Source organism: Ambystoma mexicanum, chromosome 11 (assembly GCF_040938575.1).
Source record: "Ambystoma mexicanum isolate Mex_15411 chromosome 11, UKY_AmexF1_1, whole genome shotgun sequence".
NCBI lineage: Eukaryota > Metazoa > Chordata > Amphibia > Caudata > Ambystomatidae > Ambystoma > Ambystoma mexicanum.
The window spans coordinates 363,217,034-363,289,122 of record NC_090934.1 but is presented as its reverse complement, the minus strand read 5'-3'; positions in this window follow the sequence as shown (position 1 = coordinate 363,289,122).

The window sequence follows — 72,089 nt, the reverse complement described above, 5'->3', positions numbered from 1 at the left end:
CTTCTTGTACTACAAGGGGAATTATAGTTTGACACAATTCCAAAGCACTGTGCATTTTCCAAGAAATAACAGGTTGAGAGTCGACGAAATCATACATAAATACTGTACCAGAGATATGCAGCCCAAAAGGGCAAGGCAATGTTATTGTGTTTGTTCAATGAACCTCACCCTTCCGTCTAAGTTATCAGGGCTTGACAACTATTAATTCCTTCCTTGAGAGCCAGAGAGAACTTCATCCTTTATGAGAATTAGGGGTGAGATCAACCAATCAGGGTGTTGCCCTAACATCCCTTCTCCTCTTGTTTTACTCCAGAGCAAAATGTTGCTCTTCTGTGTGTAAGAAGTATCTCAAGCAGTTGTGGGTCACAGGGGAGCTGCCATTATTCTATCACATTAGAAAATAGAGTGAGGAGGTACAGATGCAGTCGGCATTGAGGTGGGTTTCTACACTCTCTTTAAAGGCAACACATAAAAGTGGTGAGGCATCATTATTAGGAATGTGTGGGCAAGGAGAGTTTGGAACTAGCCTTCTTTAACCCAAGACTCCAGTCTCACATTGGTCTAAATGCCACACAGTCTTTGAACATTATATGCGCGGAGATAAGATCTCTGTCTATAAAGTTCCCTCCCTCTTAAGACATACATGGGGAAATGGATTGGCCCCGGGGACAAGGACTGTTTGTGTCCTTATGGGTATGTGAGTCAGGCGTCCATAGAACATCTCTATATTTGTTTGCCCTGCCTACCAGGCCCTAATAGTTAAATGTCTCAAGCCCCTAGTTATGGTGGTTGGGGTAAGGAACCTACATAAGGCCCTCATCCGGGCCTCCAGTACTATCTGTCCAGAGTTAACTTCTGCAGTTGACAATGATATCTATTAGAGCGCTATACGCAAGCCACCAAGGGCTAACCAGCTGAATGGTGGCAATGCTGAGTACTGTAATCTGTAGATGGACTCAAAAACGGTGTGTCTATTGCTGTTTAGGTCATAATGTGTTCCCTTTTTCTTTTAGTGTTTTATTATCGTGTTTTATTATTAGTGTTTCATCTGGTTCAAGGGTGTACACAGTGTTTCCAATTAACTCTTTCTTTGATGGAATATCTTTTTTTTTAACTGTTTTACTGTGCATTGGAAATATCACATGTGCGGAAATACTGCAAATATGAAATTAAGGGAACTTGGGTGATTATTGCAATGAATGACAAAAAGACCAGTTAAAATGTGAACAACATAAAAACAATGTACCAGGTATGCTGAATGTGATATTTTACACAGCAGATTTTAAAGGGCAACTCGTGTGCACAAAGATATTGGGGGGTCATTACGAGTTTGGAGGTAGCCATGGTGCTATTAGCGCCATGGCTGCCTCCAAACCCGGGTCTGGGTCTGGTCTGGTTGAATGGGGACTTACCGGGTCATTCCGACCTGTGCGGACCCGGTAAATCCCCATTCAACCAACCATTCCGCATTCCCATTTGAGCCCCCATAGGGCTCAATAGGAATGGGGAAGGTGCTAATTACGGGTCCGCAAGTAGGTGGCTCGTTACTAGCGCGATGGTCCCTTAGCGGGAACCGCAAAGGATGTGTGGTCAGACCACACGTCCTTAGCGGGTTCTGCTAAGGGAACTCCGAATTGGGTGGTAAGGGTTTATCGGCACCGGGTTCCTTACCGGTGACAGTTAACCCTTTCCGCCCAACTCGGAATGAGGCCCATTGACATAGACAACTGTTGACATTTTGGACAAGTGTTGTGTGCTGTGATAATTGATCTAAACATTTCAAACTGTAAAGCAATTTAGCAATCTTTGCTGATCATGAAAACATCATCCTACTACAGATTCCATCCCAGCAGAGCCACACAACTATACCAACAAGCTCGGGACGATAGGTCAGGGGCAACATGCTCGCCTTGGAAGCAAGACGACACAGAGAAACACATGTTAGAACCCCGGGTCCATGCTTAAAAACCTCTGGGCATTAAGAGCATTGTACATTTTTATTTGTATTTGTATTGTATTTATCGTTGTAAATTTGTATTGTATTGATTATGTTTATATAGCGCTTTATGCCAAAGCGCTTCACATTACAACAACAGAATACATAGAAGATGATAACAGTAGAATCACATTGCAACACATGAATCAAACCAATAAAACAGTATTTAGAACAATTTGCCTATGACGATAAACGTGAAAAGGAGGGGGTGAAGAAGGGGGAGGAGGAAGGAGACAGGATGAGGAATAGAATTGAGATGCAAGAGGAGGGGAGGAAGCGTAAGAGGAAAAGGAGCAGATAGGGAGAGGTAAGTAGAGGTAGACATGAGGGGGGAGAGAGAGAGAGAGAGAAAGAGAGGTGATAAGGGTGTCAGGGTGGGGAATGGAGAAGAAGCTATTCCAAGTAAGCACGGAAGGGGGAATAGGTGGGTATGGAGAGGATAGAAAGAGGTAGGGAGTTCCAGTGCAGGGGGGCAAGGAGCTGAAAGGAGCGGAAACGAGAAGAGGTACATGGGGATGGGGGAACAGTGAGTTGGAAGTGATCGGCAGATCGGAGGGAGCGGGAAGAGGTGTAGAATGAAAGGAGAGAGGAGAGACATGGGGGAGCAAGATCGTGAAGAGATTTAAAGACAAGACAGAGGAAGTGAAATGTAAGTTGGGAGTCAAAGGGAAGCCAGCCAAGGTAAGAAAACAAAGAGGAAATGGAGTTGTGAGGAGCAAGAAGACAGAGGGTACGATGGCAGAGTGGTAGAGGGATTTGAGGGGGGCGAGATGAGAGGCAGAGGTCTAAACAGGAGAGAAGAACAATAGAAAAGATGTGAGAAGATGAGGAGGAGATTAAAAGTTTAGTGGAATGGAAGGTGAGAGAAGAGCAGACTTTATGAATATTGAACAGGTGGTAGCAACAGGCACGAGAGGTAAGAGAAATATGGTGGGTAAAGGAGAGGAAGGAGTTAAAGTGAATGCCTAGAATGCGAGCATGGACAGAGATGGGAAGATTAGAGGGGGGAAAGTGAATAAAAGGAGGGGCAGAAGGAGGGGGAAGTGTGTTGGAGGGAAATAATAAGACTTCAGTCTTATCAGTTTTGAGAGAGAGAGAAAGTGGGATGACATCCAGTTTTTAATGGCAGTAAGACAGGAACATTGATTAATGTGGTGGTTAGGAGTGAAGGAAGAGAAGGAAAGGAAGAGCTGGGTGTCATCGGCATAGAAATGGTGAGAAATTCCAAAGGAAGAGATGATGGGGCAAAAGGGAGGTGTAAATAGAAAATAGAAAAGGGGCGAGAACAGAGCCTCGGGGTACACCGTAGTCCAAGGGGAGAGTAGAGGAGGTGCAACAGCCCCAAGAGACATCAAAAGAGCGGGAGGAGAGGTAAGAGGAGGGCCTGTTGAGAACAGAGCCTTTGAAACCAAAGGAGGAAAGATTATTGAGAAGTAAGGGGTGATCGAAGGTATCAAAGGCAGCAGAGAGGTCAAGGAGGATGAGGACTGAGGATTGCTTAGAGTAGCGAGCGGTGAGGAGGGAGTTGAGAACATAAGTGAGAGCAATTTCATAGGAGTGTTTAGGGCGCAAATGAGATTCAGAGGGGGGGGGGGAGAAAGGTTTGTGACAAAAGCTGAGAGCTGAGAATAGACTAAGCGTTCAAGTATTTTAGAGAGGAATAGAAGAAGCAAGATTAGATGGAAGTTGGATGCAAGAAGGGGATTAGCAGAAGGTTTCTTCAGAATAGGGATGATAGTAGCGTGCTTGAAGGCAGAGGGGAAGGTAGCGGAAGACAGACAGATATTGAAGAAAGAGGTTAAGTAGGGAATGAGAAGAGCGTAAATCTTCAGAATAAGAAGGGTGGGGAGAGGATCGGAAGGGGCAGCAGTAGGATGAGATTTGGACAGGAGGAGGGAAACGTTCGCAGGAGTGACAGGGGAGAAGTCAGACATGCAAGCTGAAGGGGAGTGAAGGGAAGGGGAAGGAGGGGAATAGGAAGGGGAGCAATTAATGTTTTCACGAAGAGAGATAATTCTGGAAGAGAAGAAAACAGCGAACTCAGAAGGAGAGAGGGAAGACGTAGCTGAGGGGTCAGGAGTGGGCGAGGAGAGAAGATGAGAAAGGGTTTGAAAGATACGGCGAGGATGAGAGGCTTGAGAGTGGAGATGGTTAGAATGGTAGGAACGTTTAGCCGGACTGAGGCAGGAGTCATATAGCGAGTGGTAAAGAAATAGGAGGTTTGATCATATAGATAGGGGAATTTGAGCCAGATAACCTACCTGTGTGTGACTCCTCCAGCAAGTTCCAATGGCTTTTGTCACACATGCAAGTGCCGAGGTGTTGCTTCTTAAAAGCCACATCATTTCTGCACTGGACTGACTGCACGTTTGCCAAGTGCATACTAATTGCCAGGTAGCTGCGTGCCATGGCCATTCAAGTGGCCCTTAAGCAGAAGCAGGTGCATGAGGAGAAGGAGTCATGTGAACTGCACACCATTCTTTATATGGTAGGATGCCCTGCTGGTGTCCGATGGATAAAGCGAGCTGAGGAAGTTGTTGTCCATCGGGCAAGGATGTGGGGGCTCTGTGACAACAGATTTCCAGCTCATCTCGGCAGACTGTTGGGAGTAGAAATGTATATGGAGAGCTCTGGTGTGTGGAAGTACAGGTGGATAACTGCACATCCTTTACCCAGATCCAAATCAGATAGACCGCACACCTGAAATCCCACACTCCCATTGGCCAAAATACAGTGAGGCGACCTCACTGGTTGTCACTGGCAAGGAAAACAAGAAATAACAGTAAGTGGTATCCCCATACAAGGCATGAATGTTGCTAGTTGCCATGGCAGCAATATATTCTCTATACCTATCTAGCTCCCTACCTCCTTCTCTCTACCTGCCTCTCTGGTCCTGTAGCAATGGTTTGGGCATATAGTGTTGTGCAAAGCATCATCAAAATTGGGCAAAGCCAAAAATGATACCTTGGTCAAAAGCACCCACTATAGACAAATACACATGAACTGGTCATAGTGATGTATTTGTGAACTGCAGAGCCTAGTGGTGAGACGAGTGTGGGAGGCAGCCTTAAAAGTGGGCAATTGAATGCTGGAAAGATTACATTCTTGAGCATAGGGCCTGGAGAGATCCACTATCCAGAGAAAACACACTCTTGCCTCATATTTATGAACATGTCAGCTGCCAGTTTAGTTTAGATTATCTTTGTTACGATCATAATAACTAGGACGCCAGCATTAAGACACAATATATGAACCCTCTCTAAAACAACAAATAGGTAAAATAACAGTTGGTAAAATTATCATAAATCAGTATAGAACATCAGAAACAGTCAAGCAGTTTTCTGTACTCAGGCAATCCGGTTTTTATCTGCCTTCTTTGGTAAAGGATAGTTGAGTGGAAATGGTGCTTAACTCCACGGTATCAAGTGAAAATGTTGCTGGGAAAATTTCAAAACACAACAGATCCTCACAAAAATGGTGCTATAAATATAGAAATTGTAATAATGCACCCAGAGAAAGGTACATCCAAGATACATTTTGTAAAAAAAAGAACGCCATCTGGCCCTAACCCCGAAATGTGCTACAAATAATAAATGGAGGTGCATTTAAGGCCCTAAGCAGAAATCCCCTTTGCCTGAAACATCTCTATTAAACACTACATTCAAAAACGGCCTGCTTTGCAATTATTCTACATGAATGGCAAGTGTTGGAACACTGCAATCCAAAAAAACGACTGTGCGTTGTTTTATTTCACCTGAATGACAAGAAGTATGAACTGCATCCAGAAATGACCCTGTGCTGTTTTATTTCACCTAAATGACATGAAGTTATGCACTGCATCCCAAAAACTGCCCTGCATTGCTTGTGTTTTACCTAAATGACATGAAGTTATGCACTGCATCCCAAAAACAGCCCTGCGTTGTTTGTGTTTCATCTGAATGACAAAAAGTATGCACTACATCCAAAATGGTCATTGTTTTACTTTTAATTCACATGAGGGGCAAGGATTTCAACATTACAACCCAACACTGCTTTTATTTTCCATTTCATTTGAACAGCATCCCTTGAAACACTGCAAACAGAAAAAAAACAGCTTGTGCATGTGTGAAAAAGAAAAAAGAAAGGATAGCTTTGCTCGCTCAGAAATAGCAGGGAAAATGCTGTGGGGAGGGGGTTGACTAAGCAATGTACATTATGTTTCCACCCACCAGACTTCAATAACCTTGGAAGAGGCTCAAAATACTGGGAAAAACAGTTTTTCAGCTCAGGCAAGAAACATCTCAATTGAAAGCCCCACTCTCCACTGAAAGTCGCACCTACTAGTGAATCAGCCTGCATTGACATGTGAGGTACTAAGGGTGTTATAATCCCCTGCTCTGCCAGATTTTAAGGTAGCGGCTCCGGGAGTTCAAGGAAAGCAAGTGTGGCTAAAACGTGACTGGAGGTGTGTGTTCCTCTTGCATTCACTACCAAAGACAAACTGACAACTTCAAAGGGTGTAGTCAAAATTCCTGGTCACCGGCTGTGGGGGATAAAGCACCCCTCACACAGAGGGGGACAGATCCTCATAATTGACATTAAAGGACTGAGTCCATGTTTAGACATCTTTGTGGCAATTAGAATAAGAAATAATTGTGTTTTATTGCTATGTAATTTCCAGGCAGTTTTTTAAAGAGCTTTAGTGGATTTTCCTAGGACTTTAAGGGGTGAAATGGCCAGTTAAGACTAGTTTCTGGCTGCTTGGAAGATGTGACAATTATGAGATTTTATGGAAAGATGAAAGGTGAAATTAGGAACATGCTTGATTATATGCAGAGTCATAACCGTTATACATTTTATGAAAATAGCAAAAATGTGCCAAAGGGCCATGCTACCTCGTACAGAGTAGGCGATCAGCTTACCTCATTTTCTATGACCCACTTAAACCGCATATCTAATGCATATGTCAGTGGCTAGTAGAAATATGAAGTTATGAGACATAACTCAGTTTTGTCAAAAAAGTGGCCAAGAGATCAAAGAATAGTAATAATGTAAACAGACAGATGGTGCTCTCTTCCCTTGAACCAATCATGCCAGGGGGCCGAGAGAGGACTGGTAAATTCTTCTATCCGAGGGGTAGGGGTAATCATAGAGTACTCCCCCTAGATTGTAAAGTGAGTGATGTCATTTGGGCTATATAAGGGTTATTGTACTAAGTCAGACACACAAAACATCCTGGCAAACAGGAGATGGAGGACGGATTGGAGGATGCTGATCCATGCCATCTATAAGTGTGCAGACACGAGACCCCTTGCCTAGCTTTCCAGAGTGTCCTGAGGTCCAGCTGGCTTTCAAGAATCCCAAACCAAGGCTTATTTGTAAGTAGCAAATAACCCCAGCCCTAAATTGCATAAGCCCTTCCTCTTTGTAGCATTGCACCCATTGAAAGCCTAATTGACAAACCCATTGAAAACCTCATTGAAAACCCATTTTAAAACCTCACATTGCTAGTGTAATTGAGTCACCTGCCCATAGAAGAATTTGTGTTTAGTCTGTGTATTTTAGCATATTCTATTTGGTAAACCTCTCGGTGTTTGTTTACATCCTTAGCACATTTATAAATCAATTAATTCCCCCATTGAAATTCATGGTACAAGGTGGTCTAAATTCAAAATTAACCCCCTTGTCCCTGATGTCTTTCTTTAATAATTATAGTCATTAAAGTATTGTCTAAAAACTAGTAGTGTCCTTGTAACTGAAAACCGAATTTGCCCGTGTATTGTGTGCATTACCCGACAAATTCCGATTTGCACCTGTCCTATTAAAACCCTAAACCATAGTCCTATTAAGAGCAATCCCTTTTGCCTACAAATTCATCTGTTACGTGTCTCTGTCCGTGTCAATGAAAACCAATTTTCCTATTCTGAGCTATACCCCTAACTTGAGCTGCCTGTCATTGTAAATCCAGTGTAAAACGAATTTCCATTTGCTGTTTGTATGTTTCCTTTTGCATTTGCTTTCTCCCCAAAACTGATTTTCTGCTTTATTTCTACATTGCCCTGGTGTGCTGAATAGTAGTCTCTAAGCTTCCCTATCACCACACATGTAAGCAAAACAAATTTCCTTTCATTCTGTCCCATGTGAGTAATAATAAAAATCAAATGATGCCGTTTTGGCTCCAAAAACGGGTTTTCATTTTCTTTGATGACTTCCCATCCTAGGGTGGTCGGCGTTACTCAAAGTCCGATGTTCTCTCTCTGACCCTACTCCTTGCCAGTGCCTTCCATTCAAAGGAATCAAGTTAGCTAATGTTTTGGGGTGAGTGTAGCGGGGGAGTGCTAAACCATTGATGTTGTCTATTTCTAAAATTGCTCTTTTTCTGTGTTGCCATTAAAGATTGTGAGAATTGTAACAGTATATCTTCACTATTTTGTAGAGATAAGTACAATTGTGTACCACAAAAGTAGTGGCTATAAATGTGTTTGACTTTCCTTTTTTATTAAATAATAAATTAATAAATATTGTATTGATACACACCGGCCTGATTTCTGGTCCATTGTGACACGGGGTGTTTGTGGAGGTTGGGTGCCAGTCGGTTTGGTGGCCTACTCAAACAGAAAACAACCTGTGGTTTATTAAAAATAAAAAGCGCTTTATTGTACGCCGCATTTATTGTCAGGGAAGGAGTCCCTGGCTGGAGTGTGCCGTGTAACAAAACCTTGACAAAGTGGGGACTTGTGCCGGGATTGAGATAAGAGTTTTCACCTGTGACAGGGCAGCACAGCAGACTAGCCCATTGAAGTATTGTTACATTTAGTGGATGGTAAACTGTGTTACACAGTGTAGGCACCAGCAAAACCTGTACCCTAGGTATCAGTGCCGCGTGGCCAGATAAAATAATTCAATCATAAACTAGGCAAGAGCAGGGAGGAAATTTTGTTGTTGCATAGAGAACCCACCAGCAGTAGAACATTCTTCATAATGAGCACCATGGAAATGAAAATGGCTAGGCAGCACCTTCTGTCCAAATTATTCATTAGTTGGGAATGGGCAGAACAAACACATGAAACCTGGCTATCTAGTATGATGCAACAGGTGACCTCTATAAGTATGGATGTGTGGTCTGTTAAATCAATCCCTAACTTCTATATAATGCAGAACATTAAAGATTAACAAACTAAAATGGTCCAACTCACTGTATACATGTACTTCCTCATGATAGTCATGGAAAAAAGTACCAAGACAGTGTAAACTCTGTGGAAAATCAATCTGAGCTTTTAAATAAAATACAGAGTGAGTTAAGGTAGGTAGAGGAGAAAATGCAAGAGAGCCAAAATTCGGAGTTAGGATTAGGTAACCTCATCAAGCAGCTAAAGGAGGAGTTGGAAGTACAGCAACACAATCATTCTGAGCAGGAGGCCCAATTATCTATACTAATATAGGAGTGCCAAGAAAGGGTTGATTCCCTGAGAGAGAGTAAACCAACAAGTGATATACTATAGAACCTACTTAGAGGATATGATTGCATATCAAAAGCAAATTAAGAAATTGGAAGAGGAGACTAGTAAGTTAATCATTAAGGAGGTCCATTCCCAAGCAGATTTTGACCAAGAGCTCCAGAAGTCAAGCGCTATGAAACAACAGAGAGATAACTTTAGTGAACTGAATTGCACACTGTATCAGGAAAAAGAGGCCCTATGCCAGGAAGTGTGCAAATTAAAAACAGACCTGGAGAAAAGTGAGTCATGTCTTCGGGAAGTGACTGACCGAAAAGCAGAGTATGAAAAATTGATGGGACATATGAGGCAAATAGAATTTGATGTAGAGCAGGCAAAACAGACCAAAACTGCACAGAGCGAGGAGATTAATCTCCTGCAACAAAAATTATCTGAGTATTCCCAGGCAAAACAAGAAGCACAGAAAGAATATGAGGCTCTTTGTGATGAGAACAGGGGACTCCAGAGCCAAGTAGTAACACAAAGGAAGGTCATAGAAGTCAGTCAAACCCTGATAGCAGAGCACAAGGCTCAGGCCTTTGCATTCTATCAAGAAATAGGGGCTGAGAAAGAGAAATTTGAGAGGTTAGCAAAAGAGTGTGCTAGATTTAATAAGGACTTGAGGAACCCTGAACAGTTACAGAGTGGCGGGGCAACCCCGGATCAAAGTGTGAGGCCCTCTGTACCTAGGGCCTCAAGCCAACTTACCACACTATATGTGCAAGGCACTGCAACCTCATGTCAACAGGTTCACAAGAACCGGGAACCATGAGGCTGCTGGACTCAATTAGGCCCAGCATGATTGAGTCTGCAGCTAAGCGTCCATCAGAGATTGATGGGTGTGCATCCCTGTTTAGGTTCAGAAATATTTTGGCCAATGTATCTGACCAGGAAGACTCCTATGAAGAGAAAATCAGGGAGTTAGACTGGCAGAAAAATCAGCTACAAAGGAACCACCTGGTCCACTTTGCAGATAAAAAGGAGTCTGAGTTTAGACCCAAAAAAGAATCTTGAAAACATCAACCCAATCAGGGAGGTGGGAGGAGTTCTCCACCAACCTAGGAAGAAGGGTTCAGTCAGATGAGTACTCCCCTGTGCGAAAGAGGGAGTCCAAGGAAAGTGACCCAGTGAGCCCACAATACAATAGGGAAGAAGAGACAAGGCCCCGTGATTCTGGGAGAGGCTTTCAGTCTCCAAGAATCAGGGAGCACCTAGAAGATTGGAATAAGACTTCAAATAGCAGCAGCTCTGAGCCTGAGGGTGAATGGACTCAGGTGCAGCGGAAAAATAAGGCTGCCAATCAAAAAAGAACTTTGGTAAAATACTGTTACGCTCACCTGGTCTCTGCGGAGGTGCTGGGGTACAGTTGCAGCCCTCCCAGGGGTGAGATTGCTCGGGTCTGACTTCGCCCTATGCGCTTATGTGGTGACTAGTGGTAATTGGTGATGCTGCTCGGGACTGCTCCTGCGTGGAGAATAGGGGGCATGAGTATGTCAGCTTGTGCACCTGATCCCCTTCCAGACCCGTTCTCCCAATCCGTGGTACCCGAGGAATGCGCTGTCCCTGTTAAGCTCACCTGTTGATTAGTTTTGGCAAGCACTCCGTCCTGCTGCTTCTGGCAGGGGAGCTTGTATGATCTGGACTGAGTTCCTTCACTGGTCCCTTGCACGTGGTAGTCCAATCCTGCTGTGACTAAGCCACTATACTTCAGCTAAGTGTTCCTGTTTGCCTTTGTCTTTCCGCATCTGTTTTTGGTGTATTGTAAAGTTTATTGTCTTGTATTGCTGTTCGTTCCACTTTTGATGTTTGCTCTTTTGCTTTCTTCCCTTGCAGGTGATGTTTCTGGCCCGGCAGAAGCTGTGGCGCTCAAGGCAGGTGCCAGAGGGAATGAGAAACAAAGCTGCAGCGGTACAGTAGCTGGTAAATTGTTAACCAGGGGGTTGCAGGGTTCAAATGCAGTGCAGCCCTAGGACAGATGTTCTAACCTTGGTTTTATTCTTCTTCACAGGGTCCCAGTTCGTGATGCGGAGTGCGGTGCTGCGGCGTCGGGATCAAGATCACTGGATGTCAGGAGATGAGTCTGCAGATGAAGCGATGAAGCACCAGTTTCCTCTAGGTGAGTATGCAGGAGAAGGCCTGGTTTCAAAGGTAAGTAAACTGGTCCAAGCGGCGTTGAGCGTCACGTTGCACGCGAGTGCACAGTAACTCGAAGCACCGGCCTTAAGGATGGAGCAGCTTATATAGCTGAGCTTCTGAAGCCACGCCCCCTAGGTTCAGCCTGCCTGCCACACTGTGCCACACCCGATGAGTCAGCACATGAAGACCAGGCCTAGGGAGCCAACCTGATGAGTCAGCACATGAGGATGTCCTCTGGAATAAAGGCTTTCAGCCCCCGGAAAGTTCTTGTAAAATAAAAGCACTCCTGCACTGAAATAAAGTGTTCCTGTTCATATCTCTATATGAGGTCCCCTGCGTTTATGTGTCCCAAAGGGACATAAGTGAGTCAAGTGACCCATTACCCCCATCACTAGATGGTGTGCCTTTTGTGTTCTGGGGCCTGTGGCATGACAGCACTCCCCCTCAAGGCCCCTCTCATGGGTGGTTTCCCCCCTGGCCCTGGTTTAGTGGGGTTATTGCGGTGGAACTGCCTGATTAATCGTGGAGCTTGGACATGCTCACTGGGTTCCCAGGTTCGATCATGGGGTCAATAACCTTTCCAGTCTGTAAGGTAGTATAAAGAGGATCAGACCATCTTAGAGTCTAGGATCCTTTTAACTTTGTATTCTGATTCTCCTTCAACTATTTCAGGATCCGGTGGAGTATTGATCCCCATAGCTGGTCTCAATGGATTTTGGAGGGAGACATGAAACACCGGGTGGACCCTCATGTGTGCCGGTAATTCTAATTTCATGGCCGCAGGGTTGATCACAGCCTTGATAGTGTAGGGTCCCAGATATCTGGGACTGAACGCCCGTGGTCCTTTCAGGGGGATGTTTTTGGATGCTAACAAACCTTGTCTCTGACTTGGTAGTTGGAAGCTTCCCTTCAATATCAATCCGCAAACTGCTTCTGTTTCTCTTTGGCTCTGGCAAGATGCTCTGCTGCTTCCTTAAGAACCTTGGTAATTGTTTTGTGTAAGGTTGTTACAGCGGGCATTTCTAATGATTCGAGTGGGTCAAAAACGGATGTCCGTGAATGTCGACCGTACACTATGTAGATTGGGCTTTGTCCCATACTGGTGTGAATGGAGTTGTCATATGCGTATTCTGCTAACCAAAGTATGTCCTTCCAGGTATCCTCGGTTTGTTGCAGCATACACCTTATGTATTGTACCAACCACCCCTCGGCCTTGCCTGATCCATCTTCCGATCCTGCAATCTGTGACTGAGCTGCACTGTCAGGTCGATGTATTCAGCACATCTTTCTGGGGGATTTACTACTTGGGCTAATACGTCCTTAAGTTCCTCTCACAAGCCTCGGTAAAAGAGTGTAGTTATTTTCTCCTCTGGCCAGTTAGTTTGTGTTATCAGATGATTGAAGGATGTGATATATGTTAGTAAGTCTTGATTACCCTGCCATAGTGATAATAGTTCATTGTCCAGAGCCCACCCTTGAGTATGCCGTGCAAATAGTTTCTCCATTTCACGCTGGAAACCTCTGAAGTCTCGAAGCAAAGGATCATCCTGGTTTACCAAGAGTATTGACCAGTCCACTGCACTACCTCCCACATATGAGAGTACAAATGCCACTCTCGCTTGATCATTGGGGAATGCCCCAGGTCTGCACAAGAAATGCAAGTGACATTTATTGATAAAGATGGTGTACTTATTTGGATCGCCTGTGAAGCGTTTTGGTGGGGCCAGGGGAACCGACCCTGGAAGAACCACCTGCACTGGCATGGGCTGTGGAGGCACGGCAAGAGGGGTATAACCCGGCAGTGAGACCTGGCCTGCCTGTGCCTGGAGCATATGCCCTGCTAGTTCATCTGTCCGCTCCCAGTTCACAATAATATCCCTGCTTAGGGCATTGGTTTCCTGTCTCGATGCATGAACTTCAGCCCGTAACTCTCCCAGTAATCTGGCCAACAGGTCCGTTTCAAAAGTTTCCATATCGCCCAGGCAGAGATTCAAAGAGGCTTCACGTTCTGTTACGCTCACCTGGTCTCTGCACAGGCATTGGGGCATGGTTGCAGCCCTCCTGGGGATGAGGTTGCTTGGGCCCCACTTCACCCTTTAAGCTTATGTAGTGACTGGTGGTAGGTAATAGGTGATGCTGCTCAGGACTGCTCCTGCGTGGAGAATAGGGGGCATGAGTATCCCAGCTTGTGCACCTGATCCCTTTCCAGACCCCTTCTCCCAAACCGTGGTACCCGTGGGATGCGCTGTCCCTGGAAAGCTCACCTGTTGATTAATGTTGGCGAGCACTCCATCCTGCTATTTCTGGCAGGGGCGCTTGTATGATCTGGACCGAGTTCCTTCACTGGTCCCCTGCACGTGGTAGTCCAGTCCTGCTGCGACTAAGCCATTATACTTCAGCTAAGTGTTCCTGTTTGCCTTTGTCTTTCCTTGTCTGTTTGTGTTGTATTCTAAAGTTCATTGTCTTGTATTGCTGTACATTCCATTTTTGATGTTTGCTCTTTTGCTTTCTTCCCTTGCAGGTGATGTTGCTAGCCCGGCAGAAGCTGCAGAGCTAGAGGTGGCAGCCAGAGGGAATGAGGAACAAAGCTGCAGCAGTACAGTAGCTAGTAAGGTGTTAACCAGGGGGCGCCTGGGGTTGAAATGCGGCCCGGCCCTAGGACGAATGTTCTAACCTTGTTTTTCTTCTTCACAGGGACCCAGTTCGTGGATGCGGAGTGTGGTGCTGCAGCATCGGGATCAAGATCACTGGATGTCAGGAGATGAGTCTGCAGATGAAGCGATGAAGCACTGGTTTCCTGGAGGTGAGTATGCAGGAGAATGCCTGGTTTCAAAGGGAAGTAAACTGTTCCAAGCGGCGTTGATCGTCACGTTGCATGCGACTGCAGAGTAACGCGAAGCACAGGCCTTAAGGATGGAGCAGCTTATATAGCTGAGCTTCTGAAGCCATACCAGGTTCAGCCTGCCTGCCACACCCTGCCACACCCGATGGGTCAGCACATGAAGACCAGGCTTAGGAAGCCACAACCGATGAGTCAGAACATGAGGGTGTTCTCTGGAATAAAGGCAATCAGCTCCTGGAAAGTTCCTGTAAAATAAAAGCAATCCTGCACTGAAATAAAGTAAAAACACCCCTGCATTGAAATAAAGTGTTCCTGCTCACATCTCTATATGAGCCTGGTGCCAAAGGTGCCAGGACTGAGTCCAGCCAGGGCCCCTGTTTTTATGGGTCCCAAAGGGACATAATTGAGTCAAGTGACCCATTGCCCCCATCACTAGATGGTGTGGTTTTTGTGTTCTTGGGCCTGTGGCCATGACAAATACCCCATTAGACAAATAAAAGTCATTAGAAACAACTTCATGACCGTGTACTATAAAAATACCAAGTACTCAGTCTGGGAGCACCTGGAGCTGTATGACCAGATGATGACGTCATTTGGCATTAAAAATGATCAGAATTCCATGGAGTTTGCCAAATGGACATTCTCCCCAGAATACTTCAGCTTCTTTGCTCGGCTGGAGGATCAGAATCACTCAAGGTGGTCTACCTACAAGGCACCCCACCTTGAAGCACTTCTCCGTGCACCGAAACCACCAGGAGGCTCGCAAGGCGTGCTACAACCTGCAGTGTGGAGAGGATCAAGCCCAAGGGAATTTGTCCAGGAATTGAAGCAGGCATTTGCACAAACCACTAGGCGGGTGTGCATGAACAATAAGGAGTTCATCAATACCTATTTCCATGCACTCCCTAAGTATATTATGACGCAACTGGTTAGGGACTTCCACGAAGAAAGGACCCTGGACTGGGTAATAGAGCAAGCTACCCGGATCTATGCGGTCCAAAAGCCAGTAGAAAACAATAGTTCCCCCAGAAATTTCAAACCAACCAACACCCCTGCTGCTGCCAAGGTGGCACAGGTAAAGGTTACACCCATTTTGAACTTCGAGATGGGGGGCCCAAAAATACACCTACCACTAACCAACCAAACCAGAGGCAAAGAAGACCCTCTGACATGTCCCAAGCAAGAGGTAGACAGGCAGGGTTCACCACAAATGTGTCACCCAAGGTACAAGGGGAATAGACACATATTGGGGTAAGTATGGACTCCCCCATCAAAGGGGAGTGGATCCAACCAAGTAAGTACCGTCTCTTGGAAATCTTCCTCACAAATTACCTCCAAACTTCCCTCAGGAGGGCAGTAATGTTCCACCCTCCAGTGTATGTGTCTTCCCCTGATACCCTCCAAACCCCAAAATACCCCCAAAATACATAACAACCCTCCTTTTTCTCCCCGCTTTCAGAAGTCTTTCAGAAGTCTAGACCTCCAAATTAGGGAGAAGGGAAGCCAAGGATGGAGGGATACCAGGGAAAACTTCCATATCAGGGTTACTCTGGAAGAAGGGACAGTTAACCGCCCTAGAGCAACAAAGATTTGACCCAAGACACCAGTATCAGCCAGGCAGGGTGTCACAACGGGAGTGCTAGATCCAGAGCTTGACCCAAGACCTGAGTCGCATATTGAGGGCTCAGCAGAACCCTCAAACGAACATGGCTGCTCAGAACAGCCCGAACCAAGGGTCTGGCAACCCGGAACAATGACGGGGAGATAACCATGACAACCAGCAGGTTCCAGAGGAGGAGGCTCAGGAGGAATGGGTATGCAAAGCCCTAGAGGAAGCTTCCTTCCTCACCCGTGAAAAGCCCCTAATATCCTATGAACCTGAACCCAAATCGCCTACCCCCGAAAAGCTGCAACCTAGGGAATAGAGGGTAAGTAGGAGAAACCAAGGGGCAAAGAAGACCCATTTTACGGAGGAGGTCCGCGTTCTCCAGTTTGAAGGGCAAGAATCCTTGGAGGATATCCCTCCCCTGACACATTCCACTTCTCTATCCCTCCTCCTGTCTCCGAACCCACCACCCAGCCTTGATTGGCTCTTTCTTCCCATAGTGTGTGGCCTACTGTCCCGCACCGCACCGTGCTCTCCATTACATCCGGAGACACAGGTGAGTGTGCCCCTAACCGCATGACCCTCCTGGGCCCTGGCTAGAAGTCCAAGGATCAAGAAATGGAAGCCCCAGGCACGCGTTGTGTCCTCTCCCTCACCCGACCCATTCCACTTCCCCATCCCTCCTCCCGCCTCCCAACCCACCCCCGGCCCTGATTGGCTCATTCTTCCCATAGTGTGTGGCCTACTGGCCCGCACTGCACCGTGCTCTCATTACATCCGGAGATGCAGGTGAGTGCGCCCCAAACCCCAGGACCCTCCTGGGCCCTGGGTAGAAGGCCAATGATCAAGAAATGGAAGCGTTGTGTTCTCACCCTCCCCCGACCCATTCCACTTCCCTATCCCTCCTCCTGCCTCCCAACCCACCCCCAGCCCTGATTGGTTCATTGTCGACTCTTAATTCACCCTCCCAGGGCAGCCCTCTGCCCAGCAGCCCCGTCGGATAAGTGCAGCTCCAGCAGAGGCGGCTCCACGGTCTGTCTGCAGGTGCCCGCAGGGGAAGCAAAGGAAACCAGCAGCCAATCAGACACCAACAAAACTGTAAGTGTGGCATGGGTGGGGGTAGAGCAATTACTCTACTCCAGAAAGTCATCGCCATTCTACCTTACCTTTCTATAACTTAGACTGTCATAGATTTACACCATGCATACTTAGAGAGATTTGTGACCACCAGCCTTAATTCTTTCTTGGCTGGACTGTATATGTTGCATGGCATTACACACTAACATACTAGCCAATGTCAACTAGGGCCACACCTATAGAGAATGGTCAAGTTTAGCCTACGTCACATTTAGACAGGTGTAACAATGCTTGCATATGCCACAATTCGATGGAATTCTTAGCCTGCATCACATATAGACGGAACTGTGAATGTTAGCATGTGCCACACTTAGAGATGGAATTCTTAGCCTTGGTTTGCGTCACATCTAGATAGAACTGTGAATGTTAACATGTGCCACACTTAGATGAATTCTTAGCCTTAGCATGCGTCACATCTAGACAGAACTGTGAATGTTGGCATGTGCCACACTTAGATGGAATTCTAAGCCTTGGCCTGTGTCGCATCTGGACGGAATTGTGAGTGTTGGCATGTACCACACTTAGATGGAATTCTAAGCCTTAGCATGCATCACATCTAGACAGAATTGTGAATGTTAGCATGGGCCACACTCAGGTGGAATAGTTAGCCCTAGCTTGCGTTACATATAGATGGGATTGTGAATGTCAGCAATTGCCACACTTAGATGGAATTCCTAGCTTAGCTTTCGTCACATCTGGACAGAGTTGTGAATGTTAGCATGTGCCACACTTAGATGGAATTCTTAGCCTTAACTTGCGTCACATCTCGACAGAACTGTGAATGTTAGCATGTGCCACACCTAGATGGAATTCTTAGCCCTAGCTTGCGTCACATCTGGACATAACTGTAAATCTTGGCATGTGCCACACTTAGATGGAATTCTTAGCCTTAGCTTGCATCACATCTAGACAGAACTGTGAATGTTGGCATGTGCCATACTTAGATGGAATTCTTAGCCTTAGCTTGCACCACATCTAGATAAAATTGTGAATGTTAGCATGCGCCACACTTAGATGGAATCCTTAGCCATAACTTGTGTCACATATAGACAAAATATGAATGTTAGAACACTTAAATGAGAAACGGTGAATGATGACAAGTGCAACACTAGAATGGAATCATGATCACTAGCCTGCCTCACAGCTATATCGAATATTGAAAATTAGCAAGCGCCACTCTCTGATGAAATAGTGAATGATAGCAGGCATCACACCTAGATATAATTGAAAGGACAGCAATGCCAACTAACTAATTCACTAACTATTTTATCCCTCTACATACACCTCTCAAATTCTAACCAAACACACCACAAGCCTAAAATGCAGCAAACCACACAAACTTCACTACACTGCAACAATAAAACAAACCACACATAGGCTTGCACAACAGCACACGACGACTACCGACTGTAAAACACCCCAAGCCCAGCCAACGGACCCACCGGGCTGAGGCTGCCAACAGCACATCACTGCTATCTTGCACTTTTCCAGCTCATTCCTACTAACTCACCGCCCCTCTCCCTCTTTCAGAGCCACCAGAGCGCTAGGGGACCACTCCGGTGTTGATAGTATGTGGTACAAATATCCTTTAACATTAACATTAACATTAACATTCTGGGAAGAAAGTCTTCTCTTTCAAGGATGGGGGATTCCTCCCAAACAAAAATGGGTCCTGAAAGAGCATAACTCAAGACTGCGTAGGTATGGGGAATGACCCACAACCACCTATCCGTGAACCCCAGAAATGTCATCCTGAGGGATCAGAAATTAATGAGGGATCCTCGCCCAAACCGTTCAAGTGACTGTCTCCGGGAGAATGGGGACAGCACATAATCAAGGGAAAAAGGGGTCTCCAAATCTCCCCAAAATATCAGATTCCCAATCTCCAACACAGAAAACTGCCCAAGATCCCACAGTGTCGGAGTCCAAAATAAAGAAATAACTGCCCAGCTGGTCCAAACTGACCATTTTCTTTTCCCCCTGGAGGAGAAAGAAGGCAGGTTTTATGCCCCCCGTCTGGGTGCAGGAGCAGTGCGCATTTCCAGCACTGGTGGATAACGGATCCCAAGCCACTCTCCTGTCTAAAAAGGCATTTGAGCAAAATAAATTCAGGAAGTGGGGAGAGTCACCAAATTCTTCTCACACCTGTTTCTGTACAACTCCATAACTTCAATGGGAATGCCATTCCCATCGAGGGGACTGTGGATCTGGAGATCAAAATTGGGCGACACAAGGTGAAACACCCAGTCATAGTCATCATTCCAGAGGGAACATCATGGGCCTCATTATGAGTCTGGTGGTAACCGAGCCGGAAAAACCAGCAAGTTATCACCAGACTCGTATTACCATTCCGCCTCTGTGATTCCCGGAATTACCAGGGCATTACGACCCCGGTGACCTGGGAATTCCGGAGGCGGAATTGTGTAAGTCCCCATTCCCATGGAGTCCCATAGGACTCCATGGATGGGGACCATGGAAACACTGGTTCTGTCGATGACAGAGCTGGTGTTTCCATTTCCACCAGCAGGGGGGTGGAGTTAAACCGCCAGGTCAGACCTGGCGGGAGTGACACCTCCCACCTGCAGGACTCTTAATCAGCCGGTACGGAAAGAACGGTGGTGGCGGTTTTACCACCACCGTACTTTCCGGACTGGCAGGGTCGTAATGAGGCACCATGACTCTTAGGGGATGGCCTCCTCCGGAGGTTGTCATCACTAATAGACTGTGTGAACAAGGTCCTCTGAACCCAGACTAACCGGCCAATAAAATTAAAACAGAGCACCAACTATGTGAGCCTAAATAGCACATGCTACATGGCTGAGCAGCGGTCTGACAAAATTGAGTTCCATTTTAGGAACAATCAAGTTCCCAACATCACTGTAATTGCTGTAGGACAACAAACTGAAGATGGGAACCCTTCTCCATTCCTGAAAATCAACCTTCCCTCCAGTTCCAGGTGGCATTCAAACTGGAGGGAAATACCCAGAAATGTTATACTGATCCACAATTTGGAAACCCAAATACCATGATAAAAAGTGATGAAAGACCAGCTCGAAGCTTGGCCGATAGTCAGAAAAAGGGTGAATAGCTGTTCCTCCCCATTCAGGTAAATGAGGGAAGGAGAGCCTGTTCTCACCAAAGTATGTCTGAATAATGGAAAAAGCTTCATCAGTGAAGCGTTATTCAGGAAACTCCCAAAAGATCAGACCATTCCCACATTTAAATTGATTGATAAATGGGAAATGGACCTTGAAACTCCTAGTTCCAAACATCTCCTGCCTAGCAAGTGCATGCAAAAGATGTCATTGGTGATAAAAGTATAGAGCATAATTGCTGGGTCGGGCAAGATGTCCCCTCTGCATTCTACTCAGGCAGTGACATAGGTTTGCAATTGATTTGGAACTCATTAATTTCAAAGCCTGGTCCCGACTGGGGGGTAACCCCATGGGCTTTGACAATCCTGAAAAGGCATTTTGTTCAGCTCAATTGCTACCATATGCAGTTGAAATTCAAATTGGAGAGGAGGTCACCACCCCAGGACAGACCCGACAATTCCCAATCGCCCTAAAAATTAAGAGAGGACAGTAACTCCAAAAACCAGACGCTTATGTACATTTAAATCATCATCTCCAACAGCAGGGATTGTGTTTGAACCCGACACCATTAGTTGACTTAGAACAAAACACCATTCCAATATTGGTGGATAACAGTGACCCTAGCAGTATCACTCTGGGTGCAGAGACCTTTATTGGAATGGCGGTTGATGACCAACATTTCTCCACTGACTAAGGGAATGAAATCATGGGACTGATCCCCAATGACTGCTGCAACTATGCCAATGACATACCACCAGAAAAGATCTTTACCCGGTAAGGGGGAATTTCTTGGTGTACTCTTCCTGCCTTTACGGGGGAAGAGGGGACCTGTGACATCAGTAAGGATGAGGTGATATTCCTGGTCCACAGTCACTGCCTCTCCTACCCGAAACCTCCTGTTCAGGTCAACACCTTAACCAGAGATCTCTCCACACAGCTGGAGGATACCGTGGAGATTGCAAAACCCAAGGTCTTTCCAGGCTCAGACAAATGGTTGAGGAACGGGTCAACCTCGCTGATGCCTGTGAGACCGAGGAGCAAAAGCAAAAGCTGAAGCAGGTGTTTTTAGATTTTCAAGATATCTTTGCTGTGGACTCGTATGACTGTGGTCGCACCGAGATACATTCTACGTCCATACCCACAGACCCTGGGATGACTCCCATATTCGTGAAGCAATATCGGTTGCCTCTCGCGTCTATAGAGTCACTCACAGAAATCATAAAGTACCTATAGTCCCGTGGGATAATTCATCCAGTCAACAGTACCTTTAATAATCCGGTACTGGGGATATTAAAACCTAATGGCCAATGAAGACTATGTGCAGACCTTAGGGAGTTGAACAAATGGGTCCACATGTCACAATGGTGTCTTCCCTACATTGACCAGGGATTGGCCCAGATCCAGGGGTCAAAAGTGTATACCGCCATTGACCTGACCAATGGATACTGGACAGTACCCGTAAGTAGGGAAGACCAGTACAAGCTGGCCTTTACCTTCGGGGGGCAGCAGTACACATGGACCCAAACTCTCTTTGGATATATAAACTCTGGCAATGAATTTAACATCTTTCTGCACAAGGCCATGTCCGATTTGGGTGAAACAGTTAACCTGGCCTACGCGGATGATGTCCTAATTAAAAGCTCAACTGTGGAAGAACACATAGCAGAGATTTGCTATGTTCTGACCCAGTGGAAGAAAGCCGGAGTGAAACTATCCTTCCAGAAGGCACAGTGGTGTAGGACCTGCGTGAACTTCTTAGGGCATGAAATCACCCCTGAGGGTCTCTGTCCCCATGCAAAAAAGGTGGAAGCACTACTAAAGCTGAAAGATCCCACAACTTTGTGGGAACTAAGAAGCCTTCTTGGACTAACTAATTACAGTAGAAAGTTCAGAGAGGACTACACAGAGGTCATGAGGCCCCTGATTCATTTATTAAAGGCTGGAGTCAAGTGAGAGTGGGGCCCAGGGCAAGCCAAGGCAGTGAAACAACTGAAGAGAAGCCTCTCACAAGCGCCTTATCTAGCTGACCCCGTCAAAAACATGGAGTTCTTCTTGGAGACGGTGTTCTCAAATACATGCTTAACAGTAGTATTTACCAGAAGCATGACAAGGTCAATAAAGTCAACTCCTATGATAACAATGGGGAAAAGGAACTGATGGCCGGCATTGGGAATGCCTGAGTGAATCATGCCTAGGATCCCTCCTCAGGGTTAAAAATCAGTCCCCAAAGTAGTCAGGTGGCGGAATCGATGGCGGTTCATCAAGCCATCCTCACTGCAGGCAACACCGACTCCACAAACTGGTCATAATCACTAATTCAGATTATGTCCGAGATAGGTTCATGGAGCACGTTATGAGGCATGCTATGTGCAAACAGTAAAACACTCGAGCATTGGCAAACTAATAAAATCCATTGATGATCTGGTCACTTCTAATGAGATGATCATCTACTGGAACAAGATCAAGGGTCATTGCAGAATAGAGGGATCAGACAAAACAAAACCGGAAATGACCTGGCTGGCCAGTTGCCAAAAACCGGAGAGATACATGCGGAATTCCTTGAGATCGAGTCCCTGTTGGGGGAAATCCAGGTCGCTTCTGTCACCAGGTCCCAAACACATGCCCAAAATGAACTCTCAACTGCCCAGTGGAGTAAGGAGACCCCAGATGCTGATCTGATTACGGCACAAAAAGTGGATCCGGTTATTGGGGAATTTTATCAACACATTAAAGAGCCCGTAAATTTTCCTCTGACAAAAACCGATTACATCGGGAAAGAGAATCTATGGGTGTTGATGAAGTTTCCCAAAATGTTTGAATCCAAGACCGTTTGTTGGTACGGATATCCATCTCTGGATGTGACCACTGTGTGGTACCTACCTCATTCCGGACCCTGATGCTAAGTCATGCCCTTGACGCGGCCACAACCGGTCATCAGGGTTTACATACCACTTTGGAAATCCTGTTAGAGGTCACCTACTGGCCACACATGGGTCAGGACCTCGACCAATATTTGAAGGGGTGTCTTGTGTGTGCGCAATTTCAGCCAAGTTCACTCACATAGTGAGCTCCCCTCCATAAAAGGGCATGACATTGCCTTGGTCAGATTTACAAGTAGATTGTAGATTTCATCGGGCCCGTGATTCGCTCCTCTAGAGGAAACAAGTACATGTTAACTGTAACATGCTTGTTTACCAAATGGGTGGAATGTCTCCCCGCCCCAAACTGCAAGGCAGAAACAGCAGCTGCCCTGATGATCAACCACATCTTCTCGTGTTTCGGCCTTACCCAAAGGATTGAGTCGGACCGAGTAAGTCACTTCACCAGGGAGGTGATGACAAAGATGTGGGAGATACTTGGGGTAAACAGAAAACTTCAAATTGCCTACCGGCTAGCATCTAGTGGTGAAGTTTAGAGGTACAATTAAACTGTTGTGAGCATTCTTAAGAAGTTTGTGGCTGACTCTGGGCCTAGTTGGGACATCCGACTACCACTTTTCCTGATGACCATCAGGTCTACACCATCTTCTGCGACCATAATGTCTCCATTCAAGCTTATGACTGGATGAAAAATTGTGCTTCCCCAGCATCTGCTCTACAAAACACAAGAGCAGACAATGATTAACGCGTCCATGACACATGAATATATTGAGAATCTGAGAAAAAACCTGCAACATGCTTTTGCGTATGCTCAGCGGAATATGGAAAAATTGGCAGAGGGAATGAAAACCCACTATGATTTAAAGACTACTAAAAAGGAAAATCAAGTGAGAGACAGGGTCTACTCATACAATTTTCAAAGGAACCAGACCAAGGAGTGGAAATTCCTCCCTTCCTGGCACAGCCCCTTTGAATTTGTAGACAAATCTCACCTGTCGCCTATAAAATCTGCATCCCCAAAGGAGAACAGACAGAAAAAAATATGTCCACATCAATCAGTTGAAAAGCAGTCATCCCAGACACGCTTTGTATCTGATTGATGACCCAGATGAAAAGCAAGCAGAGGACCCATCCGAGGAATGAAAATAAAGGAGGAAATATCAGACGGAAGAATGTAGATACATGTATATTTATTACATGGCCAGCAGTAGCGGCCATGTAGTTTGGTTAAGTTGCCAAACCCATAGGAAGAGCACTGGGCTGCTTATAACTTCGCTCCCCCTGGACGAATCCTCATCAAACTTTGCAAAGGAAATATATGGCCCACTCTGAATTTATTTGCCAATGTTTGGTCAAGGGGGGCAAAGTTATAGGGGGTCCCAAATTGTTTTTTTTCCCATAGACTGAATGGATAAAAAATTGTGTTCATGCCTACAGCCCAAACCACTGGATGGATTTTCACCAAATTTGCGGCAGGAGTGGCGGCTTGGTCCCAAAAGCGTGCTTTTGTAAATGTTGTGAAAATCTGTCGGGTAGTTTTTTTTTTTATACAACAGCAGAAGTGGGTGTAAAAAAACGATTGATAACTATGGCCCTCATTCCGAGTAGGGTGGTAAGGGATACCGGGCACCGGTAAGGAGACCGGTGCCGGTAATCCCTTACGCCCTACTACGAGTTCCCTTAGCGGGTCCCTTCCTTAACGCCTGGTCTGACCAGATGTTAAGGACGGGACCCGTTAAGGGACCTGGGCGCAAATAACGGGGTTGGCATACGCCGGCCGGTTATTTGCACCCCCCCATGGGGGCTCAAATGGGAATGGGGAATGGTTTGGTAAATGGGGACTTACCGGTCCCTCCAAGGTCGGAATGGACCGGTAAGTCCCCATTGAACCAAACTGGAGTCGGTACCGATATGGGAGGCAGTCATGGCAGAAAGAGCGCCATGACTACCACCATACTCGCAATGAGGGCCTATGTCCACTCCGTGGACACACTTCCCTGTTCTTGCTGTGGACCGGACACCGATTGGCTTAGAAGGCAATGTGGTGTCCGCGGACAACAGACGCGCCCATTGATTGGATGGTGAAAAGCGTGAAGTGCGTCAGATTTTTGGAAATGGCAGCCATCTTGGATCCACGGATGGCGACCGGTGTACGCAGACATTGGGGTAAAACATATTAAAAAACACAACATAGCACTTGTCGAAACTTATCAAATAATATCTGGGAGGTGAGGGGCGATGAGGATGGGATGGTATATGGCTGCAAGAAGCAAAAAAACAGGTTTTTCACAATGAAAGTCTGCTAACTGTCCTGAGAATGTCACACACACCCCAGCATTACATGGTAGGTGAAAAGCAGTTGGAAATGTTAATTGAAAAATGGCGCTCATTGATACACCTCTGCTCCAACGTTCACTCATGAACAGAAAACCAACATTTTCACAAATGTAAACATGACTTTTAACGGAGGAGCATGAATGCAAGAAAAGGTGGTTAGTTCCATCTTCACCTGCACACAAAGCTCTTGAGCAGATCGTGTTTGATAAAACTATATCAAGAGATCTGAAGGGACTGCCTGAAGTACCTGCCCAAGAGATTGCATTTTGGTATACAGGGTATGGAATCTCGTACAGTACTTGCTTTATTAGCGCATAACAACAACAGAGGTAGACAACAATTTGGAACTGCTGGAAAATTTGGGATGCCTCGATACAAAAAGTGGGTGGTCAAGCTAATATACCAGGAAATGGAATTCGATTTAGTGAAAGATCTGATTTTGTCTGTGTTGGACTTGCATACTCATGGAATTGTTTGTGGTTTGGGTGCTAGGACACATAAATTGCCGCGAAACATTGCAAACGTGCCGTGTCCACCGAAAGCAGAACTCGTGGAACAGTTTGCATCCCGATACAAATGATTTTCAGCAATTTTTTTTTTTTTTGATATGTCAGTCTAATATGTCTCAGTACTAAGACTTTGACATCAGACTTTTGTTACAACATGGTGATTTTGTTGATTCCTTTACTAAACTCAAGAGCAGGCCGATGTGATGCGAGCTATGGGGCTCCAACATTATAGCTAAAAACTACAAGGGAAGTCCGGTAGGTGGCTATGCTCGCCGCTATACCGCTATGGTCATGCGTTTGCTTTCAAATCTAGAGAGTCTATGAAGTCAACTACGGCACAGCTTAGTTTCACAGAACTACCGGCCCTTGCTAGTGACCACCAATCTCGGGACTCTGGGCTCGCAGGACTATAGTTTCCTAAATGCACAATCCGCTTTGCTGTTGTCTGCATGCATGTAGTAAGGAGATGTTCCAAAGATTCGATTTCACTTACGCAAAAGCAACACTTATTGTCGTTTACTTTATATAAGTGACGAAGCCACAACGTTGCCTTGGTTTTTATGGCATTTAGTCGAATTCGCAGGAACTGTTCACGGTGATGTTGAGAAGGACAGTTTGTTAGATAGCGACATGGTACACCCAAATTATGTTCTCCTATTCCAGAGTCTAATGTGGTTGGCATCTTGATACGTTGATCATTGTTCTCAATCCAGCACGAAAGTTCACACTTTTTTTTTGCAATTTGCGGCCGCATTATCAAATCGTCTGGTGTTAGGTCGGCTCGGATTAGGATTTGTTCTAAACATTGTTTCCATTCTTCTAGTAGGATTGATTTTCCTGAGCCTGGTTTTACGGAAAAAATGCAGGTGGAGTGGGTGTCATGGTCATCTTTCGCATTGCCATTAAGGATTTCCACATGACACACACGTGAAGCGGGTTTAATGAGAGTTTGTATCTTATCTGCTTCATCGAAATGTATGTCGGCAGCTTCAAGACGCGCCGCCAAAAGATGCCTTCCAATTTCTGCCAAAATGAGGCATCTACGCTCCATCATGCTTCTGACCCGAAGGTAATGGCCAGAACTACTTTTTGGGCATAAAATGTCAGTAAGGGGGTTAGAGTGAATTTTCCGTACGATTTGTTCAGCAGCTGTGCGTGAATACTGAATTGGATCATTCGATTTGTCATATCGGTCTTCCAATGATGTTCACAGCGTGAGTTGTTAAAGGAGATTCCTAAATATCTTATTGTGTCTACAACATCCAGATGTTTTTTATCGATTTTCCATGTAAAGGGGTGGTTTTTTTTGGTGTTTGTTCGGCCAATGATAACGATCTTGGTTTTTTCGGTGTTTAACGCGAGGTCATTTCCATTGAGATATTCATGCAGATTTGTCATCTGCCATTGTATTCCTATCTGGGTCCTATCCAAGAGGACGACATCATCGGAGTAGATAAGGCATCCGATGTCTGTGTTGTTTAGGATAGGTGGAAAGCATCTTACGTTTTTACGATAAGCTGGAATATCTGCAATAAACAATTTAAATAGCTCTGCGGCTAATGGGCAGCCTTGTTTCACACCCATATTTGTGGGAATTTGATTAGATAAGGTACCTTGGTTGTCTACTCTTATGCTTATGACTGTGTCCGAGTGTAGCGCTCTTATAGGTTCAATCAAGTTGCTGGGACATTTCCAGTTTTTTAGCTTTTGCCATAGTTTACATCGATTTATGCTGTCGAAAGCACCTCATAGATCGACAAAAGCTACGTACAGTCATGTTTTTGCCCTTAGACTTTCAAGTTTTAGTATGGTCATTAATAACAGGTTCACTTCCACACCGACACCTTTGGTAAATCCTGTTTGCCGTATATCAGGAATTTGTTCCACTATTGACCATTGTACTAACTTTTGGCGTAAGAAGGAAGCAAAGATTTTGCCAATAGTGTCCAGCAGGGCTATCAGGCTGTAGTTGTTTAGATCCGCCCGGTTGCCCTTTTTGTAGGTAGGGACAATAATTGCTTCACGCCAAGAGGCTGGAATCGTCATTGTTGATGATAATCGCAAGAATAATGATTCTATAAATATCGCCAATTCCTCATCATTCTTTTTCAGCATTGTATTTCATATTAAGTCTGGACCAGCTGCGTTTGAGTTTTTCAAGGATCGTATTACAGCTCTAATATCTTCAACTGGTATTTGCGTATCCCATGATGTCAAGTTATGTTCCGCTACTCTTAACTCGTCGCATTGAGTATTGCTGAAGATTTTTGCAAAATGGAGTTCCCATTGCGCTGAATCGATCCCATTTGACAAAGTGGCGTGGTGTTTTGAGTTACCTGTGTTCAAAATTGCCCAGATTTCGCATGAGTTTTTCTGTACTAGATGTTTCATTAATAACTCTGCTTTGTCCTGCTCGATTATTATTTTTTGGGATTTCAACCAATTTCGATATTGTTGGAGACGCATTTGAATTGCAGTTTTAGTAGTTCCTTCGTTGTTGGTGGCGTTTCGTGATTTCTTCAAGTTCCTCACGTCGTGTCGCATCTCCTTCTTGGCTTGTGTCACTACCGTAGAGGATAGATGTTTATGTTTTAGCCCCATGATGCAGTTGGAGGCTCTCACAATGATAAAGTCTGATAGCAAGGGAACATAATTCACCGACATTACCTCGTCGTCAAGACATTTCTGGTTGATGTTTTGTATTTTGGAACTGCCTATCATTAGACGGTTTCTACCGGCATTCACAGAGATTGGAATGTCGTGGAATCTTTTTTCATTTGTCCATTCCACTATGCAGGCAAGGCGCAAGAGATTGTGGTCACTGTATGGCATAATAGATATTGTAAGTGACAAATCCGTTTCAAATAAGGTTTGGGACACCCAGAAGTAGTCAATAATTGACTGTGCCTTATGATCTGACCATGTTTGCTTCAGCGGTTGATCGCCTGGCACATGACCGTTAACCATTTTACAGTTACGATTGCGCAATGTCTCGCTCCAGTGGTGACCACGACTAGTTACTTCGCTGTTAGGTAGTAGTCTGAACATGTGGTTGACTGCGTCGTATCTGAACTAAGTACAATTTAGATCGCCGGCACAGATTATTGAGAGATTCTTGTAGTTCAATATCACATTGTCAATGTGAAGTGTCATTGAGTCAATAAACGATTTTGTACTGATTTTTTCCGGGTTCCAGTACCCATTTAAGATGAGCAAGTGCTTCCTTTTGGCGATGATTTTGTTGTTTGATTGAAGTAGGGCTCCTTGCACGAAAGGGTTGGGACTAAATAGTCGATGAGCCGCCACCAGGTGTTTATCCTGATCATCATCAGTAAACCGGAGGAAGGGCGCCCTTTTGCGTTTTTAATTGCAGGATTTAATAGAATCACAAAACCGTCTCTAGACGGGGGCTCACTTAGCCATGTTTCTTGTAGGCAGATGACAAATACCTTTTCCATCTCAGCATCGAATTGGTTAAATAGGTGGGTGACCCTCTAGTGTTCCAGGATAGGAATTCTCGAGTGCATTCGGTGGCAATCGCTAGTGGCTAGTGCCGATGGGCTCTGTCGTTTTAGATGTTATGCTTAGGGGCCTGGTTTGTACGCGGTCTTTGAGGATTGAAAGTGTGCATAGCTCGGCATAGGTCTACACGTCTTTGTTCCGATTTTCAGCTATTTGTATGTTCAACAAAATTTCAACAATTTTGACACATTTTCCATGACCAATGGAAAACATATGTAACTTGATTTTCAAAGCTATGAAAAGTATAATTTGTCCAAATAAAGTGCAAAAAAATGTCTTTCCAGATGTACCCTGTTTGTCCATTTCTTTTGCAAGAGGTGCCCCTTTCAGCACTCCATATTAGGTATATGGGAGGTGATTTTGAGGTGGTGCAGGGGTAGGGTCTCAAGGCGTAAGGTCCCCAAAATACAAAATGGTGAGAGGTGTATTATACATTCTGAGTGTTTTCATAAAATGTGGAAATCTCTGGAAATTACGTGCAGTATTGGTGTATGCAAGCTAACAATTTTTTTGCCTTTCCAAAATATTCCTAATGGTACAGTGGTGCATGCGGGAATCAAATCTGTGGGCCTCAAGGTCAATGCTTTGAGCTGCCTACTCCCTCATGTCCAGCCGAGCTAATTTGTTGCTTCCATTTACGAAAAGCAAGCTAGGCATAAGCCCCTATTGTTTTGTGTCCATGGAAATAAAGGGAGTTTTCGTAAGGAAAGGAAAGGGATGGGGTGAGGTATGTAAAAACATCACACATGATAAGTCATGTCAGCACTCAAAAACTGGACAAAGTAACATTTCATTTGATGAAAAATTGTTCATCTGAACAGACATTCGTGTTACGGCAAGAGAATGGAACTGCCGATTATTATGTAAGTTTTACTGTACACAAATTTGTAGACAAAGGAGTCAGGGTTTAATTTTATGACCAGTATGGATGGCAGTCTAACTATACAATGGCTTGTTGGTTTTGCCAATTGGTGAGGAGACTCAGAAACAACCGGTGTGTATTTGTATTTGTCCCATGGCACGTGGGCAGTCCAGCACCAAAATGCATGGAGTTCATGTCTGTGTTTGCACAGATTCCACCAATGCCCAATGCCAGGGTAATGTTACGTTAAAATGCTGGCTATGTGTTATTCAAATTCTTTAATCAACTTCTGCATCAGCCTCCAATTGCGAGCTAAACACCATGCATAGCACTAACCTCTCAATCACATTGTTGACTCCACTGTTGCACGTTGTTTTCTGTGTGTTTGCACTGTTTCTCGTTTGTGTTCATCCTTACTTTTCACACAGTGCATAAGTAATGGATCAATTAGAATAAATTTAAGAACGGCTACTGAGACACATTTCTGTTATGTTTTCTACACAGCCACATCCTGCCCTACTGCGAATGTCATCATTTCCAGATACCAATTGATGGATTCTTCAGCCAGCAGTTTATGATACACCTCAATGGTTGGTTGAGCATAACGCTGTTTTGTGCCCATATGCCCTTTCGCGGTACCGGCAATAAGGAGTATCTTGACATCATTTACGGTGGTGTAGCAACAAGCTGACGCCGAAGCCTTGCGAATCACGGTGCCTCCATCCAATTAGCTTATACCCAAAGGATCACAGTGTGACACACGATAAACATTTGTGTATCGAGAACAAAGAAAGAAAACAACATTTTGGTTGAATATGGAAATCGGCGGATGTTCTCGGAGCGTTTATTGTGAAATAAAAGCATATTCTAAATTGCAGAGTATTGTGGTTTAATTTAAAGATAGTGTTTTGTATTCAGAATTGGGATTGCGCTGTGCTGTGAAAGGATGTTTGTTGATATTCTGGGTTCTCCGCCACCTTACGTCTGGACATAGGTGATGATTGCCTGCGTTTGGCTACGTTGCACAGTAGCGTCATGGATATAGGCGGACAATATCGCTAGGAATGGTGATGTCAGCTTCAGGGGCGGGGACTATGCTTTAGTGCCGAAAGGGCACTTGAGGTTAGGGAGATGAGGCAACTGATAAGGTTAGCACAAAATGGCCACACCCTGCTGCCTGATTTCGCATATGTAAAAGTGAGGAAAACCACAGTAAGGTGCATAGGAAAAGTGTTTATGATCGATCAACGTATGCTTAAATACACATTCCCGAATGCTTGGGACAATAATATTTTTGAGCGGAGTACTTCTTTAATGAAACTGCATGAAATTTTGCAATTTTATTCCCGAATGAGTTTACAAAGTTTGGTGGGATTTTGTCAAGAGGGGGCAAAATTGGAGTGCGGGTATGAAAATAATGTAAAGGCTTATGACTGAGGTGCCATTTGACAAATCTGCTCAAAGGTTTGCAAAAAGATCATAGATCTAGATATATATGTTTTTGTAAAGTCAGAATGGATTTTGTTAAGTGGGGGCTAGGTTACATGACAATTGTATGTGCATACTTTTGACACTTTTGAAAAAAATAAACGTTGGTGGATTTCCAGCAAACTTGTGTAAGGAACATTGGCAAGGACAGGAAAGCATGGTTTTGCAAATGTGCCCTTGTTTTATTTTTTGACAAGTGTCGCAATGTAGGTACAAAAATAGTGATATACCTTTGGTGAATGAGGTGTAGCCTATGACCATGGGCAGTTGCCAGATTGTGTGGGTCATGGAATGAGGTCATCATCGGGACAATCTGGGTACTGCCCATGACCATGAGGGACAACATATAGGGTTAAAGGGGCCATGTCCACCTGTCACTGGCTTTGTGGTGAAGTTATTAGAAATTGGGATAGTTTTGAAAGGGAAGAAAAATGTGATCATGGTAATATGATCATAGGGATCTCTTTTCGCCTTCTGCAGGCTGCCATGGAAATGGAAGAGGGGCTCTGTACGAAACCCTGCCTTCCCTTTGCATGGTGACCATCTCGGAAAATGATTTTCCTTCCTACATAGGGACACCGGAGACGTCCCGTTGTAGGAAGAAAAATCTTTGTTTTAGCACCCACGGTTTCCGCTTTGGGAATCTAGGGTGCTAATGGCCTTTATCCCCCATTGCAGGGGCTGGAATGGGGACATAATGGTCAGGAGATCTCGTTATCCACCCTCGATTCGCTTGGGCTGCCAGGCCAGTATCCACCATTCCAGTCCCTAGAATGGGGGAGAAACGCAACAATATTCCCATTAGCATAACGCAAAATGCAAATGGAAATATTGGAAAATCTTATTGAGTCTATGTACTTTACTGAGTAATATAAAGTAGATGGATCTATGTTTTTTTTTTTTTTTTAGCTCTACTCTATTTTTTAACTGTGAAAGGTGGTTCCTAAAGAAACATTTCTTTTATTGTTTTTGGATGTTTTTTTATTGCCAGAGATCTTAGAACGAAAGGTGGGGAGGGAAATGAGAGAGAGGCACCAAACACTAATATGGAAGGGCAGGTGGACAGGGGAAAATGTTGCATGTGTGTTATTGCTGAGATAGGGGGAAGTGTTTCTCATGCTCCTTGATTACAGCATTGTGGTGTCTGTTGGGGAGGAGGTATGGCATTAGCTGATTCCATTGTAAGATAAATAGCAGTTTTGCTAAAAGTATGTACTATTTACTAGATTGTTAATAGATGAGTAGGAATAGGTGTTGGAGCTGTGCAAGAGCAATTGTGAAGTTGAAAATTCATAGCAAATGCAAATGTAGTTCCGAACTGTCTGGGAAGTACGGATTTTATCGTGAAGTGCGGATGGATTCTCCGACACGTCATCATGCGCGTGCCAGCGTATGGTCATGTGGCACTGTCCGTATGGTTCGCAGTGAAGTCAGATGTTCGTAGACGTCTACGGATGCAAAACTAGTTGAAATTGTTGCAAAAAGTGTATAGACGTTTTAAAAATGATTCTAGAAGGTGGGAAACTGAGAAGTTTTAAGGTGACAATATGTAAAATGGACAAAAAAATATTGCTATATTGGGTAAGTATGCTAATAGTAAGTTGTAGGAAAATAGCATGCACTGGTAAAAAGCCATGAAATTGAACGAAAAAACTTATGGCTAACTTGCACTAATAAAATCTTATGAAATTCAACAAAAAATCTTTGCTAAGGGGATGTTATTGTTAAGTTACAGTAATAAAAACCTATGAAATTCAATGAAAAAAGGGGACGGTATGGTTAAGGTGCAGTAATAAAAACCTATGGAATTCAATGAAAAAACGTTGTTAAGGGGACGTTATGCTTAAGTTGCACTAATAAAAAACTATGAAATTCAGTGAAAAAACTTTGTTAAGGGAATGTTATGGTTACAAGTAAAACCGAAAACCCCCTGAAAGTCACCAGTTATGGTAAGCTTTGTGAGGTATGCCTAGATTCATAGGAGTTGTGGTGTAAGTCCTTCCCTTCAATACCATAGAATGGAAGAAAAGGAAGTCTGTGACATTTGCGTCTGATCTTTGAGGATACCCTAAATTAGAAAAAAATGCTAACTATGGGGAATACATTTTCAAGAAAGATATTGTGTTTGCCCACGGGAACACACATTATCCCAATTAAAAGCGAAATCGATACATATGGAATTTTAGATGAATTCATGTTGAATCCTGTACTCTATTGTGTTAGGATATGGACCTCTCATTTACTCATCAAGTATAGAGGAGTGCTGTTAGATATTCTTGTACAGGACGATGGAACGTCTCTTCCTTGGAGCAGCCATATCAAAGCCATATTAAGATTGCTTGATCTTTTAGATCTGTGGGTGAATCCGTCCAGTATAATTAAAACTTCTAAACAGTTGGTCAAACAGATCGACTATGAAAAGATACAAGAGTGTTTAATCATTGAATGTAAAAATAGAATCTTCTTTAGCACATGCATCCCTGGTCAACAAAACGAGTTTTGGCTTTTAAGAATATTTGGATCATATCAATCCACAATTTGCTAAGGCCTGGCATGTCAGATTTAGACTAGGACCTTACCGTTGACCTTCTTGAAGCAAATCGAATATTATGCATAACAATTTTTGTATGTATTGTGTAAATACTACAGACACTCTTGAACACTTCCTATATCTATCCTCAATACATAGGAATCTTAGAAGAGCATATCTGAAATCACTCTTAAGGGAATCTGGATTTAGAACTGTTTTTGAAGCCTTCAGTTGTTGTAAATCAACTTATTATAAAGCTTTTACCCTTGCTGCAGCTGGAAATATTGAAAGGGTACGGCTCTACTGGAGAACCGTGCAAAGTGATTCTTCAGAACGAAGATTTATCAATGGCCTGCTAGCTTCATTTTAATGGGGTATAATGCTATGAATCTTGGATTGCAATGGATATATGCAGATATGTTCAGGATACTGAAGAATAGTCTGTGAATAATGTTTAACCGTGATGCCAAATTATAGAAATGTTGTACTGTATTGTGCTTTTATAGCATTAAGTTGAATAACGCTATGAATGAATGAATGAATGAATGAATGAATGAATGAACGAACGAACGAACTAATGAATGAATGAATGCTTGACTGAATGAGATGCCCTTTGGCATCATTCCTTTTAGGTGTTGGCTATTAGGAGCCACTGTGCGTGCCTCCTATAAGCCAAACCTATTACCATGGGAACAAATGCAGAAAGATGGGACTTGAGGAGGGAGACGCAGCCTGCAGATGTTGTTTGGTTTTGGTCCTCTGATGCCGCGCCCACGGCCATGCTAAAGCCTATGAACATTCCCTCCCCCTTCATGTAAAATATACGGTAACATCATGATGCCAGCATTAAAATGAAGCAGCCACCATGCCGAATGTGATAATGGCAGCACACGTCCCCTCTCCCCCACAGGTCAATTCTGAAATGCAAACCCTTTTGTCTGAGGCAGTGTGGATCTGCTCTTTCCTCATCCGTACCTGTCCGGATGCTGCTGCTGCAGACAAGCCAATGAGCAGCCAGCAGCCCTATGGAGACCAAAGGCTGCATTATTTGTGACAGGAGCAGTAACAGCCACGTCATGCTGGGAGCCTTTCAACTTAACCGGTGTGCTTGTGGTGAAAAGAGGCAAGAACACGGTAAGAGCAAGTCCTTTCTGCTGATGCTATGATGATCTGTAGAACTGCAGTTCGACCCCCAAAAGACAGATGTCCTCACCAAGAAATATACCAATGGGATACGTGCTTGGGATAAAGGGAGATCATCGGGCCATAGTACGGGAGACCTACAATTAATCTAGCAAGAAATACAACGCAATTAACTACAGGCCGCAGGGGGGGGATACCGGCAATACAGCCTAACCTGAGTTTCTTCTTTGTGGGTTGAACTTGGGCTGTCATTAATATAGCAGAGGGTAAAGTTTATACTCTTGCTTTGATTGTTAATGTTGCTACTTTTTATTGAGCTGCAAATGAAAAAAAGGGTTTAAAATAAATAAGTTCCACATGTATCAATCACGTGGATTCCATAGAACAGGCTATTTGAACAATGTTCGTTCTCAGAAGAGGGGCTCCCACACTTTTGTAAAAGTAGATTGACACTTAAATGATAGTGTTAATTCTTCTTTTAGTGCAGAAAGGTAATTAATAATGCACTAATATGCGGTTAGACTTATGTCACCCTTTCACAATCCCATTCCTTATGCCCCACCTTAGGAATCCACTACCCACCACCAACTCGCCACCCTTCACGCCTTTAAATTAGCACTTAATACCAACCTCCTAAGCCAGGAAGGAGCACTCTTAAGTCCCCAGTACATCACTCCCCTTCACGGCTACCCTGTGCCTAACCTGATTGCATTTCGAACAAACACGCGGCATACGCCCAGACTGCACACTCTTTCACAATGCACATACACCCATTACCTGTCTCGGGAGGATAGCTCAGGGGCAACGTCCTCGCCTTGGAAGCAGGACGACACTGAGCAACACAGGTTCGATCCTTTAGTCTGCGCTTAGAAACATCGGGGTATTAAGTGCGTTATAAATAACATATCACATCATGAACCCATACATTGGACATACACCCGCTTAATAATAATTTCTAACTGTAAAATACCCCATATTTAATCATTGTTTCTTGTATGTTTTGTATATTATATCTGCATGCAATCTTCTACATCTTAGTACGTTAGGTGGTTGCAGTTTACGTAAAGGGGCTGATGTTAAACATAAGACATTTTGCACCATTGAATCCACCAGTTTTGAAGGTTAATTTCTTTCTGAACATGTCTGTCTCATTTTTAAAATTAGAAACTGTCTATTATCTATCATTATCTCCCTAATACATAGCACTTCCATTTAGGTTATTCCTTCTTTTTATAGAGTTAAGTGAAATTACCTACAATCCAAGGAGGTGTTACAATCAGTAGATTTATTATATGAAACCCAATAGATTAGCCAGCTGAACATTGTATTTACGTGCCTGGAAAGTGAACCTGATCATTGCCCATGGTAAATGTCAATTGGATATTAGTATGTATGGTTTAACCTCTCTTGTTGAAAATTGGATAATTTGGCAGCTGTCCCTTTCTATATTAAAAAAAATATATCATTGTCCATAAACCTTGCCCAACAGTCAACATTTTTCCATTGCTCTATGGTAGAAGAGATCACATTTATTAAACCTTCGCAAGTTGTCATAATGTGTGGTGAGCATTTTACTCCAATGAAGCTACTATCTATTAGCTTGAACAAGGTACTATCATATATATATTTTTTAATTTGTAGATCGGGAATATTCGAATAACTGGCAAAAATGTGTGAACTTCTGCTAAATCATTATCTCCAAACATAATTTTAACAGCTTCAGTTCTGTCTTTATGATCGAAATTGGTTAAAGGCTGATGGTTTCAAATGTAATAATCCTAATATCTCAGTGATCAAGAAGTTTTTCAACTATATTAAAACAATCTGCGATATCTTTCAATAATCTTTCTTTATGGGCAATCCAGTTTCCCAAAACGTGATCCATATCAACTTCAAAACATCATGCTAAATATCAGGTATCGTCTACAAGTAAACTGGCATTTTGCGCTGCAATTGCCTGTAGTGGTAGATACACTGTTTTGTGAATTTTTGGGAGAGAATACAAAGATGTCAAGTGATATTTTCTGTATACAAGAATTTCGTGATAGGTCTCTAAAACCAATTTTCATTCAACTGCTGCTTTAAGTAGTGTTATCGTGGTAAAACAGATTTCTAAAGTAGGATCTCTTGGTAGAATTCTGTAGGCGGGAATGACACATTCTTGATTTTCTCTATCATAATGTGTGAATTACTGATTAACTATTGCCACACCTTTGCCAGCTGATTTAATGGCAATGAATTAATAATTCTTTAGTTAATTTACTCTTTTCATTACAGTGGTACACCAACAAGTTCAGTTCACCACCCATATGCAAATCTATATTTGTTTTCACAACTCCCAATTAGTGAAAGCTTAGCTAAGCTTCATTTGTGATGAAAGCTAATTTCATCATAATATTTCAAAAATTACAAGAAACACTGACAAAAACAGGCCTTGCTCCTCTGTTGCCCCTCAAATAATTCTTGTAAGTGCTGGGTTTGAGCATGAAGAGCAATCTGCTAAGTCCCAGCTCGGTTTCTAGGTTTGCACTGTGTGTACATTAATGAACAGGGGAACTGTGATACAATAGGTTAATAGCTTGTGAAATTACTTATTCTTCTATTACCAATGTGCAACCAACTAGGCACATTTTCATTAATTCAGGTTATAGATTGGGGAAATCATGTTCATTTTAAAACATTCCTATGGGAAGCAGGTATGGTTCCAGCCTAGAGGATGCATTCTATCTTTGGGAGATGTGCCCGCAGGTGAGAACAGGGAAACCAGCTACACGCGAATCCCATGGTGTAGGTAAAGCAGCGTGGGGTAAGCAACAATGGATAAGGTCCAGCAGATTCCACTTCACTGTGCACTGCCTATACTGGATGGGCTTTGGAAAACACTAAACTACTCCTACTTCAATTTTGTCTTCATTCTAATTCTACTTTTTCAAACTAAGCTAGTCTAAGAAATATAGCTATAGACCTAGCATTGCGAGTATTACAAAATATAGTCACACATCCAGTCTTCAGGTCACCTTGTTAAGGATTTTAATCAGGCACACACCTAGGTCTCGTCTAGCATTTAGTGCGCAATGAAATATATATTTGTCTGTATTAGTTCAATATTCTGAATGATATACCACTCATATCACACCCGTCTCAAAATACTGCCCAGGTCACACTGAACTAGGAATCAGGCTAGTTTGTAAAGGTAAATATTATTTCTTTATTTAATATTCAAATCACACATACTATATATATATATATATATATATATATATATATATATATATATATATATATATATATATATATGGCAGCAATCACCAGGTGGTGACAATACAATTCAAAATAAGTAAAGCACTTGAGTTCACTTATGATAATGCAGAATGTAAAACACAGGAAAAAGAACAGTTTTGGTTTGTGAAAAGATAGCGTTTAAGTTAATATTTCCCCCTGCAAAGTTCTTTAAGGTACAAATGAGCAGTCCTACACAGATATAAGTAATCAGCCGGTATTCAGGAATTAAAGATAATGTCTAGAGTTTCAATGCAATATTCCCTCCCCAAACAAGAGAAAAACGTTTTGGAATTTAAAATGACAGGTGAAAAATGGCTTTGTGACACAGTGTAGGCAAAAATGCTTAAATGTAGAAAGATTCTTAGGAAAGTAACACTAAACACGTCCTAACAAACATAAGCTACCAGCTAAACAACAGTACACATTTTAGATCAGGATGGGATTTGAGAAACCCTTTGAATGGGAAAAAGATAACTTAGAAAACTGCAAATTGGGTCAAATACTTTTCCACAATGAGATTTTTGGTTGTGGATGTAGCTAAGGGTCTTAGGTATCAGTGGGAGTTGAAATTACATTTCTATCTATAAAAGTGAAGAAGTTATGGAGGTTTTAGTGAGAGGCGTATTTGAAAAATAGGCGCGAAAATGAAAACAGAAATTCAGTTTAAAAAATGACAGATTGGTTTGATACACTATATTTATGACTATGAAAAAGAGAATACCACCCAGCATCTCTGCAGTTACGTGGCCACTGTAACACTTCACGTGGTAGATACTGTATTTCTTTCTGGGATTTACTTTAGCTACTCAAAATCGCTAATGACTTATGGTTTAATGAAAAAAATGAGAGAAATCAGCGCAAGAATGGTTCTGACAATACTAGGGTTCTGAAATTAAAGATGGGATGGGTTGAGATTGGGATAAGACAATGCAAATATACTATGGGTCACTGTTCTTCCTATTGATACTTACAGTCCCTTGTGATAAAATTGGACCGTCAAGGTTCTGGTTATTAGTTTGGGTCAGGTCCACCGGCAGCAGGACACCTCTGGCAGGATTAGATCCTCAGTGCGGTTCTGGTCAGTTTTGGACTGCACCTCAGACTGAATTTTGGATGGTCCCTTCTGGTCACTGGACATGGTAGATAGCAGGATGCAAGTTTCAGCGGGCAAGCCTTAAAGGTAGCGAGCCAGAATGAATCAGAATTAAATCCCCTCAAGTTTGTGATGTTTGAATTTGGGTCTAGCTAGAAAGAGTTCAGCAATTCTAAAGTCTGGATTCTCAAAGAAGTCTGGAGTCAGCTGCAAGGTGAAGACTTCTAGACAAAATGAAGAAGTCAGGAACAAGGCACTGCACAGGAATCTGGATGTTTTCAGGAAGTAGTGTCTTTTCAGGAAGCAGAGTGTGTCTATGAGTGGTGAAGTTCCTATATTTGTCATGCCAAGTGACATCACAAAGTTTAGCGTGTGGGCAGAATTTCAAAACACCCACCCACAGCTGTGAGTGGCCACAAACACCTGCCTTGTTCTGGTTGGTAATCGGAACAGAGCTGTCATCTTTATGATGGGATTTAGGAACTCCCACATTGATTTAAACCAAAACGTACCTTTTGCACAAATGTACATTACTAAAATTATGTCCCCTATTAAAATCTGACACATACATTGTATATTTGATGGGTTATGTTCACATTCAATCCTCATCTATGTGAGAGCTGTCTTTGTCCTTTTATAGAATTTTATCAATTTTAATCATAACAATCTGGACTAATAATTTCTAATTTAGTACAGATATGGGCGATTATCACTGGAACCAGAATATACAATCTTAGACTTGTAGTCTCAAAAGTTTTGCTACAATTAGGTTTTTTCTGTAACTTTGGTTCCTTAGTTGGTACAGGGTTCATTAATGTCTTCAAAGCAAAAGCCTTAAATTAGGTTAACATCTACCAATTTTTAGATTTATCCTCCTTCAGGTTGCACAGTTAAAGAGTTTCAAATTTAATCACAAATAAGGATTTAAACATAAAAAGTTCCAGCAGTTTTTTGTTTTTCTTTGTAACTCCCCTTCACAGGCAACAGCAGTCACAGTCCTTTGATCAGGAAGGTGTGTCCTCTTCCTGGAGAGGGAAGCTGCCCTGTAGAGATCAGTAAGCAGCTTGCCATTGTTCTTGGCTCAGCCACAGATGATTGGCTCCTTGTTGTCAATATGCGGGAACCGTTAAGGCTTTCTGTAGCAAGGGAGAGTCCATTTTGAAGTGTCAATCTTTCCCAGGCTAGCACTGTCAGGTCAGAATTAAGTATTTACTTAACTCCAATACTGGGTTTCTTTAAATTAAAGTATTTTCATTTCACACATATAAAATATAAGCACAGTTTACAAGGGATTTGATGATTTAAAAGAATTAAGCCCTTCACAAACATGCTTTAAATAGGCAAATTTTGCAATTTCTTCAGGAAAAAGAAACACATTTAAACTGGGTTTGACATCTAATTTTCTTATGCAGCTGTCAATCAGTGTGGCCCGGTTTTCTCTGAGCCACCTGGAGAATCTGTGATTTCAGCCCACTTTTCATTTCAATAGTTAACTGGGAAAAAAACGGAAATTAGCGCCAAAACAGCACTTTGAAGGTTGCAATTGATTAGGAAAACTGTATTTTAAAGGCATTTTCAGATTTTAACCCCACTTCTGGGGCCGTGCTTCATGTGACAGGTGACAGCACCCACTGACGTTCTGTTTTTACACCAACTTTGACTGCGTGTGGCAGGGAGCGCAGCCTTTTGTGATTTGTGAACCATGAGCAGTTTTGCAGATTTGGTGCGCACAGGGTTTAGCACATCCGTTTTTGGCAGTTTCCTTTTCCCCATTGGCAAAGGGGTGTAGTGGGGCGTGCACTGGCATGGGTAAAAATACCCCACAATCTGTCCATCCTGGGTGCCAGAGGTCCCCCAGAGTCTCCATCCAGGCATCTCCCTAAACATTTCTTTCCCTGGTGGCTCTTAAGAAATGGTCATGTCTCCCTTGCTTGGGACTTTTTTTAAGGGTAGACCCCTCCTTGTTCTGTCAGAGGCTGGGCCTATAGCTCTTCTTAAGGATGTGACCCTTTGTCAAAGGTTGCACATGGATTTTCTCTGCTGCAATTCATCTGTCTGGGAGTGAGAGTCTCTGCCAGTCTCTTCCTAGAATGCACCCTCCACAATCAGCACACACCCTGCTCCCTTTCCAAAACAAATCCTCCCAGTCATCACCCTCCCCTGGGCTGGGCCACGACACCCAGTTCATAAGCCATATGACATGATGGCATTTTAAACTCATGCCCAGGGCACATAATAATAAAATCCATGAGTTCAGAGACATGATAAGCAGTTAAAACTCGCAATACAAAAAAGGCTGAAGCATTTTGAACTATCGTTGTAAAGTTACATACACATCTTAATAACTGAAAGAAGACACCACAAGCCATTTTCTTGATGAAGAAGTTCTCCCCACAATTTCTGAGTGTAAATGAGATCAATTGGAGAAGTACTTTGCAAAGAAGCAATACAAACAATCTTCTCTCTCAAACACCATTAAATGCTTACTTCGGGGGAGTTTATAGCTTAATTTTACACAACTTTTCAGCACTTCCTGCTAGACACTGTGGTCCAATCACAAAATGTTAGAAGAGGCAGTTACACCTACAATGGACGAAACTTTGATATCTCTAATTCTGAAGTCCAGCAAGGTTTCTCCATTGTGTTACTCTGACATGGCAATACTTTTGCTAAAAACAAAGACTAAGGACATTGTTAAGGTTTATGCCAACAGGACTATGCCACTGTTACCTCAGCTAGTTGGTGAGGACCTCACAAGATTCATCACAAATAGTCCGGTATCAGAAATTACCCTGTCATGATTTTAGCCTCCGGAACAGTTGCAAGAGGAAGACCCTAATTTCTGCACATTTAAAAGAACATCCCATTTGTGAATTTGGGGTGCACTTTTAAATGTGCAGAAATGCCCCCTGATTTGTACACATGCACAAAGGGGGTAACAAGGGCATCTAACTGAGTGCATCTAAGATGTGCTTCTTCAGATGTCCTTTGTGGATTGGGCTACGCATCTCATCACTTGCACCCTAAACAATATTCGAGAATCTGCCCCTTCATGTTTTCCAGCCTGTGCCCATAGTCATTTTGAAACCAGTGCTTGAATCTTTATAAAGAAGTGCAATGTGCTTATGGTGCAAATAAACACCGAAAGTAGCTAAGAATATTGTTCATTTGAAATTCAACCAATCTTTTTGTCTGAATTGAGACCCTCATTGGTAGTTTCTTTTGATCTTATTTCACTGCGGTGTGTTGTGATCGGTTCTGTACTCACCATCACACTATACAGCATGCATTTCACACTTTTCTCAGAGGATGTGAGGGCTTACCCCCAAACGGCCACACCAGAAAAAATACAACCCGCTAGGGAAAAAGGCGCAAGGAACTCTTGCAAGGAAAACATGTTTTTATTTCTTCTAAATAGGTGCGTCAGCAAATAACTCTGCTGCCATGGAACGTTCTGGGGAAAAAGGGTTCAAGTAGAACCATAAAAGGGGACACAGTGTCAAAAATTGCATCATTTGTATACAGTGCAAACCTGTGATGCTGGTTGGTGTGACCCTATACATGGTCGGCCTACTCCATAGGGGATGGCAGGCCATTGGTCCCATCCCCATCCATCCGTCTTCCACCATGTTGAGTCTGCTGGGCTCGTCTCCAGGGAACCAAGGCCAAAAGAGCAATTAGCTACATTTATGAACCATACTATTCTTTCATTCTACAGTGCACCTGGCATGCTCAAAGGCTGGCACAGGGGGAGTATCGAGGTCACACTAACCCACACATCCTTCACTCATCCCAATCATGTTTCTCGGCTTCAAGGAATCCACCCTCGCTTTTGAAATATAATGTATTCCTCCCTGTACCTTGCATTACTAATCATGTCAGTATGAAATAAAGGTGGAACAACCATGCTTTGAGATCTTTTATGGTGGATTGGTTAATGGTCAGTGGTCTGAGGTCAACTGGTATCTTGGAATTCTGGGGTTTTGGAACTAGGGCAGCTGTAGGGGCTATAACTCGTAGTGGGCTAGCGGTTTATAGTAACTATTTTGAATGTAATTTTTTCGAATGCCCTTTCCTCGAATCAATTTTGCCAAAAAAACATTTTCAAAACCCAAAAAAAATAATATGAAACAGAAACTAATACATTCGAGAAAAAAACATTTTGACAAAATGTTTTCGAGATAATTGCATTTCGAAAAAATGCATTCAAAAATATGACCAGATACCAGACTAGCTGCTTTATATGTTAATGTTAAGGGTATTTGTACCATGCACTGTGTGCTGTTGTGCCGAGTTGTGTGTTGTTTGTCTGTTGTTGCAATGTGCTGAAGTATGTGTGGATTGCTGTGCACAGAAGTGGTTGTGTGAGTTTTTGTATGGGAAGTGTGTGAGAAAAGTTGAGGTTTTAGAGTTGGGTAAGCAGTTTTTTTACCTCTTTAGCTTTGCGTTTCTGGCTCAACATCTATGATCATCCTGTGTGTTTGGTGTTGTGTTTTGTCCGTCTAGTTGGCAAGCACGTTTAGGAGTGGCAGTTTTCCTCAATGTTACTCTTGGTGGTATGTGCATCTGGGTGATGCAGGTGTGTTCCGCCACCCTTGTCAGAGATGTTTGGTTTAGAGGGCTCTGATCTCTCCTTACCCGTCTGGGGTGGGTTCCTTACTTACCTAGGTTTCCTCTGTGGACTAGTTGTATGCAGACATGGTTGGTTGGGGCTTCCTCCCACCACCCTCCTGTTAGGGAAGATTAAGTTAGGTGTCATGGCCATTTCAGGGGACAAGACTCTTGCACACTGGCAGCCATTTATAGTAGGCATACAATACCATTTAGCAATGATCCCTGGCAATATGGTGAGTACCTAGGTATTTAATAGCAACCCATGCCAATGGTCTTTGCAGAGTACTTAAGCAATGGATGCCAATACGTAGTGATGGGGTGAGTACCTGGTCATTTGGGGTCAATCTCTGGTGGTCCTATGAGTACCAGAACATTTTATGGCAATACATATGTTGTGACTGGCTATGCAATTGATGGCATTTCATAACAATGGTGGGTGTACGTGGGCATGCAATAGTGGTACCTAGCCTTGGTGTATGTACCTGGACATTTAATGGCCATCCCTATTGATGAAGCAAATACTTGTACATATGATGTCAAAACCTACTACAAACGTGTGCGTACCTGGGCAGAGGATGGCAATACCAAACAATGCTATTATAGTACCTATTCCTAGCCAAAACGATTGTCTTTGCTAGTGCTTGTTTACCCTTACTGTTCCTCATGAACATTTAAAAAAAATACTCAAAAAGGTGTTTTGATCTGTTTGTCAAAACTACATCTGCTCAGTTTTCCCCCTACTTCTGTTACCTGTATGTTTCTACTCACATTCTCCCACTCTGCTCATTTTCCCAATATCTGCTCATCTTCCTCGAGGGATGTCTTCTTGTTTCTGTTCCATTAACCTTAGCAGTTCTGAACATTATAATGTCCTTCCACTTCCTCTTGAAATTTCCAGCACTCACTCGCATTATTTTGTTTGGTTTTGGCGCATATGTTGGCTCTATTTTCGTTCCCCATAGCTGCTCCAAATATTTCCTTTGCTCTCACTATTTCTTTTTCATGTCCGGAGTATTTTGTTTAGAGTGGTAACTGCACTTTAGTAAAGTTGCTATAGTATTATAATATTTATAACCCGTGTTCTGAAACAGAAGTGCAGGGGTGCATGTTAAAGTTTAATCTGTGGCCAGATGGACTTGTTTGTATCATGGAAATCATTGATTTGGACCCTGTGTTTTACCTACTTGCTTAGGTTGTGATCTAAACTCATTTTAATGTATATATCTGTTTAGTGGTCATACCTGTGTGTAACTTACCTGCACTTACCAGAGACCCCTTGTCTGCGCTCAAAACCTGCACTTGCCACCTTGCTGGCTGCACCACCTTTTGTGTTGTTGTATCCCGTGCTCTGCACTTTCCTTCTCTCCCCTCTCCCTTGCACTTTCCCCCTTCCTTCGCCCCTGCACTTGCGCGTTCTCAATGTCACTGGGCCGTGAAAGATAGTTGTTCCTCTCCCTAGCCTCGCCGCGCTCTGTAACACTTGTGTATGAGCTTGATTCAAATAAATTATCATATCATAACTACTATGCATGATAAAACCAATTTGCTTGGTTGAGTCACAGACAAGTACATGGATAACACATGTGCAACCTACATGTGCATGCACAGCCCATATGTTTTTTGATCCGTCCATGGATTACACATGTGCAAATGCACACAAATAGTGCAGTACCACTAACCAAATTCATTCGGACATGCTCTTTGATACCTATAATGCGTGTGCAGATGTAAACAGATAAGACTACTAACCGAATGTACATGGATATGCTCGTGGCCATTGTTAAGGCTTGCATGAATACACATTCATAGGAACACTAACCAGATGTATTCAGACATGCTCAAGGATGCAGATAATGTGTGCGTAAATACATACATATATATAACCACCAACTGTTTCTGTTTTGCACATGCCCACGGATATGGATAACTCTTGAGCAAACACACAAACAAGCAAACAAGAGAGAATGTATATTTTTTTAAGGAATTAAGGTTGGTCTCTCTCTCTATATATATGCATATATATGTATATACATGAATTAAAGTCTATCAGTCTTGGAGATAGCTACGTTTCAAAAGTCCCTTACACTACACAGTCAACCTTAATTCACACTCCGACACATCCTTGAAGTTTGAGGTTGCAAAAGTACCTGGAAGGTCGTTCTCATAGAGGACATGCTGAGCGGGCTTCTGCAGCAGCGGTTGGACCGTATGATAAGTGTTAGAGGAGCAGTGAGGCTAATGGATAGACTTTAGGTCAGGTAGCCAGGGAGGTGGGGTCCCTTGGAGAATTTGTCACCTGCAATGGTGAGTTTGACCCAGACCTTGCAGGAGAAGGAAAGTCAATGAGACTCTCCTCCTGAGATCACGGGCAGTCTGGTCCATTTTTTATTTTTAGCAAAATGTCAAGCCATGGATTACAAATGGCGGCGACAGGATTTAACATTATTTATTTGTGGAAATGTTTGAACAAAAGATAGCTGAACAAATCATAGCAAGACAGCATGCGCAGGGCCTGCACTTCTGCTGCCTGAGGGCATTCTTTAAGGGCACACTTAAAGGACAGCAACATCACTCCACTCCTGTGGCGTAAAAGATGCACCGAATGGGGCAGCCATTTCTGTTCTGTTGACATGTTTTGGTAAGTTTTATTTCTGCTAAAATTCTGCTCTGTAGATGACTATATTGATGACATTGGCAGCTGAGAGAAGAGTAGCAGTGCCAGGTTGAGATTCTCAAAATAAAAAACTTAGTTTATTTAGATTATTAAATAATCATAAAACTGGGAGAGTACCTGTGTAAATTAATGGAAGAGTACTTGTATCACATTGATGACACAATAAAGCGTTCTCTGTTTATGAAGATGAGATGAGGTAATGTACTTCTTGCAGAGGTTTAAAGCCAGGCGGGATTGTAAAAATTCACCAATGTGTGCTTTTTGTGGTATTGAATTTGAATCTCTACGGCATTTTCTTTTTGTGTGCCCCCTTTATGCTGAAGTCAGGGGAAGACATTTGAAAACATGCTTAACAAATAGAGGTCATTCGAACGCTGACTGCGGCGGGAAACTGATCTAATGCCGCAAGCACGTGGATGTAATTTCAGCAGTCTCATCCTGCTTTAGAGGTGCTTGGAGAAGAATCGAAATCGACATAAACACTGTTTTATACATGGAGATCTGCTATATGATAAGAGCGGTGCCACTATGTGTATTGACTCATGTTTTACTGCAAATATGGCATCTTCTTGATTGGAAATGAGTGTTACTGTTAATTATCATGCTCACCCACTCATGCACAATTATCATGCGCACACCCTCATGCACAATTATCATGCGAACACCCTCATGCATAATTTTCATGCTCACAATCTCATGCACAATTTTCATGCTCACACCCTCATGCATAATTATCATTTACACACCCTCATGCACAATTATCATGCAAAAGCCCTCATGAATAATTATCATGCTCACACGCTCGTGCATTTTATCAATGCGATTTTATTTCTGTATGTATATATCTGGTATGGCATTTTTGCCGAAATATAGTTTAGATAACCACTGTGTAATCATAAAACCATCGAATATACAAATAGAATACGAGCCAAAAGCATCCCGACAGAACGAATGAAGAGCAGATCAAATGTATCCTTCTTATGCCTTAAATAATATTGTATTATTTATTATATAACACATGAGCCTGTGCGTGCAAAGGGCGAATTACTGGTGTGTAATCACTGCTGTTTCACTGTAGCTGCGAGCGGGAGAGGAGACAGCTGCAGCGCGGCCCGACGTGAGACCTGAGACTTGGCTCTGCCCCCTTTTTTTTTCTTGGCTCCCCCTAAACCCGGAAGTGCGAGGATAAAGGGAGACCCCAGAAACCCTTGCGGCGCTAAGCCCGTTACTGCAAAGGGCAAATTACTGGTGTGTAATCACTGCTGTTTGGCTGTTTGCTGCTTGTGGCTTCACTCTTTACGCCACCGCGGCAGCGCAGCGGAAAAGGACCACTCGTGAGATACGCCCGACCCGACCAACCAGGAAATTATCTTGTTGCGACAAAGCACAATGCAGCAACGCTGATCGGAGTCAGGGGAAAATGAGGTTGCAGCAGGATACAGGCCACCACAAGTAAGTGCAAAGATTGTCACAAACACGTTAAACTTTCCTAATGGTGCCGAACTTGGAAAAGAAATGCCTGTGCAAAATAAGAAACAAAATAAGAAACAACTAGAAACCAATGAGCTACATAGCGCTAAGACAAAGAGCTACCCGAAGTATCAAGTAGCTTGAACATGCTGTTTTTTAGGGAAATCCCACCAGAGTGTGATAGACTTGAGCATGAGCGGCGAGACATGCACAACAAAATACATGCCCGAGATTCTGAACTGTCCCCTCCAACAGAAAATCTAGATGAATCCGTAAACAATTTGCAGCTGACAACCTCGGCTAAAATTGGCCCTTCTGTGCCAGCACAAAAATCAAGAATGAGTGATTGACACAGTAATTTGGACAGAAGCAGAGATCCTGAGATCCTGAGAAAATTTGTACCAACGAGTGTGAAAAGACCACAACTGAGGAACCCTCGTTTAAGCAGGTTAACCCTGTGATATCCCCGCCTGAGAGTTCTGGAAACAGAGAATCAAATCAGGAAAACAGTGAGCAAGTACTGACGTTAAGCGCAATTAGACAATTATACTTAAGTAAGGCAGACATATCGTCATGTGGAACAAAATACACTTACTGTTGCCCACAAACCCAGGACACACTACTTGCCACGCAAATATTCAAACCTGACACTCTAAACAGCACAAATGATGAAGTATTTGTAAAAGAGAATGCAGGCAAGCAAACCCTACTGAATAGGATGGATGAGGCCCACAACAGCTCATCAGATTCTGCAAACAAACACAACTTACTACCAAATAGACGAGGTTCAATTGCAATGACTGACAAACTCTTGAAACATCTAATGGGCATAAACCAAACCCTTACAACAAATCAAGCAACAAAAAGTCAACTACTGAGCTGCCATGATCCACTGAACATAACGAAAGTATAAAGGATACAAAGAAACAACAGATCAACCTACCAGCTTCCTGTCTACACGATGTCACAAGGAAATCAGGTACAACCATGAAAGAGACGTAAAATGGACCAAAGACCTACAGAGCCACTATTATGCTTGCAAAACAGAAACTATAACTCATCACAAGGAAAATTAAAGCAAATAAACCAGCAAACACGAGCCATAACAAGCTGGCAAAAGTTTGAAGTGAGGGCAGAATCAGTTGACTCCTCCGATTCGGACATGGAGTCATCTACAGACTCCTCGATCATGGAAAGACACTATCCAAAGATAAGAAGAGATCCCGGTGGACATTTTAAAAACAGAAAAACACTGGACCACGAAGAAGAATGTAAGTGGTGTACGAACCTAATAGGACAAATCATTAATGAGCTACGACCAAACCTAACTTCTGCCTTGACCATTACACTGCCTCCATTAATTAAATTGTATGAGCACCTAAACAAAACAAGCAAAGATCAAAATACCCTTATAGCACTGCTGAAATCAAAAACCATGAATTTAGAAATGGAAATTGTTGACATAAAACAACAAGCAAAAAACAATGTCAAATCTTATGAGTTAATGACCATGTTGCTCAAGGAACAAATGAAAACTAATGCTGAGGACAAAAGATTACTAGCAGAATTGGCCAAAGAAGCAGTTCAAACGCTGAGAAACCAGACACATATGTCTATGAAACAAGTTACGGTTGACGATGGGAACGAAGTTGCTATAAACCACAGTGAAAACAACCATCAGGAAAGAATGTGTTCACAGCCCGACCAACAGGAATACAACGGGACCAACAAAGGTGCATCGCATTTAAAGAAACGTACCCAAAAGAAAACAGGACAGAAAAAAATCCCTGAAGAAATCATAGACCTTGAGGCCACAAAGATGCACGGAAACAAGAATATCGAAACCTTGGACGGGCCTCTGGAAGTCATATACCATGAACCTGCAGTAAAGCCTGAAATTCAACCTTCGACCTCAGAGAACGCAGAGGGTTTGGATAAAATGCCCCCAACTGATGCCATTTTAGGAAATTGCCCTAAAGAACTACCAACTGCGAACTTCCCAATCTTCAGTAAAAACAGGGAAGAATAGCCCTGGCTACACTTCAGAGGTCGATCTGGGAGGGTGGGATCGGAGTGCCCCGCCTTCAGACCTACTATTGGGCCTCACAATTAGTGGTGGTCAATGACCTATTGCATGGGGACCGGGAACTACCCCACATTAAGGCCGATGTGGCAACCATGCATGACACCGATCCACTACAGCTACTGTACGACACCCCCCCTAGATCCTCCCCACTAACGATGAGGGCACAGATCACTACCACTTGGAGGCAAGTGCACAACTTTGTGGGATGGGGGAACAAGATATCAGCGGCGCAACCCCTATGGAGAAATGCCAACCTGAGGGAAATGGCGAGGTTCGAACCTTGGCCGTGCTGGGTGAGAGCTGGGATACAGAAAGTGGGAGATGTTCTTAGCGGTGAGAATCTTGCCCCGTTTGCGGTCCTGCAGCACAGGTTTCGCCTCCCTGACACCGAAAGATACCACCATATGCAAATGTCCCATGCCCTAAGAGTCCACATAGCGCTGGACGACAGCATACCGGAGTACTCACCTATAGAACGTAACATTCTACCTGAATACATCCCCTCCAAATGCACATCCATTCTTTACAATGCCATTACATCCTTTGCGACTCCTGAATTGATCAGCTTAAAGGCCAAGTGGGAAACAGATGTAGGAAACATTGACCCTGAGGACTGGATACGGGTACTAATGCACCCCAGAGAAACTGCCATCTCCTCGAGACTCAGACTAATGCAACTTAAAATACTACATAGAGTGTATTATCCTAGAACTGCACTGTTTTGATGGAAGAGGGCAACAAACCCGAATTGTCTTAGGTGTGGGATCGAGGAGGGGACCTTCTTTCACATTCTGTGGTCCTGCCCCCGCATCCGAACTTTCTGGGGGGCCTGTTGTCGGGAACTGACCCGGATACTCTCCACTTCAATAGAACTTGTCCCGAAGGTCCTAATCCTGGGAGCGCCAGGGGAGTATGAACTGAATAAATGGGGAGATCTCTTATTGCATACGGCGACGGCCCTGATGAAGCGGAACATTGCACAAAAATGGGGAGTCCCCGAATCTCCGACGATGGAGCAATGGGCGATAGACATGGACACATGTGCTATGTTTGAAAGACGGGTCTATAATGCAAGAGGCTGTCCCAACAAAGCCTCTAAAATATGGGCGGCATGGGAGGAGGGAGGGCCTTGAGGAGTGAGGCCTTGAGAGTTGCCCCTTTTGAATATTCACACTGTGAATTGCAGGTGTGTCCCCTGTGAACGGTAATGATATACTACTACTGCTGAATGGGTCATGTGGGCCTCATCTGATGTAGCTGCCTCTTTTTTCTCTTTTCTCCTTTCTCTTTTCTTTCCTTTGCGCCTCTCTTTTGGTTTTGGCCTATTATGTCTACGTTATGACTAAATAAAAATAAAATGTTTTATAAAAAAAAAAAAAAGGTCAGAGGAATTTGCAGATGAGAGGACAAAGCCAAAAAAACAGGTACGGAAGACAAAAAACATGGCAAAATGGAAAAATAACCAAACAAGGAGGTCGTGTACATTTTTGAGAAACGTGAAAAACCTAAATGCTCTCTTACAGACAAACATAGAAAAAGAAGAAAGTACAAATCTTAAGGAAAACACAGGTGCTGTAAAGAAACCTGAGGGCAAGTAATCAAAAGAAAATGCAAAAGAAACGACAAACCCCGACCAGCAAGAAAAAGAAGATGTAGCTATGATTGAATTGCTGGCAAATTTATCGACACATGATCTAGATGTGGCCAATGAAGACGACTTCAATCTAGACTACACAGAAGGTGAGGAAGCAGAGGACGAAGAAGCAAAAATTCTCAAGTTACCAGCAAACGATCCAAGGGCTGAAAACTTGATCGAAGAACAGCCAAAGAGGATCTGCAAGATAATTCAACATGAAAAGAGAAGCCCTAACGATGCACCAAGACCGGACCCACCGCAAACGACGCTGAGAAGATTTAAAACGCTCAGCGAACGATGGGCACAGTACGCAAAAACAACACAACTACCTATTTCCAACTCAGGCTTTAAACTTAAACAAAGCGGGGACGAAATATTCATGATAAGAAGAGACGGTGAACAACAAAACAGAGGAGGTGGACTGAACAAATTAAAACAAGGTTATAGCTGGCAGGAGTCGTGTGAAGAAAGAAGACAGGACCAAAACCAACAACAAATCCCAAGAATGAGAACACCACCTACAGGAACGAAAATAAATGCAAACCATTGCTTGATGATAGAAAGAGTACTCTGCGGGAAGGACACATTGATACTAAACAGGCGCAATGTCTTGCAGCTATTTAAACATATACCGCAACTTCGATCGATTGACACGGAAGACATCCAAACAGTCAAGTTTCTAAATGAAGGTATAATGGATCGAGTGTTATTACACATACACTCAAGGATAGTGAGGAATCTGATTTTGAACAACAAATCCGATCTAAATTCATTGGTTTTGATGTCCGTGAAACAACTGATGACAAATCACAGCTAAGAGTAAATGAGAAACAACAGCTACTTAAACCAAAAGAACCGTCAGAAAGCAAACTGCGGGTCAGCAAATCAAATGAGGAACGGACAAACGAGAGAAGAGCAAGTATGGTATTTCACACAAGAACAAACAAGATAAGTGCCCAAGTAACTGAGCAAAACTTTCTTGAATGTTCCACAAAAGATGAAACTAAAATAGCAATCATCCAACCTAGGAAACCAGGAGAAGACCCGGTTGTCAATAACACGAGAGAAAATAGAGAGTCGGAGCAGGCCAGATGGAATTGGCTAGCTGAAACTCTAAATTGCAATGGAAAAAGCTAACGCCAAAAAGACCAAGAGAGAGAAGATCTAACACTGGGATCCTGGAACACTGGAGGGTTCTTTCACTTATATAACACAAAACCTAAGGAACTCCTAGATCTGGACATTGCTTGTTTACAAGAGATATGGGTCCTAACCCCACCTGGGGCCTTAAATTACAAATTAGCGCTCAACCCAGTAATAAAACAACTTAAAGGAAGACCTAAGGCTGGACTAAAACACTAGTAAAAGCAGGGAGAAACATAAAGCTAATTTTGTCAACAAACCCATCTCCTTATGTCCAGGTGTCTCAGGTAACAATAGAATCACCTGGAAACAAAAATGCTAACAGCCTACACATAATTGATATTTACTGGCAGCATAAAGCCTCAGATGAATCTGACTTCTGAGATCTGATATGTGAAACAATCGACAAATTCAATGAATCGGAAAAAAATGCTGCAATCATCTTATGTGGAGACCTGAACATGGATTGTGTTCCAAAAGATCTAAAGAAGAAAAACAAATTAGAAAAGGGGAAAAGCAATCAATACCAAATTAATTCAGCTTGGTGTGAGGAGATGGATGCACGGAATATGATGCTACTGAATGGAAATGTTTCTGGCGACATTCTTGCTGATCACACTTGGGAGTGAGGTGAAAGCAGATCCATACTGGACTACTTTTACACGTCTGGAAACACACTGAGTGCAGTAACTACTCTCAAAGTCATATCGATGACACACAGTGACCATAACCTAGTCACAGTGTCATTAGAGATGGCCCAAAGGGATAAGCTGGACGCTTGGAAAAATCTGATAAGAGTCGTTCCAGGGAGACACAAGATTCACCTTGACGAACGAAAAATTAACAACATGACAGACTTACTCTCTGGAGTGAGAAATTATGCAATCAACAACCAGATTCACTACAGCGTTCTGCTTGAAAATTACACAGAACAAAAAACTGCAAACCACAAACCGATACTCAGGCACCCGCAGGTCTATAACGTTTAAATAGTGCAAAAGAAAGAGAGCTACGCAAAAAGATCAGAGCTCTAAAGAAAATCGACGCACTTGATAGCCGGCTAAAAATAAAAAAACACAAGAAAATCTACACAGCGTGGCTAACAGCACACAGGCACGACATCTTGCAGCACGACGCCAAAGAAATGCTAAGTCTGATATCATCAAGAGACGTGAGCCAATTTTGGGCGGTAATGAATAACACAGAAGCTCTTCAAAGAGCCCTCCTCTTGAGTCATGTTACCGAACTCAAGTGGACTGAACACTTCACAGAACTGTTCAAGAAACACAACAAAACACCAGACGTTCCAGTCAATGACCTGACCAAGTGGCCCTTTAACATCACCAAGGAGGACATTTTCACAAACCTTAAAAATCTGAGTTCCTCAAGAGTCCCGGGCCCGGACGGCCTGACGAACGCACAACTTAAGCACCACCCAGAAGCTTGGGCTAGTTTCTGCTATACTCTTTTTGAGAACATCCAAATGGAGAGGAGAGTACCTAAATCATGGAAGACGACAGTGATCGTGCCGGTGTTCAAAAAAGGAGACCGAGCTGAACCGAAAAACTTCAGACCCACAGCATTGCTAGATAGAGCCAGCCTAGCTATAATATCTTACTGTGGCATGGCATTTTTTACTGGAAATCTATGCTAAAGCAAGTATGATAAGTGTTGTTATGTGTCTCAATTGGTCTACATTGGTTCAGCCCATTTGGACATGTTTTTGTATTGTGGCATGGCATTTTTAATGGCATAGCCAACAGGCATATGTTCTTAAGTGGGGGTACTGGCAAATATTGGTGCAGCTAGCATGGAATTATATGGGCACAGCTGGCGTGCGCATATTATTTATACTGGCATATATTGTGGTGAAAAGCTTCATGAAAGTGTGTTAGGAAATGTTCCTATGCACTGTTGGTGACTGGCATTTATTGAATTTTTCATGAGTTATCCTTCAAAACCGATTGCAAACTGTGTGGCTTTAAAGTAAAATGCATCATTTTTATGATTTATTTTAAACATTTTCTTGGGACAAATATTTATGCCACCCCAATGAAAACAATTCATCAGCTGCCACTATTGGCTGGTACACTTGAGTTCCAACGGTCAGCCACCCTTGTTCCTACACCAGGTGAAAGATATATGCTTAGATCAAAAAGCCTACTAACATCTGTCACCTAGTGCAGTACGCGCCGTGCACCTGCAGTAGAATGAGCATTGCATATGCGTGGTAGTCCAGTGCAACCCAAAGCCTGGTTCCAGGTGTGGTGGAAGAACTTTTGGGAGGGGCCCTCAGAATGGCACCCAGGGGAGCCCACATGTTGTCCTATGCACTGTTCTCAGGTACGTTGTTTGGGGATCGGAAGGGGTTGAAACCCCTGTGGTCTCCCTTGCTACCCCTGTGGTCTCCTTTGTCACTACTAAAAATCAAATGTAAAAAAATAAGTGTTTTTAATAGTATTATTATTTTGCAAGCCAAAGCTCCTGGGATGTGGCCAGCACCATGTTGCTCTTTGTTTCTGGAGTGGCTGGATTTCGTGTTAGGGCCTCTTTTAAAAAACAGGGGTTCCACAAATGTGACACTTTCCCCAAATCTTTTCTATCTCCCTGGCATTCTGTTTAGGATGTTTGTTTGCATCTATGAGATTATGAGTGCCCAGAGTACGGTATGCCGCGTGAGTGCGCTGTTTTCCCTGCGCTACTCTAAATTCTTTAATGCACAGTTACAAACCCTCACAATGGTATGTATTTAACCAACCACTGTAGCCTGAAAAGTAGATACATACAAGCTTGAGGCCAAATTTGCACCAGACCTGCAGATGAACTGGCCTGCTGTTCACAGTTACCAGTTTAATTGTATCCACTACAGAGTGCAATTTTCTTTCTGACTTTGAGAACATTCAGGCATGTAATTGCTATTTTGACTATAGCTGGTAAGATAGCTCAGTGGGTTGATCGCTTACTGCTGTGATGTGTGAGTGATCTTCAGTTTGTCGGTTCGAATCCCAGCCAGACCAACTCAGCCTTACATCGTTCCGAGGTCGATACATGAGTAATAACGCAGGTTGGCTGATAGTGTATGTATATTTGTTCTATATAAAGCACTGAAGCATAAATGCTATATAATAACACATCATTATCATTTGACCTTGGACGTCTGCTTGCATTCACATTAATTTGGTAAAATGTGCCCATACACACAGATATTAACGATACGTATGGTTATTCATTCTTGTATGAAATGTATTTCACATTATGGTGATATCTTAATCATATGTTTTTGTAGTGGACTTAGGAACAATGCTATGTGATGCCAGTTCCTGTTTTGTCAAGGGGCGAAAGGTTGTGTGCCATTGCTTCCTGTGATGTGACTTTGGGGTGGGGTCAAATGACATCACTTCCTGTGATGTCATCAGAGGTCAAGGGTCGTGTGATGTCTCTTCCTACCCCTTGCATTTTGGTGTCATGACGTCTATGACTGTTCCCAACTCTCTGATTGATATCTGTTGAAAATGCCTCTTCCTTCTTGACATGAGCTCTGTGATGAGCAGCAATAAGCTCTTGTTTTTTTGTTTTTTCCATTGATAACGTGAACACTTTCATGACTCCATTTCCAACCGGCGTGAAAAAATGTTGCTTCTTTTTTCCCAGTTTCTGGTTACCATTTTTTAGCTTTATTAAAGGGTATTTAACTGCACATCCCAAATGGCATTACGTGTTATTGTTAAATGGATAATAAAAGTTGTGTTAAATTCATCTCCATACCTAATTTGCTGAGGGTGGATCATATCCACCAAATCCTAAATAATAAAAAAATGGAAATCACCCACAAATCGCAGAACATCGCCAACCAAAGGCACAGGATCACACATCTGTATTATATTCTTAAAAACCTAATGTCCACACATAGGTGCAGTGTATATTTGTTTAGGACTATACTCCAGCAAATGCCAAGTGGTGATTTAGAAAAAAACAATGTATATGTTACGTGCATTCTTTTGTAAATATTCTTTGAAGGTTTCTTTCTCGTTCCGAAACAAGATATGCATTTTGTCCAAATGGATCCACAGAGACCAGTATAATTTCTAGAGCCTAATTATGAGTCCAAAGAGAAGACATAGAATGGTGCCTAGGCTTATGAGACACATCAACATATTCATTGGCCTACTACCCCAAGAAGGAACCATTTGGGCGTCAGAGGACACGTACTGTCTCAGCAAGCTTTCCTCATTAGCCTTTGGTTCCTCTAATCAGACCTCGGGAGCCCGATATCCAGCCACAACGAGAGTTGGTTTTACAAAACATTGATCCCATAGTTACAGACCACGGGTTTGCCCAGTGCAACTGGTAACAGTTTTCAGAAAGAAGAAAACTGACCAGTGAGAAGCAGCCATTAACGAAAAAGAGGAGCTTTTTGACATTTGCCAGTGGCGTAAGGCAGTCACCAAGGATGTCGCACCACAGTCAACTGGGCCACGATAATTAGAAAAAACTGGGCTGTTAGGATAATTAGAAAAACTGTGCTGTTAACTGGCTCTGTCCTTTCCAACTGTGCAAATTACAACTTTAGTTAAAGAATGACGTGTGTAAGCCTTCCACAATCCCAGCAACACATAGACCTCCCTCAGTTCAACACATCTTTATAAACAATATGCTTGTTACTGGCTCTTGTGACTCTGAATCCCATTTAACAGCAAGATTATACAGCTGCGCATTCATCCAATTGATCCCTTGCCGTCTCCGTGCGCCATTACATGACACTGTCAGTATTTCAGAAAAAAAGCCATCAAGTGTTTACTTCATTTGTTTAACTGAATGCCTAAAATTGGCCTTCATATTTGTATGACCATCTCGGTCTTCTCCAGTACAAAACAGTAATTCACGGTGGCACCGCATTGAAATTGAAAGCATGCACAGATTTCAATTAATCATGTCAACTCGCAGGTAGCTAAAATTAATTGAAAGCCTAGAAAGTATTCCAATAATTAATACTCCAGGCAATTGCTCTCAGTGCATTACTATTCCATATACTATATACTATGTTTTAGCCCATTCTGCCACTGCAGAACATTTAAAAAAAATACATATGCAAATAACTATTGGTCCCGCCGCAAAAAGGAGTGTCAGGCTAAACGGATAGGTCGTATCCTTTATGCATGGGACCAGAAGCAGCCCCAGACATACTTGGACCTCATTGGACATTAATAGTGAGATGTAGCTTGGGATCCTGGACACAGCAAGGTAGGGTGCCAGGTCAGAGCAGACCCATGGCAGTTTGGGAATCTTCTCAACACTAAAGAATGATAAATGGAAAGCATTGATTGAAAAATAAGCACTGCCTATTCCTTTAGGCAGCTTCCATTCCAGTGTCTTTCAGTCCACGGAGCTATTACAGAAGGAGAAAAGTCAAATGCAAATCAACCTTACTGCCTCCACAAAAGGGACAGTCAAGTACATGTATTTGAGCAGCAACAAGTGATAGGGCAAACATAATCACTGAAATGACAAGCCAAACCTTTCTTAAGAGATAAATATGTTACATGAAATCCAAATCTGATACATCACAGTAGCCAATCACAATAGAATAAAATGTCCTTACGGGCTACCTTGCATCTTCTAATGCCTTATACTTACCAGATGAACTGTGTAATAGCAAATACTGCTTACTAGCTTGCTGAACTCTAGGACCAGGCTAAGGTCTCTTGAAGATGATTGATGATTGCTTCCAGGACCAACTGCTTTAGGTCTATGGAGTAAATCACACATAGAAACACCAAGTGGGAATGGTCTCCAAAGATGTGCCAAAAACCACAGGCAAATTCAGGTGCCTCTACTCCCGTTTCATGTATTCACTTCTACTCCAAGAGAGAGTGAGTCTATTCAAAAACTAAAAAAGAGGGCCTGCAAGTCAAGCTTGCCCATCATGTCAAGATACGTTTCCCACTCCTGCTCTGGTTTTACATGACATTATGAGATGTATTTGTGGTTCAGGGTAGCCCTGCAAAGTATCACTTGGTCCTAAAAATCCATATATCTCTTTTTTAGCGGTGAAAAATTGCATTCCTTTTTTACCTCTCGTACCATGCCTGAACCTGCAAAGTCCTCATAGGCAGGTTGTAGGTTTTGCTAAGCTTGATCCTATAAATGTAGTTTCTTGACAAATCCAGATTGTGATACAAATGTTTAAGGGCCAGCTCATCTTCAATGTACCTCTGGCCAAACTCCTCTTGTGTGAGAAGATTGCTGTGCCGCCAACGATCACTGCCTGAATGCCAGCAAGACGTAGATCCTCCTCATTGGCTCACCTTCACCCTCCTTTCCCCTCACTCTCTGGCGGGCCTCCCCGGTCCCCTCTTACCCCCACCTGTGAGGCCAAGAACTTTGGGGTCATCTTTGACTTCACACTCTCCTTTTCTGCCCACATCTCTGATGACTCTAAAAAGTCTAACCTCCAACTGCAACTCCTCAGAGATACTCTGCCTTTCCTCCCCTTGTCCCAGAAGCTCTCTGTCTCGCAAGCCCTGGTTCTCTCTAGGTTGACCTATTTTAACAGCTTCTTTCTAAATCTACCTACCTCTACTCTCCGCCGTTTGTAACTAATCCAGAACAGGACTGCAAGACTTGTCCTTGGTCTCAAGCCCTGGGATCGCATCCCTCCAGCCCTGAAATCTCTCCATTGGCTCCCAATGAATGCAAGGATTAAAGTCAAAAGCCTCTGCATTGTCCACAATGCTTTCTGGGTCCTGTGTCCATATACCTTCAGCTATCCCTGTCTGAATACCTCCCCTCTCAAGCTCTTCACTCCTCTACCTCTAACTCCCTCAGGGTCAGTCGTTTCTCAAAGAAACAAGCTGAGGGTAGATCTCTGCCTTTGGCTGGGGCCTCCCTCTGGAATAGCCTCCCTGCCACTCTGAAACTTGAGGAGAACCATCTCCGGTTCTGGAAGCATCTCAAGACCTTCCTCTTTGCTTCTACCTTCACCCCTCCTCTCCCCTACTGATCTGTTCTCCATCGGCACTGTGCACCTGGCCTACCCTCTGTCTTCTGGGCCCAGGTACATGCTCATCCTGCCTCCCTCCTGCACTGCCTCTGGGCCATCCTTTGCACTGGGGTCTGTAATCTATAACCATACAGTCCCTCGCTTTTTCTCTTCCTGCACTTACCAGAAATACCCTGTCTGCTGCCCTAAACCCAGCGCTTACCACTTGCTAACTGCACCACCACTGTTTGTTGCCTGTATTATTTATTTATTTATTAGTTATCTGTTCTTTTTCTTTGTTCCGCACTTCCCACTCCCCATCTCCATGCACTTTGCCCCTTTCCCTCTCCCATGCACTTGCTCGTTCTCAATGTCACTGGGCCAAGTAAGATAGTTGTTTTTGTTCTCCCTTGTTCCCCTCCCTTGCCTTGTCGTGCTCTGAAACACTTGTGTACGAGCGCGATACAAATAAAATATCAATTCAATATCAATTCAATAGTTAGCAAAGAGGAACTTGACTAGGATATTTAAAAAAAAAACGTTTTCAGCCACCTGCAGCCTTGTATAAATGTGGCAACAGGGTGCCTGCCAATCAGTGGTTGAAACGAAGGATCCCTCCTATTGACTGCTTTATTCTCAGTCCACTTTTCACATCCTGGGCTTTTCATGAAACTGAGCTCGAAAATCTAATGCCCAGGATGCCATATCCCTGGACGACTCAAAGAGGGACCACCTCTTGAGACAATGTTGACTTTAAGCTTATATTTCTTGCCAATGATCAAGACATTCGTTTTTGGGTCATTGGTGGTAAGATGGTCAACTGGGCAGTAAGCCTCGAATCCCAGCAGGAGTTTCTGCACTCTATTTCAGTTTGGTATACATCACTGGGCACATCTATAAATAACATTATTGGGATGCAGATGTTATCAATCTTTGCAAGGTACCATCACCTTCTTTGCAAACATCCATCGCATTGTTGGCGAATAGGTTGAAGATTGTGCTGCTAAAGACCCATGTCTCATTCTCCAATGAATTTGGCCTCATTAAGTGTATGGTGGTGTGGACAATACAGGAATAAAGGGACAGCAATTCTGTTACTGTCAATTTACTGCCACATTAATGCGCTACCATGCTACAAGTGTTGGTGGTAAGGTGGAGGATGTAGCTCCAGCAAAACAACTGGAGGTAAATCACACTCCTAACTGCCAAAAATAATCAGAATTACTGCAGTGGAATTACCACTCATAGAAATACCCAAATAATCCCAATGGAGACCAGTGCATTTTAAAAATGGAGACTAACACCACAGTGGCACCAGTTGTAATCATGTGGTCAGGCCAGAGGACCAAGATAGGCTAACAGTAATTGATTTGGGCAGTAAATTGGCAAATGTACAGCCGATTTACCACCAAACCCATAATGAGACCCATCTTCAGTTTGGTCCCCTCTAGGGCTAATCATTGCTCTGCCCCTGTTGTCCTTGTGCAGGACTTTTATTAAACCTATTAAAGTTAGGTGTGTTACCTCAGCAACCATTGCCTCGCAAAGTAGATCCCTCCCGACACAGTTCAAAGTAGCCTTAAGATCCACAAAACCCAAATTTATGGAGCTTTTCTGTAACTTGAAACATTTAAGTGTGATCAGGTGAAGGACCTACTCAATGATTACAGCCCCCTGTTGGAATTTGTTCTGGGCAGGGACTGAATGGTTCTCTCACATTCCCACTCATGGATCCTGCTCAAGTGCATTTTATCAGGAGGGATGATTGACCCTATTTGATGATAGAGGTAAATCGGTTGCAAAGAATAGGAGCATACATAGTAGGTTTGGTCTTAAAAAAGGTATGTTGGAATAGTGTTAGGGTGTGGGCATGTGAGACCGTAATCCATATCAGACAAAGCTACCTTTGGCTTACCTCTAGTGGGTGACCATGTATCAGTCTTAGACAACCTCCTGGGGGGGTGTGTGGACCACTATGCCCCCCTGCTCTTCTGTATCTCAGGGCCTTTGTGAACTATGTTAGTACTATGCTATGAATACACTAACATAAGCTATTATCATAACCATAAGAATGAACACATACACAAAATAATATGCACACTAAACACTAAGAAATGACACAAGAAATAATCAAATTAAAACACACAAGTCAGTTTCAATTATGATACAATGGAATACATTTATTTATGCACAACAATGCACGATGCAAATACTACTATAATGCTAATTCGAATTTGCACCTTCAATGCTTTTGGTGCAAATCTACCATGCAGTGTACTAACTGTAAGCATTACAGGCTTCTAATGCAAGCCTGTGATTAGCTGTATCTATCATGTCTAATGCAATATACATATGGCAAGTGTCAGCATTCAGCATTCCTCTCCAATCCACACCACACTTCATACTCTCTCTCTAAGACAATCCCTGTCTGATTACCCCCTCTATCATGTCAGCCAAAGCTCTGTGTGAGTCTGTTCTAATTCCCCCATGCACGTGTCTTTTTCAGCAATACTCTCCTTTCCAGCTCTGTGTCTCTCCTCTCCCGCTAACTTCTGCAACCAGTTAGTGTCAGGGCCAGGCCTCTCTCTCAAGGTCTGGTCACTCGAACTGCCTGAATGCCTTTGCCAAGTGCTTGAATCTCTCCTCCCATCAGAATGCTTCCCCAAGCTTCCTCTCTCAAAATCATCCAAGTGTCTCTCCTATGCCACAGCCAAACATCTGTCTTCCATCAAACACCATGTACATCTAAAAACTCCAATCCCCTCACCTTTGGTTATACTATTCAATGGCGTGCACATATCCATGGTTACATTAAGCATTCCGTTGTTTCTCTGTGTGTCAGCATTCTATATTTGAGCCATGCCTAAATGTCAGTGTTTTCATGTACTTTACTTTGCAATCACTCCGTGTTCTGCTCAATCACTGCGTGTTCTTTGTCAATGTGACATTTTGGCCTATCTATATCATGGCCTTCTTCTTTCTCCATTCATTCCATTGACATCCCTCTCTCCTCAGAGAACAGACCATCTCTCCTCTCTTATACAAAAGCACTCCCTGCTGCCTATGGCGCTGCCCCCAACTTTTCTCTCTGCGAAGCACAGCCAGCCATGCTGATAAGCCTCCATCCCTCTCCACTCGGACAAGGGTCATGTTATCTCTGTTTGCATTCCAATCTTTCACAGTGTACCATAACAATTTTGCCGCAGAACAAACAGTTTCTGAATGGCTTCATAATGCCAGCTAAATATTCTCTATGCTTGAATGTAGTGCCTAACATTCATTCATACCAAGTAATATACTTAAAGCTCAATGCATATTCTAAGTGCACACTCAATGCGTACATAATACATAACAACATATCTCGGACATGAATCTACATGGTACTTCAAATATAACAGGCCTCATTCTATAAGCAAATACAAATGCTACATATATGTGGCAGAATAATGTGGATAGTCTAATGATTCTACTTCATGTACTAATCAGAACATATGATGGATAACTGGATCCCCAAATGGGTAATAATGGGTAATGATTCCATAACAATGAGTAATGATTCCATAATGATAAAAAAACAGGCCTCTCCATTATATCAGGTTCTACAATATCTCCTCTTATCATTACATAATCATTACTAACGATATGTCAAACATGTCTCATTGCTGCATGCTAAATCCAAACAAAATTGGAAAGGGAAAAAACATTAAATTTCATGATGCAAAAAAAACCCTTAAAATGCAAGCATGTCACTCTATCAGTGGCAAGCTAAAAATTCAAATGCATAGTTGCAAATGTGTCAGAATTTAGAAGAGCATATTCAAGTTTCTATTCAAGTCAAAAAGTCAAGTCAAAAGTCAAAAGCCAAAAGTGTGAAAGTGTGTCTACAAGCAGATTATTCAAAAACGAAAATTCAATGCATAGAATCAATGCATATGTACTATGGATTCAGTTGTTTCCAGTTTCAATGTGTCAAGCACAAAATGACAGTATCACTTTCACAGGTGTCAGAGCTCATTTCAGATGTATGCATTTCAAGAGTATACATTGCAGTGTATTAGTCTAACAGGCCAATTCATTTCCATTTCCATTCCAAGTTATTTCCAGGTTCTCACATGTCAGTATGTGATCACTTCATTTGTATTCCAACAGAATGTACATGTGTCCTCACATCTGTGCACACCTGCAAGTCAGTACAAATCTAGTTCTAATGCAAATCTCTCTGCCAAGGAATGTCAACAAAGCATGTGTTCAAAGCGAGTGTTCACAATGGGTCACAAATGTGTCACAACGAGTATATAAATGTGAATATGTGTGTTCAGCAAAGTTTTCAAGGTTTTGTCACGGAAATGTTCTCCACAGCAACACACGTTAGCAGCAAAGCGTTCAGGCCAGTTCAGGCTGGCCTGCTTAATAAATGGCAGCAAGCTAATGAGATTTTGCACAGAGCTCCAAAAGGGCAGGAGCAAGCATCAATTGTGTCGGTACCATATGCCCCCCGCTTGTCCCCACGGGGTCGCACTGGTCCTTCACTTTTCAATGGTAGCACCAGGAAAACCGCATGTCAGAGCTTTCAATTTGATGCAGATTGATACAGCTCATACACTCCCTTTTCCATAGGCCTCTGTTCCCACTTCTCCATATTGGAACAAAGGCGATGGTATCTTTGTGATCAAGTGCATATTCAAATTCACTCCTTCCTTGCCAGGTCATGCTTTTGCCATACCGGTTGTTGCCAGTATTCCAGTTCATGCCATGCCAGTCCCTCCTCTTCATCATGAGGGACCAGCCAATGTTGAATACAAGTGCAGATTTCAAAGCCCCATGGTGTCAGATCAATGATCTCTCTCTTTCACTCAAGAGACAAAGCTTCACTGCTTTTAAAACATAGTTAGCATCAGCAATTCAAATGCTTTCAGAGCACGTCTTCCTGCTCATTCCCGCATTTCTCTCCTCTCCCCAGGCCCAAACTTGTGTCTGGTTCTGGTTCACAAGGTAAGGCATTCCAAATGGATTCTCTTCTCGCTGCAGATTACAAAACAGTTCACAAACAAATTTCTCTTTTTGCTGAACATCTTTCACTGCTTTTTCTCTCTCTTGGCACAGAATGATGAAAGGTGTTGGTTTCAAGTCAGTCACGATCTTCACTTTCCATGGCTAGTTGTCATGCCAGGAATTCAGGCAGCAAGCAGGTTTTCTGGGTACATTCTGTGAACACAGCTATAGACAAAGCCGCACCCTAAGGCCTCAAATCGGTCGGTTGGGATTCCCTAGAGGTGCTGCTGCAAAACATAGCTTTCAGGTACTAATGTCTCATCACTGTTACTTCAAGCAGCCATGATGCAAAGTCACATAGTTTCATCAAGGTCTGGTCAATCTGGTCTGGTCAGTCTATCATTCTGGTCATGCTGCTTTCAGTCGTCATGCTGCTGCCAATCATGGCTGGTCAATTCATGCGATGCAATCTGGTCATCAAGGCGATCTGCAAGGTATATCACGGTCTGCAAATCTCGATCTGGTCAAGGTGTCTCTCCAGATGTCATGCAAGGAAAACAAAAGTGCAAGTATCAGTTTCCAAATCAGTTTCAGGTGTATTAAAAGCCAAAAACAAAACAGCATTTCTTTCTGTGCACTGCTGCACATAGCTAGCTCTAAACTCCCCATGTCTCTCAAAGGACATCAATGCTAGTTTCTCTCAGTGTATCAGTTCTAGTGTATCAGTCTATCAGTGCATGTCTCTTACCATGCCTGTCTAACCATGCCTCATGATGCATTTCTCCGTTCCTGTCTTTTTCAAAACAAAACAAAACAGCCCATTTCACATATTCCAAGAATTGCAACTTCAAAAATTGCACATCCACATGCTGCAAAATGGCATTCTTCTCATTCAACTGCACTCCATGTCCTGCATTGCTTTATGTGTCATTTCCATGTCTTCTAGCCACATACTCCCTTTCAACATTAAGTATTCACAACAATGCTGAATCACTTCATGTTGAAAAAACAAAACTATTTCATTCAAACAGACACTGCCTCACGCATGTGTAATGCAATTCAGATTCAAACAACATTCCTTCTCAAATAAACAGTCTGCTAATTCCGCGCGATGTTTCTGTCTAACGTCAACAATCCTTCTCTCCATGCCCTCATTCAAACTCAAAAAATTCAAGGAATCCGTTATCTCAGAACATCCAACTTTCGCACGATTCACACTATTCACATTCTCCTTCAATGCTATCCAAGTTTCAATGTCAATAGACAAAATCATTTTTCCACTGGATAACATAGGCAAAATACTGTTGTTATCAATCCTGCCAAAAATGCCATCACAAATGCCATTTCTATTCAAGTCAAAGATTTTCACATAAGTGCCTCTATGCACATAACTGCTTCTATGCAAAGGTGTCTCCATTGATACAGTTTCACAATGAAAATCTTCATAGGCAAACCCTCTATGCATCTGGGTCACATTATTACTGTCATTATTCTGAGCTAATTCTTTCTCCCCATAAATAATATTCATTTCTCTAGGAACTCTGTCCCCACCCATCACTGCTGTTGACAAAGATTTCAATGGGTCTGCTAATGGGACATCTTCCCAATTTCTAATTACATGTCTGAGACGATATATTATTGCCCGCAAATCACTAATATATGGTGTCATAAGCTATGGTGTCATTTCTGTTCTAGTTACTTCACTATTCACTTTCAATATGGTTGGTGCTGGCGACACTTCCCAGGCATTGAGCATATTTCTAAGCCAATTTCTTATCGCCTTCAAGTCTTTAACAAATGAGCTCATTCTGCAGTTTTAATTATTCACCCTCGGAATTTCTCTCCAAACAATCTCACGACACTCAAGTGCGTTTCAAAAACAAGTTCCAAGACTTCTCTAAACATGTAGATATAGTTGTCGACTTGCCAAAAATATGTACACACATTTCAACCAATAGGAATCCAAAACAAAGGTCAGATTTCCCCAAAAAGTGTCAGTCTCACCGGAGTTCCAAACAAACAAAATACCACAAGCGTCTTCAAGAAAAAACTGTTTCTCTAGCTCGGCCAAATGAATGTACATTCATTCCTAAAATAGCCCAGTCATGAAATACTGCTCTGGATCAATTCCAAATTCAATTCCGGATTCAAAGTCAGTGAGACAATTGTGTTCTCCTTCCTACGGTGAACAAAATTGTGGATGAAGCATGCTCTAATTCATAACATCCCCAAGACAGACAAAACATAAAACATAAAATATCTATTCCCACAAACTGACAAAAAACACAGCTGCACACGATGATCAAAGTTCGACTTCAGCAAATCGATAAGTGGATCAAAGCCACCTGCCAAACTCTGCAGACTAAACCCTCTGTTCCATATTATCAGTCAGCATAAGTGAAGCCCCGCGTTATGGGTGACATTTTGTGAGACCGTAATACATATCAGGCAAAGCTACCTTTGGCCTACCCCTAATGGGCGACCATGAATCAGTCTTAGACAACCTCCTAGGGGGGTGTGGACCACTATGCCCCCCCTGCTCTTCTGTATCTCAGGGCCTTTGTGCACTGTCTTAGTACTATGCTATGAACGCACTAACATAAGCTATTATTATAATCATAAGAATGAACACATACACAAAATAACATGCACACCAAACACTAAGAAATGACACAAGAAATATTCAAATGAAAACACACAAGTCAGTTTCAATTATAATACAATAGAATACATGTATTTATGCACAACAATGCACAATGTGAACACTACTATAATGCTAATTCGAATTTGCACCTTCAATGCTTTTGGTGCAAATCTACCATGCAGTGTACCTTACAGGCTTCTAATGCAAGCATGTGATTAGCTGCATCTATCATGTCTAATGCAATATACATATGGCAAGTGTCAACATTCCTCTCCAATCCACACCATACCTCACACTCTCTCTCTAAGACAATCCCTGTCTGATTACCCCCTCTATCATGTCAGACAAAGCTCTGTGTGAGTATGTTCTAATTCCCCCATGCATGTGTCTTTTTCAGCAATATTCCCCTTTCCAGCTCTGTATCTGTCCTCTCCCACTAACTCCTGCAACCAGTCAGTGTCAGGGCCAGGCCTCTCTCAAGATCTGGTCACTCGAACTGTTTCAATGCCTCTGCCAAGGTCTCACATCTCTCCTCCCATCACAATGCTTTCCAAAGCTTCCTCTCTCAAAGTCATCCAAGCATCTCTCCTATGCCACCGCCAAACATCTCTCTCCCATCGAACTCCATCTACATCTAAAAACTCCAATCCCCTCACCTCTGGTTATATTGTTCAATGACGTACACATATCGATGGTCACATTAATCATTGCTTCATTTCTCTGTGTGTCAGCATTCTATATTTGAGCCATGCTTAAATGTCTGTCTGTGCATGTCCTTTACTTTGCAATCACTCTGTGTTCTGGTCAATCACTACCTGTTCTTTGTCAATGTGACATTTCAGCCTATCAATATCAATGCCTTCTTCTCCTGTCTGCCTGCACCATCTTGCCATCTATTTCTCTATTGAATCCATTGACATCCCTCTCTCCTCAGAGAACAGACCATATCACCTCTCTTATGCAAAAGTACTCCCTGCTGACCATGGCACTGCCCCAACTTATCTCTCTGCGAAGCACAGCCAGCCATGCTGATAAGCCTCCATCCCTCTCCCCTCGGACAAGGGTCGTGTTATCTCTGTTTGCATTCCAATCTTTCACAGTGTACCATGACTACTTTGCCGTGGAACAAACAGTTTCTGAATGGCTTCATAATGCCAGCTAAATGCTCTCTATTCTCAAATGTAGTGCCTAACATTCATTCATACCAAGTACTATACTTAAAGCTCAATGTATATTCTAAGTGCAAACTCAATGCGTATATAATACATAACAACATATCTCTACATGTATCTGCATGATACTTCAAATATAACAGGCCTCATTCTATAAGTAAATATAAATGATACATATATGTGGCAGAATAATGTGCATAGTCTAATGATGCTACTTCATGTACTAATCAGAATATATGATGGATAACTGGATCCCTAAATGGGTAATAATGGGTAATGATTCCATAATGATAACAAACCAGGCCTCTCCATTCTATCAGGTTTTACAGGCCCTTCCCTGATAAATGTGACAAATTAAATGGCATTTGACCAAGATACTGGTGTGGACTAATGTTAATTGCTGCAAGATCCCCATACCCTTAACCTTCAAGGCATTCCCTGTGTCCATAGAAATGCTCTACTGTCTCTTTGGGAGTATTCTATCATATACCAGTTGACAAGGGGACAGACAATTCTAGGCTCGTTGTGTATTATAGCCTGTTCCAGCTTCTCTCAAGTCCACATGTAATTTACCATTTATTTTAGCATTGACTAACTCCCCATGCTGTTTCCCGAAAGAGCTGTTGTATGTATAAAAACATCTTCCTACCAACTTAAGTTTCTATGCTGCCAGGGAGAGCTCTTCTTTCTAGTGCCAGTAATTGTTGTGAACCCAAGGAAACTAATGGGAAGGTGTTAGCAAGCTGTTCTAAATTGGTCCTTGTCTTTTGTCCCAGTAGACCCTGAATACATTTGAGAATGGCATAAATGGTCCTCAGGCTTGTGTAAGCCTCCTACTCTTGGTTCAAAGAGTTCTCAAGTAATGTCAAGATAGCAGAAAAAACTGCTGGCAGGAAGAATTCCAGCTCTATCGTCGAGTATTGCAAATTTTGACCAGCCACCATAATATCTGCTCCATTTGGGCCTCTGGGACCCTCTGACAATTGTATTTGTATTTGTATTTTTATGTATTGTTTTATATAGAGCCTTAATCCAAGGCGCTTTACAATGAACAACAGAATATACATTAAAAAAGGAACAGTAGAAGCAATTACAATAAACATGAGTCAAACCAGAAAATCAGCATGTAGAACAATTTGCATATGAGAAAGAAGAGGAGGGGGGGTGGAGAAAGAAGAAGGGGGAGAGAGAACTTCAAAGCCCAAAATACTGTGCGCGATCGGATCACACCCCCTTACACCTGGCTGCCCTATTTAACATAAGTGCACACGCATTCCACAGGCGCACTTAAGTGTTAGCAAGTGTGCTGTTTGGTTTGGCGAGAGACTCTACTTGGAATTTCTACTGACTTGTATCTGCTTCATTTGTAAATGCTGTAAGGAGAAGAGGAATGGCGGGTGAACGCGACGATGGTGGAGGCATGGTGGGCACCGCCCCTTAGTAGGGGTTACAGGCCAGTCTCCCCCACTATGGGCACAGGGCGGGCCTGTCCCGGAAGTGTAGCGTGGCCAACGCCGGAAGGGGGAGGGGGCGGGGGACCGAGAGAGAGCAGGGTTCTATAAAGGCCTTCATGCAAGTGGCTTTCTCTCTTGGCCCCTGCCTTCCTCCCAGCTACAGATTGGAATTCCCGGGGCTTCCAGAGTTCCAGTGGCAGGACCAACGTCGTTGCAGATGGAAGGAAGATTTGCGGTAGTGGTGGAAGCAGTCCTAAAGGAGTGATCGAGTTGCAGTCCAGGAGGAGGGATCATGTAGCTGTGGAAGCAGTCCAGAAGGAGAGATTGTGTCATGGTTGGGCGCTGCGGTCGTACAGTTAACAAGGACACATGTACGGTCGTGGGGGATTGCGTTTCAATGGAGTCGAGGCAAGCGGGGATGGTGGCCGTGTTACCGTGTCATGATGTTGTGGGGCAGAACGTGGTATGTGGCGAATATGCTGGGAGCGCGGGCAGGGGTCCGTGGTGTTGTTGGTGTGGCCTCAAGTCGGGTGGCAATAGGGGGGCGATGCGCGAGTCACTAACTCTGGTAAAGTGTTCTAATTGGGAAGGGTTGAGTGCATTTGTATGAGGCAAAAAAGGAGGGGCCGGCAGTATGGGGAGAACTAAGACGTCCTAGCAGCAAAATTTAAATACGTGAAGAAAGCCACAATGCACTGGGGTACAGGCATAGGTCGCGCTTGGTGTGCACAGTTTGTTATTCGATGCACCGTTGACCGTTGTTTTTCCGGCCTTAATCTTGGCATAGTCAACAAGGGACCGGACCGCAGCGCCGTAGACTCGTGCAGGTTGTCTCCTCCCACAGCCGGTATCGTAGGAATGGCAATAACAACAAACAGCAACGTCCCAGTGGTACAAAGTCCTGGGGCACCTCAGGGGGCGAGCAACGTGCGAGTTTGAATAGAGCAGGAGGGATTGCGGTGCACAGGGTTGAGTCGGATGGCTAAAACTGGGCTCTGTTGTATTCACTGTGGAGGACTCGTGAGTATCTTGGAGTAAGAATCCAGATACAGGCCGCATAATGAAGGAATCGTGGGAGAGGCAGGTGCGGAACAGCTGCACCGTGTTTTACGGAAAATGTACATTTCAATTAGTTTGCATGGCCGCCACGCCACTCGTAATGATGTTTATGGGCCACCAAGCCACTTATAATGCAATTGGCGGGGTTCTTGTGTGGTACATTCATGAAGCATGTGTTTTCATACGACTTCCAATGCCCTTGTCGTTTCTTCTAAAGCTAATCTGCATTTTGCT